The sequence below is a fragment of the Anomaloglossus baeobatrachus genome, chromosome 11 (assembly GCF_048569485.1).
Source record: "Anomaloglossus baeobatrachus isolate aAnoBae1 chromosome 11, aAnoBae1.hap1, whole genome shotgun sequence".
Classification (NCBI taxonomy): Eukaryota; Metazoa; Chordata; class Amphibia; order Anura; family Aromobatidae; genus Anomaloglossus; species Anomaloglossus baeobatrachus.
Window position 1 is genome coordinate 176,508,845 of NC_134363.1, and position 71,211 is coordinate 176,580,055.

Here is a 71,211-nt window from a genome sequence, read left to right on the forward strand (position 1 = left end):
ACCTTTGACAAATAAAACGCTGACAAATAAACTGCAACGTGCGCATGACAAATCTGACTTCTCATAGACTTTGCTGGGAAGTCAAATGTCAGAAAATTCTGACAACAAAACTGCAGCCAAAAAAGCAGGAAAAAAAGCAGCGTGCGCATGTAGCCTAACAGTGTTACTTTGACTTTCCTTCACTACTCTGCTGCCACCTAATGGGGAATATGCTGTACTACATCTTAACAGTCCTTTGTACAGCGTGACATTGCTGTTTTTTATGTTATATACAGCATTATAGAACGCTGTATATAAGTGCTCTATGGTGGGGGCCGCAGCTTATAGGGGTCAAATCTGGAGACAGGTTCCCTTTACGTCTCTCCTTCCTTCGGTAGAGCTTTCACAATCTCTGCTGCATCAGTTCAAGCCTAATGTGGAGTGGTGGCCGGAAAACTCTAGAGGGATCAGATAAACTTTCTACATCTATGTTCTTCAGTTCGTGATGGAATTGTTTGGATATTTTTACTGAGTTTACCAATTAGGCTGGGGCCTATGATGGCATCTGATGCGAGTGCATTGGATGCAATATGCTAATAAACCTTGTCTCCTGCTCTGCTGTGAGTGTGAGCTGAGTGTCATGTAACTGTGATCGGATCACAGCTGTGGAGGAGAGGGAGGGATTAATCTCCCTCCTCCATTGCTAGCTGATGCGATTATTGAACTGCACTCCGGTGTCATCCGAGTGCAGTGTGATGTTTCACTCGCACCCATAGACTTGTATAAGTGCGAGTGAATTCATATTCCAACTGCAGCATGCTGCGATTGTGTTCTCGGTCTGATTAGGGCTGAGATAATATGGTAACATGGGTACGGGTGGAATGTGATTCCACTCGGGCCGTTTTACTCTCAGTGTGTCCTAGCCCTTAAAGTATACAGTATAACAAATCACTTCTTACTTTTTAATCACTTTTCCCCTTGCAGACCTGGGTTATGTAACAGTAATGCTTTATGCAGACTGGGATGGCGGAGAGGTCACAATTCATATTTCTCCATCCCACTCTGTAGGACGTAGACCCAGAGGAGGGCAATGGGCCAGGGCTGGATTATCCAGGGCTACGGCAGGAGGAATACGCTGCTGTGTGCGGCTGGGATCACATTATCAGCTGTCAGATCTCGGAATGAACTCATCCCCTGTCACGTCGCGGTACGGTAGCTGAAGTGATCCTGCTGTCCGCTAATCCAGTGTGCACACAGACATAATCAGCGCCTCTTACTTGCTGATCCCATGAGTTGCCCGGAGAACAGAAGATTTGTCATTTCTCATATCCTTCCGTCTGTCCTCTGAATGGGGGCAGACAGGCGTGCCGGGATAATGAAACCATCTGACAGCACTTTTCCAGAAAGTTCAATGTTGGGGTGCCGGGGAGGAGCACCGGAGCCACCTCTCTGTATATAAGGCCGTTGGGTTTGGTGGGTGAATCAAACACTGAACAGTTCTGTCTGACAGCTACCACCGAACTCCTGACTAAGATGGATGTGACTATCCAACATCCCTGGTTTCGCCGCCAATTTTTCTCCTTCTTTGGACCAAACAGGATCTTTGAACAGAGTTTTGGGGATCACCTTCAAGAGTCCGATCTGTTTCCCACCGTGCTGTCCCCTTTCTACTACAAATATCCCTTCCTTAGACTTCCATCCTGGATAGAAAGCGGCTTCTCGGAGGTAATTCTCTGTTTGTTCGTCACCTGTGTGGGGACTACAACTCCCAGCATGTTCTGGAAGCAATGGGTTAAAAATAACTGATATAATGGGATATGGTGCCAAATCCGGTAAGGCAAATTCCATTGGAAAGCAATCAATCAATAGATGAAGCTATTAAGTATTTAGGTCCCAGAGGGTATAGCGGTATAATAAGTGGCGCTATTAGGGAGTACAATGCAAAATATCCTATAATAATGAGATACGGAAAGAAATTACCTGGATTTCTGCTTTTGTGATGATCAGGGAAAGAGGATTGGAGGAAATATTTGCTCATCATTAAATGGGGTATGATCACATCTGTGACTATTCACGGCCCAACCCCAGTAAATAACACTATGGTAGATGTAACAATACCTTATGTTGCGGTATTACAGCTTTATATTTTATATATGTGAATGGATTTCCTTACAAACCATAGGTGCACAATAAAACCACCCAGGATCAGTGTATAGTAATAATAAGGATCAATGTATAGCAGTATTATTAAACTTTCGCATTATGTGGGATTTATATGGCGGTATTACGTGGGCTTTCCAAACAAGTAATATGATGGAAACTGTGATTCTGAGGTTTTCTACCAAGCGTCTTGTGCATTTTAGGAACGAGTTGCTAGTAACCTGCAGATGAGTTGTGGTCGTAGGTGATTTACCTTAAAATTTATGCTGCAAAGTTGCAACCAATAATCCTGCAGGTTTGCGGCTGAATTACACGATATGTCACATTCACAATTGGTGCTGCATTCTTCATGTCGTGCAATCAAAGTTGCTTTTTATTACTTGCACACTATACGGTGTTAGTCTTTCGACAGTATGCGGTAGTATTATGAAGACACAGTACGGTATTATATATACTGAGCTCATCTTTCACGCTAAAAAGTGTTAAAATCCATCATGGTCACAACAAAGTGGACTGACAGCTCACTGAGGGTTCTGATTACAGCTGCCTATTGAAGTCTATGGAGAGGAAAAGGGAGACAGATGGAGCAGAGGGAAGGAAAGACACAAACAGGCTGTGCTGCTTCTTTTTAGTGTCTTATCTCACCCCGGAGCTGGATTTATAGCTACACTGCTCAGTACTGCGGTATAATGTCTTCTGTGCTGCTTCTGAACATGTGCTAGTGTCATGACTTGGACTTGGGGAGAGTCCGGCGTGAGCCAAAAACACAGAACAGGGGTATCTCCATGATAAACAAAGGGGTACTCCGGGGACACTTTAACAGTGGGGGGGTCCTAGCGCTAGTGAGAGGGAAGATGGACACCTCCTCCACTTACCTGCCGCTGTACCCTGCACTCTTAGCCAGTCCCTATACAGGTTCCTCACCGGTTGCCGAGCTGGAACCTGAAGCCCTGAAAAGCCCCTTCAGTAGTCCCTGGCTAGTGAGTGGACAGGTGAAGGCCACTAGTCCTACTGCTGCACTAAAACAACACACTGGGAAAGGAAGACATACAGGGGGAAATACAACAACAGACAGCTGCAGACACCACCAAAACTGCAGCAACTTCAACAGAGGGTTTCAAACAGCTCCTTCCAGCTCCAAGGTCAGCATCCCAATGGTAATGAGAATAACTGGCTCCCTCTGCTGGAAGCAAAGGGTATATAAAGGGACTGGGTGTGGTTCCAAACTGGAAACACCTGGGTAAGGTAATGGACTGTCTCAGAAAAAGTGAGACTCAGACCCAGAACCTGTCACTCATCTCATGTAGCAGAGTGACGACCATGACAGCTACATAGAGAAAGGGGAACAGAAGTCCCTCATGTCTATGTGTGCCGTGTATGGGAGACATCATAGAAGCTAGCCTCCACCCACCAGCTCAGAGGCAACTGAAAGTCATAGAGACATCTTGCATTTTCACCACTTTCTCTATTTCAGTTATTCACACTTTGTAAAATAAAACCAAGCATGTTTCCCCTAATGATAACTGATGATATATCGAGTCTTGTTTTGGTCCCTGTGTGGGCACAGAAGTACAGTACATTCCCGTCCTACAGTAAAAAAAATCAGCTGGCGCTATGATATCCATTTATTAATATGCACATATCCCATTACAGCACATTGGCAGACACGTATAACCCCGGACTGGAAGTCAACAGCTCGCCCTAAAATGTAATTAGTTTTCCGTATGAGGTGCAGAACCATGAGCCATTGTATAGTGATGTTACGAGAGATTGGATAATGCACTCATGTTTGTGTTAAGGGATCTGAATTTCCTCTACAGGACAAGAGTTATTCACTCAGGATCCCTACTGGGGTTTCATTAAGCTAACAAAATAACTACCGTAGTGATGAGCGGGCACTACCATGCTCGGGTGCTTGGTACTCGTAACTAGTGATGAGCGGGCACTACCATGCTCGAGTGCTTGAAACTCGTAACTAGTGATGAGCGGGCACTATCATGCTCCGGTGCTAATGTACTGGTAACTAGTGATGAGCGGGCACTACCATGCTCGGGGGCTCAGTACTGGTAACTAGTGATGAGCGGGCACTACCATGCTCAGGTGCTCAGTACTGGTAACTAGTGATGAGCGGGCACTACCATGCTCAGGTGCTCAGTACTGGTAACTAGTGATGAGCGAGCACTACCATGCTCTGGTGCTCAGTACTGGTAATAGTGATGAACGGGCACTACCATGCTCGGGTGCTCAGTACTGGTAATAGTGATGAACGGGCACTACCATGCTCGGGTGCTCAGTACTGGTAACTAGTGATGAGCGGGCACTACCATGCTCGGGTGCTCGATACTCGTAGCTAGTGATGAGCGGGCACTACCATGCTCGGGTGCTCAGTACTGGTACTAGTGATGAGCAGGCACTACCATGCTCGGGTGCTCAGTACTGGTACTAGTGATGAGCGGGCACTACCATGCTCGGGTGCTCAATACTGGTAACTAGTGATGAGCGGGCACTACCATGCTCGGGTGCTCGATACTCGTAGCTAGTGATGAGCGGGAACTACCATGCTCGGGTGCTCGATACTCGTAACTAGTGATGAGCGGGCACTACCATGCTCGGGTGCTCAGTACTCGTAACTAGTGATGAGTGGCCACTACCATGCTCGGGTGCTCAGTACTGGTAACTAGTGATGAGCGGGCACTACCATGCTTGGGGGCTCGATACTTGTAACTAGTGATGAGCGGGCACTACCATGCTCGGGTGCTCAGTACTGGTAACTAGTGATGAGCGGGCACTACCATGCTCGGGTGCTCGATACTCGTAGCTAGTGATGAGCGACCACTAAGCAGTTCAATATGGATATACTTTGTTCTGCAATTAAGGAGTTTAATGGAGGATAACAAAGAAAGATTCTATGGTTCAGACTCTTTTATCCCCCACCGCTCCCAGTCCAATGCTTACCCATTCTCAATCAGTCTTGTCTTGACACACAAAGAATATTAGGAAATGCCTCGTCCGCCAATCGGTGGCTCAGACGGGTCACCGCTGCTGCCGATGAATGGCCAAAATGGGCATTTCTTGTTATTTACACAGTGTCAAGATGGGTCCTCGAAGACCGGCAAGGGACACAAGGAAGCATTGGAACGGAAGCAACGGGAATCAGTGAGACAGAGTGAATTTTGGGGGTTTTTAACCCCTCTGAGCTATAAAAGGGCACAAAGGCCCAATGATTCTGTAAATGTTTGCAACAGGGCCGTAAAAGGGACAGGGTCTGGCACAACCACATCTGAAATGGCTCATTTTGGGGGCATTCCTTGGGGGTACGGCTTGGATGAATACATTTTGGTAAGTTCTCAGTGCTTACATTATGTTTTTGCTCCATGTTGTTCTCAAAAGTCAAGTCCAGGTTTGTTACGGGTGGTCTTCTTGGATCGCTCTATTGACATCCATTCGACCTTGGTTGTAATATCACGTTCCATCGTCTTCCACAGATGAGAATGGAAAAGGACAAGTTTTCTGTTAACCTCGATGTGAAACATTTCTCTCCAGAAGAGCTGAAGGTCAAGGTGATGGGAGATTACATTGAAATCCATGGAAAGCACGAGGAGCGTCCGGTAATAATCGGGTTCCCCCTATCGGACCCTTCTGATTCTTTACACTCTGTTTGGGTTTCCATCAAGCTTTCTTGTATATTTGGGTGGACAGTATGTGTAATAGGGTCATCAAACATGGTGTAAAGTGAAACTGACTCAGTTGCCCTTAGCAACCAATCAGATTCCACCTTTCATTCTTCACAGGCTCTTTGGAAAATGAAAGGTGGAATCTGATTGGTTGCTAAGGGCAACTGAGTCAGTTTCACTTTACACCATGGTTGATAACCCTATTACACATACTGTCCACCTACTTTTGGACCACCCTGTATAATATATAATTAGTATAAAATGTGTCCACCATGTTGTCCCTCTATAGGGGATTCCTTCTTTCCATTAGGTGACCCCATTCGTCGTGTGAGGTGCAAGAAGTAACCAAAGCGCCTAGTAAATCTGGAGCGAAGCTTTCACCTCAGTTTTTTGGTGTAATTTAATCCAGAATTCTGGAGCATTAAGCTGTGTAAATGCCTCCATGGCGTTACTAGAAATCCACGGTTGGTAGTCACAGCCACTCCCTTCCGTGGTCCCATCGGGGCTTCCACCCAAATTCCCTTGCGCAAAATGGGTTTCGAACATATGCGTCTAAGGGGTCATTGACTATAATGGAGTAGACAGAGTCACCATGTGCTCCCTCGTGCACCATTTTCAGGAGTATACGCCTATTGGAGGTGGACACACAGACGTAGTAGACTGCATCTGGGTGTCCACCTCCAGTAAGCGTCTACTCCCGAAATTGGTGCACAAAAGAGCATACGGTGACTCCGTCTGCACCACCATAGTCAACGGTCCCGTTGGCGCATATGTCCGAAACCCATTTTGAGGGTGTTTCGGATGGAAGCCCCGACGGGACCTCTGAACGAGGAGGAGAGGAAGACAATGTAAAAGTGGCCTTGCTATTGACTATATTTGACAACTTTGGAGATCAATGTCTGGAAGTTCCCTTGACCACAGGACCTTTTTTGGCCTAGACCCATCATGCCCCTTTGCCCATTCCCAATGATGGAGTATCTCAGCTTCACGAAGGCGAAACCCTCTGTAAGCACTGGTTTCTGAAGGCTTGAGAAGATCTAGGGTTTCCAGTAAGCGTATACTTCCGAAATTGGCATACGACAGAGCACGCGGTGACTCCGTCTGCATCATTATAGTCAATGGCCCCATTGGCGCATATGTCCGAAACCCGTTTTGTGGGCGGTTCAGACAGAAACCCCGATGAGACCACTGAACAGGGATAGGAACGCAGTGAGAAAGCAACCTTACTATTTACTATATTTGACAACTTTGGAGACCAATGTCTGGAAGGTTCCTTGATCACAGCCCCTTTTCATGGCCTAGACCCATCATGAACCTTGAAGTATCTCAGCTCCACGCTGGTGAAACCCACTGTAAGCGCTGGTTTCTGAAGGTTTCAGAAGATCTCAGGAGATTTTCCAACTCTTCCAGGAATCATGGAGGTCTTTTATTTTTCCATGAGTCTTTCAAATGTTCCAGGAGTATTTACAAGTAGACAAAAAACTTAAAAAGTTGCCTTATATATCCCCTGGCCTAGACATATGCATGCTCAGTTCAGCCTGGCGTGCATGTTAATCTCCATTGAAAACAAGTGATTGGGTATGTTGACTTGAATGATCCTTTTCTTCTCTTGAAAGTCAGATGAACTTTGAAGCTCATGGACCCCAATACAAAATGTCCAACAGTGCCCCCAAATATTACATGTCTTCTTATAAGGGCCACAAGGAATGTTTTGGTCCCCCCTTAGGTTCCAGGAGTGGGCACGACTGTAAGTGATTGGGCATGTTGACTTGATATATACATGATCCTTTTCTCCTCTTGAAAGTCTGCTGAACTTTGAAGCTCATAGACCCCAATACAAAATGTCCAACAGTGCCCCAAACTATTACATGTCTTCTTATAAGGGACACAAGTAACCTTTTGGTCCCCCCTTAGGTTCCAGGACTGGGCAGGACTGCAAGCGATTGGGCATGTTGACTTGAAACATGCATGATCCTTTTCTCCTCTTGAATGTCTGCTGAACTTTGAAGCTCAAGGACCCCAAAACAAAATGTTCCCAACTATTACATGTCTTAATATAGGGGCCACAAGGAACCTTTTGGTCCCCCCTTAGGCTCCCAGGACTGGGCACGACTGCAACTCCTACACCCCTAATTGTTGGCAGTCGAATATGTATGGCCACCTTGCATCAACTGTTATCCATTAATGTAGCAACTGGTTCTGCTCTTATTTTCCAGGATGAACACGGCTATGTTTCCAGAGACTTCCAGCGTAGATATAAAATCCCCGTGGATGTTGATCCTCTCTCCATCACCTCATCTTTGTCCTCAGATGGAGTCCTGACCGTGACTGGACCAAGAAAACTGGCCGACGTTCCCGAACGCTCCATCCCCATCACCCGTGAAGAGAAGGTGGCCATCGGTGCTGCCCCCAAGAAGTAGAATCTCTCAGCATCTCCAGCTAGAGAAGACACCTGTCCACCCTGCCAGAGAGAGTGCGCGCGTACTACACTGCTACATGTATTTATTTGTGCTGTCCTGTGACCAAACTACTAATGAGAATAAAAGTAAAGAGAAGCATCTGCCCGAGGATCATTACCCGGGGATTCACTGCACCCATCAGGAGGGAGGCAGGGGGGATAACTTAATAACCTAATATCACTATAGGTAATGTCACAGCTCACCTCCTCCGCCCCCTGTACAACGACTGGTTGCACCTCTATATACTATATATAACACAGGATCCACCATTCACAATATGTGATGTCACAGCCCACCTCCTCCTGTACAATGACTGATCACACCTCTATATACAGTAGATAATACAGGATCCACCATTCACAATAGGTGATGTCACAGCTCACCTCCTCCTGTACAATGACTGATCACACCTCTATATACAGTAGATAACAAAGGATCCACCATTCACAATAGGTGATGTCACAGCTCACCTCCTCCTCCTGTACAAAGACTGATAACACCCCTATATACAGTAGATAACACAGGATCCACCATTCACAATAGATAATATCACAGCTCACCTCCTCCTGTACAGTGACTGATAACACCTCTATATACAGTAGATAATACAGGATCCACCATTCACAATAGGTGATATCACAGCTCACCTCCTCCTGTACAATGCCTGATAACAACTACAGTAGATAATACAGGACCCACCATTCACAATAGGTGATGTCACAGCTCACCTCCTCCTCCTCCTGTACAATTAATGATAACACCTCTATATACAGTAGATAACACAGGATACACCATACACAATAGGTGATGTCACAGCTCACCTCCTCCTCCTGTACAATGACTGATAAATTCTCTATATACAATAGATAATACAATAGGTGATGTCACAGCTCCCCTCCTCCTCCTGTACAATGACTGACAACACCTCTATATAGAGTAGATAATACAATAGGTGATGTCACAGCTCACCTCCTCCTCTTGTATAATGACTGATGACACCTCTAAAATTTTAACATTAAAAAGAAGGGAATTTTGTTTACTTACCGTAAATTCCTTTTCTTCTAGCTCTAATTGGGAGACCCAGACAATTGACAATTGGGTGTATAGCTACTGCCTCCGGAGGCCACACAAAGTATTACACTTAAAAGTGTAAGGCCCCTCCCCTACTGCCTATACACCCCCCGTGGGATCACGGGCTCATCAGTTTTAGTGCAAAAGCAAGAAGGAGGAAAGCCAATAACTGGTTTAAGCAAATTCAATCCGAAGGAATATCGGAGAAATGAAACCATTCAACATGAACAACATGTGTATACAAAAAAACAGGGGCGGGTGCTGGGTCTCCCAATTAGAGCTAGAAGAAAAGGAATTTACGGTAAGTAAACAAAATTCCCTTCTTCTTTGTCGCTCTATTGGGAGACCCAGACAATTGGGATGTCCAAAAGCAGTCCCTGGGTGGGTAAAATAATACCTCGTAATAGAGCCGTAAAAACGGCCCCTTTCTACAGGTGGGCAACTGCCGCCTGAAGGACTTGCCTACATAGGCTGGCATCCGCCGAAGCATAGGTATGCACCTGACAGTGTTTCGTGAAAGTGTGCAGACTAGACCAGGTAGCCACCTGACACACAAGCTGAGCCGTAGCCTGGTGCCTCAAGCCCAGGACGCACCCACGGCTCTGGTAGAATGGACCTTCAGCCCTGAGGGAACCGTAAGCCCAGCAGAACGATAAGCACGAGAATTGGTTCCTTGAACCACCGAGCCAGTCTTGATTTGAAAGCCTGCGACCCTTTACGCTGGCCAGCGACAAGGACAAAGAGTGCTTCCGAGCAGCGCAGGGACGCCGTACGAGAAATGTAGAGTCTGAGTGCTCTCACCAGATCTAATCAAGTGCAAATCCTTTTCACACTGGTGAACTGGATGAAGAGAAACAGAGGGTACGGGGATACCCTGATTGAGATGAAAGGGGGGATACCACCTTAGGGAGAGATTCCGGAACCGGACGCAGAACCCCTTGACCTGGTGAGACACCGGGAAGGGGACTTTGCACGACAATGCTGCCCCGACAGACACTCTCCGAAGTGAAGTGACTGGTCCTAGGAAAACCACTTTCTGCGAAAGGCGTGAGAGAGAAAAATCCCTCATAGGCTCAAATGGTGGTTTCTGAAGAACCATCAGCACCCTGTTCAAATCACAGGGTTCTAACAGCCGCTTGTAAGGAAGGACTAAGCGGCAAACCCCCTGCAGGAACGTGTGTACCTGAGGAAGTCTTGCTAGGCGCTTCTGAAAAAAATACAGAGAGCGCTGAGATTTGTCTCTTAAGGGAGCCGAGCGACAACCTTTTTCCAAACCGGATTGCAGGAAGGAAAGAAAGTAGGCAAGGCAATTGGCCAGGGAGAAACTCCCTGAACAGAGCACCAAGATAAGAATATCTTCCACGTTCTGTGGTAGATCTTGGCAGATGTGTGTTTTCTGGCCTGTCTCATAGTGATGATGACTTCTTGAGATAACCCTGCAGATGCTAGGATCCAGGACTCAATGGCCACACCATCAGGTTGAGGGTCGCAGAAATCAGATGGAAAAAACGAACCTTGAGACAGCAAGTCTGGTCGGTCTGATAGTGCCCACGGTTGGCCTACCGTGAGATGCCACAGATCCGGGTCCCACGACCTCGTTGGCCATTCTGGAGCGACGAGGATGGCGCGGCGGCAGTCGGACCTGATCTTGCGTAACACTCTGGGCAACAGTGCCAGAGGTGGGAACGCATAAGGGAGATGAAAACTGCGACCAATCCTGAACGAAGGCGTCTGCCGCCAGAGCTCTGTGATCGTGAGACCGTACCATGAATGCCGGGACCTTGTTGATGTGCTGAGACGCCATTAGGTCGACGTCCGGCATCCCCCAGCGGCAACAGAGCTCCTGAAACACATCCGGGTGAAGGGACCATTCCCCTGCGTCCATGCCCTGGCGACTGAGAAGTCTGCTTCCCAGTTTTCTACGCCCGGGGTGTGGACTGCGGATATGGTGGAGGCCGTGGCTTCCACCTACATTAAAATCCGCCGGACTTCCAGGAAGGCTTGCCGACTGCGTGTTCCTCCTTGGTGATTGATGTAAGCCACCGCTGTAGAGTTGTCCGACTGAATTCGGATCTGCTTGCCTTCCAGCCACTGCTGGAAAGCTTTTAGGGCCAGACACACTGCCCTGACCTCCAGAACATTGATCTGAAGGGAGGACTCTTGCTGAGTCCACGTACCCTGAGCACTGTGGTGGAGAAAAACTGCTCCCCACCCTGACAGACTCGCGTCCGTCGTGACCACCACCCAGGATGGGGGTAGGAAGGATTTCCCCTTCGACAATGAAGTGGGAAGAAGCCATCACGGAAGAGAATCTTTGGCTGCCTGAGGGAGGGAGACGTTTCTGTCGAGAAACGCCGACTTCCTGTCCCATTTGCTAAGGATGTCACATTGTGCAACCCTGCTGCAGTGACCGCTGTTTGTCCAGCGGAAGTATCACCATCGCCGATAGGGTATGAAATTCCATGCCCAGATATGTCAGCGATTGTGCCGGTGTCAGATTTGACTTTGGAAAATTGATGATCCACCCGAAGCTCTGGAGAATCTGTAGAGTAGCGTTGAGGCTGTGTTGGCATGCCCCTTGAGAGGGTGCCTTGACAAGCAGAACGTCCAGGTAAGGAATCACCGAGTGTCCCTGAGAGTGGAGGACCGCTACTACTGTTGCCATGACCTTGGAGAAAACCCGCGGGACTGTCGCCAGGCCTAAAGGCAGTGCCACGAACTGAAGGTGTTCGTCTCCATGTTAAACTGCAGGAAGCGCTGATGCTCTGGAGCGATCGGCACGTGGAGATAAGCCTCCTTGATATCGATCGATGCAAGGAATCTCCTTGGGACATTGAGACGATGACGGAGCGGAGGGATTCCTCCGGAACCGCCTGGTTTTGACGTGTCTGTTGCCCTGACGGAAAGACCCGCCATTTTTTGGGACCACAAACAAGTTGGAGTAAAAACCGTGACCCTGTTGCTGACAAGGAACCGGGACCACCACTCCTTCTGTCTTCAGAGTGCACACCGCCTGCCTGAGAGCCTCGGCTCTCTTGGGAGGCGGAGATGTTCTGAAGAATCGAGTCGGAGGACGAGAGGAGAACTCTCTCCTGTAACCGTGATTTAGGCCGTGAATCGGCATTCCTCTGATCCTTCTGAGGCCTTTGGACGAGGAGAATTGGACCTGCCCGCGCCCCGCAAGGACCGAAACCTCGACTGTCCCCTCCTCTGTTGGGGTATGATCGGTTTAGCCTGAGGAAAGGATGTATCCTTTTCCTTTTGATTGTTTGATGATTTCATCCAGTCGCTCACCAAACAAGCGGTAACCAGAGATTGGCAAACTGGTTAGGCACTTTTTGGAAGCAGAATCTGCCTTCCCTTCTCGCAACCACAAGGCTCTGCGTATTACCACTGAATTGTCGGACGCAACCGCCTTCCGGCTCGCCGAGTCCAGGACAGCATTGATTGCGTATGACGCAAACACTGACGTTTGAGATGTCAAAGACGCAGCCTGGGACGGAGACATACGTGTGACTGCCTCAATTTGCGCTTGAGCCGCTGAGACCGCTTGGAGCGCCAAGACGGCTGCGAAGGCCGGAGCAAAAGACGCGGCAACAGCTTCATAGATGGATCTGAACCAGAGCTCCATCTGTCTGTCAGTGGCATCTTTGAGTGAAGCCATATCTTCCACTGCAACTAAGGATTTAGCCGCTGGAGATAGGCGGTCCACATTGGAACACTGAACCCAGCCCTTGACCAAAAGGGAAGAGATAACGTGTATCCTTAAGGCGTTTGGAAAAAAACGATATCTGGACAAGCCTGGTTGTTCTGGACTGCCTCCCTGAAGTCAGAGGGATCCAGAAACGTACTCAATGTACGCTTGGGGAACCTGAAATGGAACTTCTCCTGCTGAGAAGCTGACTCCTCAGGCGTAGGAGCTGAGGGAGAAATAACCAACATTTGATTGATGGACGCCGTAAGATCGTTCATTACGGTATCACAATCAGGTGTATCCAGGTAGAGAACGTTCTCAGGATCAGAATCTTGATCAGATACCTCCGCCTCATCATAGAGAGAGTCCCCATGCTGAGACCCTGAATGATGCGGTGATGTCGAGGGATGCTCCCAGCGAGGTCGCTTAGGGGGTCTGGGACTGCGGTCCGAGTCAGACCCCTCACCCTGGGATCCCTGAGACACTCCAGGAGCACCTTGTTGTACCAACTGGGGGGGGGGGGGACCAGGGGCAATGAAACAACAGTGCCCATGGTCTGAGAGACCGGTCTGGACTGCAAGGCTTCTAGTATCATAGCCAGACTGCAAGGCTTCTAGTATCATAGCCATAGTCTCAGAAGTCTGAAGTAAATACTGCAAACTCCGTCCCCACCACCTGGACCATTAGCAGAGACTCCGGCTGAGTAAGTTCCACAAGGGCCGTGCATTGCATACAATTGGGGTCCGTGGAACCTGCCGGCAGTATAGCCGTACATGCTGTACAGGCTGCATAGAAAACCTGTGCTTCTGCACCCTTGTTTTTCACAGACGATATGCTGTTAACTCCCCTGAACAATCAAGGAGGGTATATAGCCAAAATACAAAAGTGCGACCGAACAGTGCAATGTATAGCGTACAAGCATATATCTATATGTGCATTTCGGCACTAGTGGGGTCAGCACCACAGGTGCTGCTTACCGCCCGCTCACAGCGGTTGTGTGACCACCAGAATCCCTGCCAGGGTCTTCCCAAACTTGTCTCTTTTCTCAGCCACAGAAAAAACTGACATGAATGGCTGCCGGCGTCCTGTGTAGAGGAGGAGGCCGTGGGCGTGCCCCAGAAAGTGCGGGAATCCGGTTTCACACTGTGTACAGTGAGAGGGGTGGAGTATGCAAAGCATGCTCCAGCTCTCAGCGCTGCGGTGCTGTGCAGCGTCACGCCCTTACCCTGACTGGCAGGCCTGTGGGCGGTAACTAAGTGAGACTAGGCCGCACAAGCCGGGGACTAGAGTGATAAGCGCGGCCGGCATATAAGCCCTGGTCGGCGCGGAAGTCCCCGGCGCACCACAAGTCCCAGCCGCGCCTGATAAAAATGGCAGCGGCGGTTAGCGCGGCAGTCCCCCAATACTCTAACACACCCAGCTACGCTGTAGTGTGCGATGGCACCAGTGCGGGCAGCGCCGCCGTTCCTGGCGCACTAACACACCCAGCAGTGCTGCCGTGTGTCTGTGCGCGGTCCCCTTTATGGGGACACAGAGTACCTCAATCGTAGCAGGGCCATGTCCCTGAAGATACTCAGCTCCATGTCCAGCAGCGTCCCAGGGGCTGTGGATGGAGCACGGTCTCCGTGCCTGGAGACCGATAAGATCCCACTTCACCCAGAGCCCTAAGGGGATGGGGAAGGATGCAGCATGTGGGCTCCAGCCTCCGTACCCGCAATGGGTACCTCAACCTTAACAAACACCGCCGACAAGAGTGGGGTGAGAAGGGAGCATGCTGGGGACCCCATATGGGCCCACTTTTCTTCCATCCGACATAGTCAGCAGCTGCTGCTGACTAAACAGTGGAGCTATGCGTGGATGTCTGACCTCCTTCGCACAAAGCATAAAAACTGAGGAGCCCGTGATCCCACGGGGGGTGTATAGCCAGTAGGGGAGGGGCCTTACACTTTTAAGTGTAATACTTTGTGTGGCCTCCGGAGGCAGTAGCTATACACCCAATTGTCAATTGTCTGGGTCTCCCAATAGAGCGACAAAGAAAAGTTTCATATAAAAAAATCTAAACTGAAGGGTGAGCTGAATAGATTAATATAAAGCTTTGTGGGGAAAGATTCAGTATAAATTGTATTTAATCCACTGAAATCTGAGCTGATTCCGAGCTTAGGAGTCCAGTGGGCGAAGCTAATCAGTGACCGCTTTCCTTGTATATTTGTGCACACAGGGATATTCTTTCAGTAGCACCGTCCACTGGACTTTGTAGCTTGAAATGATCAGGAATTTAAAGAAGTAAATGACAAACTGCAAAAAACAATCTAGAAACACGATTCAAGGAAAATTCAAGACAGAAAAACTGCAATCCAGATATTAAAATTAACCTTATTTTTGGGTCCAGCTATCCAGTGAGAAAGTTTGAGCTCCAATGTATTCAGTCTCTACCTACGCAGCCTGACTGACAGCTGCAGCTTGTACTGAGCAGTGAGAGATTTCAGCAGCAAAAAGGACTCTGAGGAGCTGTCAATCATGACAGGTGGGCGGAGATAAAGCAGAAAGAGGAGGGACACTGAGGAGCTATCAATACAACTAGGTGGACGGAGATGCAGCAGGGAGGAGGGGACACTGAGGAGCTATCAATACAACTAGGTGGATGGAGATGCAGCAGGGAGGAGGGACACTGAGGAGCTGTCAATACAACTAGGTGGACGGAGATGCAGCAGGGAGGAGGGACACTGAGGAGCTATCAATAAAACTAGGTGGATGGAGATGCAGCAGGGAGGAGGGACACTGAGGAGCTATCAATAAAACTAGGTGGATGGAGATGCAGCAGGGAGGAGGGACACTGAGGAGCTATCAATACAACTAGGTGGATGGAGATGCAGCAGGGAGGAGGGACACTGAGGAGCTATCAATACAACTAGGTGGATGGAGATGCAGCAGGGAGGAGGGACACTGAGGAGCTATCAATAAAACTAGGTGGACGGAGATGCAGCAGGGAGGAGGGACACTGAGGAGCTATCAATAAAACTAGGTGGATGGAGATGCAGCAGGGAGGAGGGACACTGAGGAGCTATCAATACAACTAGGTGGATGGAGATGCAGCAGGGAGGAGGGACACTGAGGAGCTATCAATAAAACTAGGTGGATGGAGATGCAGCAGGGAGGAGGGACACTGAGGAGCTATCAATACAACTAGGTGGATGGAGATGCAGCAGGGAGGAGGGATACTGAGGAGCTATCAATACAACTAGGTGGACGGAGATGCAGCAGGGAGGAGGGACACTGAGGAGCTATCAATAAAACTAGGTGGACGGAGATGCAGCAGGGAGGAGAGACACTGAGGAGCTATCAATACAACTAGGTGGATGGAGATGCAGCAGGGAGGAGGGACACTGAGGAGCTATCAATACAACTAGGTGGATGGAGATGCAGCAGGGAGGAGGGACACTGAGGAGCTATCAATACAACTAGGTGGATGGAGATGCAGCAGGGAGGAGGGACACTGAGGAGCTATCAATACAACTAGGTGGACGGAGATGCAGCAGGGAGGAGGGACACTGAGGAGCTATCAATACAACTAGGTGGACGGAGATGCAGCAGGGAGGAGGGACACTGAGGAGCTATCAATACAACTAGGTGGACGGAGATGCAGCAGGGAGGAGGGACACTGAGGAGCTATCAATACAACTAGGTGGATGGAGATGCAACAGGGAGGAGGGACACTGAGGAGCCATCAATCAGGCTGGATGGGTGAAGATTCAGCAGCGGAGAGGAGGGACACTGAAGAGCTATCAATATAGTGGGCTTAGTTACAGCAGCAGGGAGGAGAGATACAGGAACTAAATGAGGCAAGGCAGGCGGAGATTCAGCAGCAGGGAGGAGGGACATTGAGAAGCTCTCAAACAGGTTAATGAGTAAATATTCAGCAACAGCAGAGAACAGGCATGCTGAGGGCATGTTAATTAGGTTAGGTGGGCGGAAATTTGGAAATAGGGACAAGGAACGGGAGTCAGTCAAATTAAGTGGGCAGCGGTGCAGCAGCAACAGAGTGGAGGTACACAGAGGAGCTGTCAATTAGGCTAAGTGGGAGGAGATTTAGCATCAGCTGAGTGAATAATCCTGCTAGAGGGGCGGAGATTCAGCAGCAGCAGGGAGGAGGGGCACTGAGGAGCTGTCACTCAAGATAGGTGGATGGATATTTAGCAGCAGGGAGGAGGGGCACTGAGGAACTGTCACTCAGGAGAGGTGGTTGGAGATTCAGCAGCAGGGAGGAGGGGCACTGAGGAGCTGTGAATCAGGTTAAGTGGATGGAGATTCAGCAGAGGGAGGAGGGGCGCTGAGGAGCTGTCACTCAGGATAGGTGGATGGAGATTCAGCAGCAGGGAGGAGGTACACTGAGGAGCTGTCAATCAGAATAGGTGGATGAAGATTCAGCAGCAGGGAGGAGGGGCACTGAGGAGCTGTCAATCAGAATAGGTGGATGGAGATTCAGCAGCAGGGAGGAGGGACACTGAGGAGATGATAATTATATACTTATTCTAACATGCTTCATCAAAGTAGGTACACCAGTGTCATCAGGTCTATTTGATAAGGTTCACAGTTTTTACTGTGAAATCTAGTGACTGATCCATGTTAATAATTAGATTTACAAATAGCAAGAATTAGCTCCAGAATTACAAGTGGTTTATAGTTAAGAGCTGCCATAGTCGATCATATAGCAGGATTTCTGCTGAGGTCGGTGTCGTGGTGGGTTTAGTTCAGGTTGATGTCCTGGGAACACATGAGGCTCTCTCCTGAAAACTGAAAAAAAGGAAAACTGGAGTTTACATCCATATAGACGCCAATCAGTGTGTGTAGCATATGTGCTGTATATATCGCAATAGTGCATATATACTTATATTGCAGCTAAATAGTTGTCAGGACCTCTGATCCCGCCGTGCCCATGTCCCCTGCATATTGGGCACTAGAATTGGGTAGTGATGTATTTGTTTCTCTTCAAGAAGATGGACGTAGTGATTACTGCAGATGGAGAATGGATTTTATACTGCGCGAGAGTCCTTATTCCCCAATCTAAAGATTGGACGGTCGTCTCAAGCACGAATGTCAGAATTATGTGCCCATGATGGAATCAAATGGCCGAGGATCTGGGCAAATTGATGCATACCTATTACCCCCTCCCGTGGAGTAAGTCACCCCCATATCTGAGTGCTGCATTATGTATTTTATTGTCTCCGGTTTGGATGTCAGATATCCCTTGAGCTGAGATAGATGGTGTTGGATTCCTTTTAAGCCACACTAACCCTTAAGTGCAAGGGTTAATGTTCAGTGACCAAGGACCCGGTGAGTCTATGATCACATCTCTTAGGGTTATAATTACTGATACTTTGGGATCGTTGTCTCAGTTTTTTAATTGGCAATTGTTTTAGGAACCTGAGAATAGCTACGTATCTCTGTGAAATAGACCTATAATAAATAATGGCCTCCGGAGGCAGTAGCTATACACCCAATCGTCTGGGTCTCCCAATGGAGCGCCGAAGAAAACCCTTCATATCAGTAAGCAAAGATATGAACTGGTGGAAGTCGAGGACCCCATTCTCCATTTGACAAGCTCCTTCTGATGTATTATGTCTAGTGATGAGCGGGCACTACCATTCTCGGGTGCTCAGTACTCGTAACTAGTGATGAGTGGGCACTACCATGCTCGGGTGCTCAGTACTGGTAACTAGTGATGAGTGGGCACTACCATGCTCAGGTGCTCAGTACTCGTTACTAGTGATGAGTGGGCACTACCATGCTCGGGTGCTCAGTACTGGTAACTAGTGATGAGCGGGCACTACCATGCTCGGGTGCTCAGTACTGGTAACTAGTGATGAGTGGGCACTACCATGCTCGAGTGCTCAGTACTGGTAACTAGTGATGAGCGGGCACTACCATGCTCGGGTGCTCAGTACTTGTAACTAGTGATGAGCGGGCACTACCATGCTCGGGTGCTCAGTACTGGTAACTAGTGATGAGCGGGCACTACCATTCTCGGGTGCTCAGTACTTGTAACTAGTGATGAGTGGGCACTACCATGCTCGGGTGCTCAGTACTGGTAACTAGTGATGAGCGGGCACTACCATGCTCGGGTGCTCAGTACTGGTAACTAGTGATGAGTGGGCACTACCATGCTCGAGTGCTCAGTACTGGTAACTAGTGATGAGCGGGCACTACCATGCTCGGGTGCTCAGTACTTGTAACTAGTGATGAGCGGGCACTACCATGCTCGGGTGCTCAGTACTGGTAACTAGTGATGAGCGGTCACTACCATGCTCAGGTGCTCAGTACTGGTAACTAGTGATGAGCGGGCACTACCATGCTCGGGTGCTCAGTACTGGTAACTAGTGATGAGCGGGCACTACCATGCTCGGGTGCTCAGTACTGGTAACTAGTGATGAGCGGGCACTACCATGCTCGGGTGCTCTGTACTGGTAACTATTGATGAGTGGGCACTACCATGCTCGGGTGCTCAGTACTGGTAACTAGTGATGAGCGGGCACAACCATGCTCGGGTGCTCTGTACTGGTAACTATTGATGAGCGGGCACTACCATGCTCAGGTGCTCAGTACTGGTAACTAGTGATGAGCGGGCACTACCATGCTCGGGTGCTCAGTACTGGTAACTAGTGATGAGCGGGCACTACCATGCTCGGGTGCTCAGTACTGGTAACTAGTGATGAGCGGGCACTACCATGCTCGGGTGCTCAGTACTGGTAACTAGTGATGAGCGGGCACTACCATGCTCGGGTGCTCTGTACTGGTAACTATTGATGAGCGGGCACTACCATGCTCAGGTGCTCAGTACTGGTAACTAGTGATGAGTGGGCACTACCATGCTCGGGTGCTCAGTACTGGTAACTAGTGATGAGCGGTCACTACCATGCTCGGGTGCTCTGTACTGGTAACTATTGATGAGCGGGCACTACCATGCTCGGGTGCTCAGTACTTGTAACTAGTGATTAGCGGGCACTACCATGCTCGGGTGCTCAGTACTGGTAACTAGTGATGAGCGGGCACTACCATGCTCGGGTGCTCAGTACTGGTAACTAGTGATGAGCGGGCACTACCATGCTCGGGTGCTCAGTACTGGTAACTAGTGATGAGCGGGCACTACCATGCTCGGGTGCTCAGTACTGGTAACTAGTGATGAGCGGGCACTACCATGCTCGGGTGCTCAGTACTGGTAACTAGTGATGAGCGGGCACTACCATGCTCGGGTGCTCTGTACTGGTAACTATTGATGAGCGGGCACTACCATGCTCAGGTGCTCAGTACTGGTAACTAGTGATGAGCGGGCACTACCATGCTCGGGTGCTCAGTACTGGTAACTAGTGATGAGCGGGCACTACCATGCTCGGGTGCTCAGTACTGGTAACTAGTGATGAGCGGGCACTAGCATGCTCGGGTGCTCTGTACTGGTAACTATTGATGAGCGGGCACTACCATGCTCAGGTGCTCAGTACTGGTAACTAGTGATGAGCGGGCACTACCATGCTCGGGTGCTCAGTACTGGTAACTAGTGATGAGCGGGCACTACCATGCTCGGGTGCTCTGTACTGGTAACTATTGATGAGCGGGCACTACCATGCTCAGGTGCTCAGTACTGGTAACTAGTGATGAGCGGGCACTACCATGCTCGGGTGCTCAGTACTGGTAACTAGTGATGAGCGGTCACTACCATGCTCGGGTGCTCTGTAATGGTAACTATTGATGAGCGGGCACTACCATGCTCGGGTGCTCAGTACTTGTAACTAGTGATTAGCGGGCACTACCATGCTCGGGTGCTCAGTACTGGTAACTAGTGATGAGCGGGCACTACCATGCTCGGGTGCTCAGTACTGGTAACTAGTGATGAGCGGGCACTACCATGCTCGGGTGCTCTGTACTGGTAACTATTGATGAGCGGGCACTACCATGCTCGGGTGCTCAGTACTTGTAACTAGTGATTAGCGGGCACTACCATGCTCAGGTGCTCAGTACTGGTAACTAGTGATGAGCGGGCACTACCATGCTCGGGTGCTCAGTACTGGTAACTAGTGATGAGCGGGCACTACCATGCTCAGGTGCTCAGTACTGGTAACTAGTGATGAGCGGGCACTACCATGCACGGGTGCTCTGTACTGGTAACTAGTGATGAGCGGGCACTACCATGCTCGGGTGCTCAGTACTGGTAACTAGTGATGAGCGGGCACTACCATGCTCGGGTGCTCTGTACTGGTATCTATTGATGAGCGGGCACTACCATGCTCAGGTGCTCAGTACTGGTAACTAGTGATGAGCGGGCACTACCATGCTCGGGTGCTCAGTACTGGTAACTAGTGATGAGCGGGCACTACCATGCTCGGGTGCTCAGTACTGGTAACTAGTGATGAGCGGTCACTACCATGCTCGGGTGCTCTGTAATGGTAACTATTGATGAGCGGGCACTACCATGCTCGGGTGCTCAGTACTTGTAACTAGTGATTAGCGGGCACTACCATGCTCGGGTGCTCAGTACTGGTAACTAGTGATGAGCGGGCACTACCATGCTCGGGTGCTCAGTACTGGTAACTAGTGATGAGCGGGCACTACCATGCTCGGGTGCTCAGTACTGGTAACTAGTGATGAGCGGGCACTACCATGCTCGGGTGCTCTGTACTGGTAACTATTGATGAGTGGGCACTACCATGCTCGGGTGCTCAGTACTGGTAACTAGTGATGAGCGGTCACTACCATGCTCGGGTGCTCTGTACTGGTAACTATTGATGAGCGGGCACTACCATGCTCGGGTGCTCAGTACTTGTAACTAGTGATTAGCGGGCACTACCATGCTCGGGTGCTCAGTACTGGTAACTAGTGATGAGCGGTCACTACCATGCTCGGGTGCTCTGTACTGGTAACTATTGATGAGCGGGCACTACCATGCTCGGGTGCTCAGTACTTGTAACTAGTGATTAGCGGGCACTACCATGCTCGGGTGCTCAGTACTGGTAACTAGTGATGAGCGGGCACTACCATGCTCAGGTGCTCAGTACTGGTAACTAGTGATGAGCGGGCACTACCATGCTCGGGTGCTCAGTACTGGTAACTAGTGATGAGCGGGCACTACCATGCTCGGGTGCTCAGTACTGGTAACTAGTGATGAGCGGGCACTACCATGCTCGGGTGCTCTGTACTGGTAACTATTGATGAGCGGGCACTACCATGCTCAGGTGCTCAGTACTGGTAACTAGTGATGAGCGGGCACTACCATGCTCGGGTGCTCAGTACTGGTAACTAGTGATGAGCGGGCACTACCATGCTCGGGTGCTCAGTACTGGTAACTAGTGATGAGCGGGCACTACCATGCTCGGGTGCTCAGTACTGGTAACTAGTGATGACCGGGCACTACCATGCTCAGGTGCTCAGTACTGGTAACTAGTGATGAGCGGGCACTACCATGCTCGGGTGCTCAGTACTGGTAACTAGTGATGAGCGGGCACTACCATGCTCGGGTGCTCAGTACTGGTAACTAGTGATGAGCGGGCACTACCATGCTCGGGTGCTCAGTACTGGTAACTAGTGATGAGCGGGCACTACCATGCTCGGGTGCTCTGTACTGGTAACTATTGATGAGCGGGCACTACCATGCTCGGGTGCTCAGTACTGGTAACTAGTGATGAGCGGGCACTACCATGCTCGGGTGCTCAGTACTGGTAACTAGTGATGAGCGGGCACTACCATGCTCGGGTGCTCTGTACTGGTAACTATTGATGAGTGGGCACTACCATGCTCGGGTGCTCAGTACTGGTAACTAGTGATGAGCGGGCACTACCATGCTCGGGTGCTCAGTACTGGTAACTAGTGATGAGCGGGCACTACCATGCTCGGGTGCTCTGTACTGGTAACTATTGATGAGCGGGCACTACCATGCTCAGGTGCTCAGTACTGGTAACTAGTGATGAGCGGGCACTACCATGCTCGGGTGCTCAGTACTGGTAACTAGTGATGAGCGGGCACTACCATGCTCCGGTGCTCAGTACTGGTAACTAGTGATGAGCGGGCACTACCATGCTCGGGTGCTCTGTACTGGTAACTATTGATGAGCGGGCACTACCATGCTCAGGTGCTCAGTACTGGTAACTAGTGATGAGCGGGCACTACCATGCTCGGGTGCTCAGTACTGGTAACTAGTGATGAGCGGGCACTACCATGCTCGGGTGCTCTGTACTGGTAACTATTGATGAGCGGGCACTACCATGCTCAGGTGCTCAGTACTGGTAACTAGTGATGAGCGGGCACTACCATGCTCGGGTGCTCAGTACTGGTAACTAGTGATGAGCGGGCACTACCATGCTCGGGTGCTCAGTACTGGTAACTAGTGATGAGCGGGCACTACCATGCTCGGGTGCTCTGTACTGGTAACTATTGATGAGCGGGCACTACCATGCTCAGGTGCTCAGTACTGGTAACTAGTGATGAGCGGGCACTACCATGCTCGGGTGCTCAGTACTGGTAACTAGTGATGAGCGGGCACTACCATGCTCGGGTGCTCAGTACTGGTAACTAGTGATGAGCGGGCACTACCATGCTCGGGTGCTCTGTACTGGTAACTATTGATGAGCGGGCACTACCATGCTCAGGTGCTCAGTACTGGTAACTAGTGATGAGCGGGCACTACCATGCTCGGGTGCTCAGTACTGGTAACTAGTGATGAGCGGTCACTACCATGCTCGGGTGCTCTGTACTGGTAACTATTGATGAGCGGGCACTACCATGCTCGGGTGCTCAGTACTTGTAACTAGTGATTAGCGGGCACTACCATGCTCGGGTGCTCAGTACTGGTAACTAGTGATGAGCGGGCACTACCATGCTCGGGTGCTCAGTACTGGTAACTAGTGATGAGCGGGCACTACCATGCTCGGGTGCTCAGTACTTGTAACTAGTGATTAGCGGGCACTACCATGCTCGGGTGCTCAGTACTGGTAACTAGTGATGAGCGGGCACTACCATGCTCAGGTGCTCAGTACTGGTAACTAGTGATGAGCGGGCACTACCATGCTCGGGTGCTCAGTACTGGTAACTAGTGATGAGCGGGCACTACCATGCTCGGGTGCTCAGTACTGGTAACTAGTGATGAGCGGGCACTACCATGCTCGGGTGCTCTGTACTGGTAACTATTGATGAGCGGGCACTACCATGCTCAGGTGCTCAGTACTGGTAACTAGTGATGAGCGGGCACTACCATGCTCGGGTGCTCTGTACTGGTAACTATTGATGAGCGGGCACTACCATGCTCGGGTGCTCTGTACTGGTAACTATTGATGAGCGGGCACTACCATGCTCAGGTGCTCAGTACTGGTAACTAGTGATGAGCGGGCACTACCATGCTCGGGTGCTCAGTACTGGTAACTAGTGATGAGCGGGCACTACCATGCTCGGGTGCTCAGTACTGGTAACTAGTGATGAGCGGGCACTACCATGCTCGGGTGCTCTGTACTGGTAACTATTGATGACCGGGCACTACCATGCTCAGGTGCTCAGTACTGGTAACTAGTGATGAGCGGGCACTACCATGCTCGGGTGCTCAGTACTGGTAACTAGTGATGAGCGGGCACTACCATGCTCGGGTGCTCAGTACTGGTAACTAGTGATGAGCGGGCACTACCATGCTCGGGTGCTCTGTACTGGTAACTATTGATGAGCGGGCACTACCATGCTCGGGTGCTCAGTACTGGTAACTAGTGATGAGCGGGCACTACCATGCTCGGGTGCTCAGTACTGGTAACTAGTGATGAGCGGGCACTACCATGCTCGGGTGCTCTGTACTGGTAACTATTGATGAGTGGGCACTACCATGCTCGGGTGCTCAGTACTGGTAACTAGTGATGAGCGGGCACTACCATGCTCGGGTGCTCAGTACTGGTAACTAGTGATGAGCGGGCACTACCATGCTCGGGTGCTCTGTACTGGTAACTATTGATGAGCGGGCACTACCATGCTCAGGTGCTCAGTACTGGTAACTAGTGATGAGCGGGCACTACCATGCTCGGGTGCTCAGTACTGGTAACTAGTGATGAGCGGGCACTACCATGCTCGGGTGCTCAGTACTGGTAACTAGTGATGAGCGGGCACTACCATGCTCAGGTGCTCAGTACTGGTAACTAGTGATGAGCGGGCACTACCATGCTCGGGTGCTCAGTACTGGTAACTATTGATGAGCGGGCACTACCATGCTCGGGTGCTCAGTACTGGTAACTAGTGATGAGCGGGCACTACCATGCTCGGGTGCTCTGTACTGGTAACTATTGATGAGCGGGCACTACCATGCTCGGGTGCTCTGTACTGGTAACTATTGATGAGCGGGCACTACCATGCTCAGGTGCTCAGTACTGGTAACTAGTGATGAGTGGGCACTACCATGCTCGGGTGCTCAGTACTGGTAACTAGTGATGAGCGGGCACTACCATGCTCGGGTGCTCAGTACTGGTAACTAGTGATGAGCGGGCACTACCATGCTCGGGTGCTCTGTACTGGTAACTATTGATGAGCGGGCACTACCATGCTCAGGTGCTCAGTACTGGTAACTAGTGATGAGCGGGCACTACCATGCTCGGGTGCTCAGTACTGGTAACTAGTGATGAGCGGGCACTACCATGCTCGGGTGCTCAGTACTGGTAACTAGTGATGAGCGGGCACTACCATGCTCGGGTGCTCAGTACTGGTAACTAGTGATGAGCGGGCACTACCATGCTCGGGTGCTCTGTACTGGTAACTATTGATGAGCGGGCACTACCATGCTCAGGTGCTCAGTACTGGTAACTAGTGATGAGCGGGCACTACCATGCTCGGGTGCTCAGTACTGGTAACTAGTGATGAGCGGGCACTACCATGCTCGGGTGCTCAGTACTGGTAACTAGTGATGAGCGGGCACTACCATGCTCGGGTGCTCAGTACTGGTAACTAGTGATGAGCGGGCACTACCATGCTCGGGTGCTCTGTACTGGTAACTATTGATGAGCGGGCACTACCATGCTCAGGTGCTCAGTACTGGTAACTAGTGATGAGCGGGCACTACCATGCTCGGGTGCTCAGTACTGGTAACTAGTGATGAGCGGGCACTACCATGCTCGGGTGCTCAGTACTGGTAACTAGTGAGGCTTAGTATTTATAATGTCAGTCAATGGGGAACTCGTGTATAGTTCCAGGAAATTTTCAGAAAAAATGCTTGTGTTCCCCATTCACTTCTATTATATATGTACACGGGTCGTGCCCATCTAAGCGTCTGAGTGCTCATAATAAGTACCCAGCACCCGAGCATGGTAGTGCCCGCTCATCACTAGTTACGAGTACTGAACGCCTGAGCATGGTAGTGCCCGCTCATCACTAGATACGAGTACTGAGCACCCGAGCATGGTAGTGCCCGCTCATCACTAGATACGAGTACTGAGCACCCGAGCATGGTAGTGCCCACTCATCACTAGTTACCAGTACTGAGCACCCGAGCATGGTAGTGCCTGCTCATCACTAGTTACCAGTACTGAGCACCCGAGCATGGTAGTGCCCGCTCATCACTAGTTACCAGTACAGAGCACCCGAGCATGGTAGTGCCCGCTCATCACTAGTTACGAGTACAGAGCACCCGAGCATGGTAGTGCCCGCTCATCACTAGTTACCAGTACTGAGCACCCGAGCATGGTAGTGCCCGCTCATCACTAGTTACCAGTACTGAGCACCCGAGCATGGTAGTGCCTGCTCATCAATAGTTACCAATACTGAGCACCCGAGCATGGTAGTGCCCACTCATCACTAGTTACCAGTACAGAGCACCCGAGCATGGTAGTGCCCGCTCATCACTAGTTACGAGTACAGAGCACCCGAGCATGGTAGTGCCCGCTCATCACTAGTTACGAGTACTGAGCACCCGAGCATGTTAGTGCCCGCTCATCACTAATTACCAGTACTGCGCACCTGAGCATGGTAGTGCCCGCTCATCACTAGATACGAGTACTGAGCACCCGAGCATGGTAGTGCCCGCTCATCACTAGATACGAGTACTGAGCACCCGAGCATGGTAGTGCCCGCTCATCACTAGATACGAGTACTGAGCACCCGAGCATGGTAGTGCCCGCTCATCACTAATTACCAGTACTGAGCACCCGAGCATGGTAGTGCCCGCTCATCACTAGATACGAGTACTGAGCACCCGAGCATGGTAGTGCCCACTCATCACTAGTTACCAGTACTGAGCACCCGAGCATGGTAGTGCCTGCTCATCAATAGTTACCAGTACTGCGCACCCGAGCATGGTAGTGCCCGCTCATCACTAGTTACGAGTACAGAGCACCCGAGCATGGTAGTGCCCGCTCATCACTGGTTACGAGTACTGAGCACCCGAGCATGGTAGTGCCCGCTCATCACTAGTTACCAGTACAGAGCACCCGAGCATGGTAGAGCCCGCTCATCACTAGTTACCAGTACTGAGCACCTGAGCATGGTAGTGCCCGCTCCTCACTAGTTACGAGTACTGAGCACCCGAGCATGGTAGTGCCCGCTCATCACTAGTTACCAGTACTGCGCACCTGAGCATGGTAGTGCCCGCTCATCACTAGTTACGAGTACTGAGCACCCGAGCATGGTAGTGCCCGCTCATCACTAGTTACCAGTACTGAGCACCCGAGCATGGTAGTGCCCGCTCATCACTAGTTACGAGTACTGAGTACCTGAGCATGGTAGTGCCCGCTCATCACTAGTTACCAGTACTGCGCACCTGAGCATGGTAGTGCCCGCTCATCACTAGTTACCAGTACTGAGCACCCGAGCATGGTAGTGCTCGCTCATCACTAGTTACCAGTACTGAGCACCCGAGCATGGTAGTGCCCGCTCATCACTAGTTACAAGTACTGAGCACCCGAGCATGGTAGTGCCCGCTAATCACTAGTTACGAGTACTGAGCACCCGAGCATGGTAGTGCCCACTCATCACTAATCATGTCATGTATAGTCCTGTACCTTGTCTCTCTTCATGGCCGTGACTCCTGACATAGTTTGCATCATACGAGGTCTCATAGTAATGAGCGTACTGAAAAAAAAAAGAAAACAATTCCATTAGTGACCTACCTTGTGATTAGTCCTGGACTCTCAGGAAACCTGTCATATCTTATTATCACCAATGCTATGTCCAATGCTTCCTATTGAAAATCACCTGGTCGTAAACCTGGCACCATATTTATTCTGGTACATTTAACCCTTGGTGACCCCATACATGCCCTATACCATCCAGGAGGAGGACAATGTGCTGTATTAGGGAATTCATCTTCTACTTTCACCTTTCCTTTCCAGGTGTAACTGTCACTTCAGATAAGTTTTCAGAATATGCCATCCTGTGTGTACTTGAGGAATTACACTATTTCTGGCCATTATATTACTTGTATGTTGTATCCTGCATTTTTCCCCTTTGCAGGTGGTGTCTAGTTTTCAGTTGTCTCTGAGCTAGTGAGTGGAGACGAGCTGCTCTGATGTCTCCCATACACAGCACACACAGATGATGGATTCTGCGCTCCTGTCTGGATGTAACACATTTTCAGAAGTAAGCAGCAGCAACATAAAGGTTATAGCAGCACTGAGCAGTGTAGATGTGAAGTCTGCTCGGGGGGGACACATAAAACACTTTCTCCACCCCTTCTCCATAGACTTCAATAGGCAGCTGCAGTCTGATACCTCACTGAGCAGGTATCAATCTTGTTTGAACCAATACTGATTTTAGCGTTTTTTTTTGTTTTTTTTAGTGAATGAAGAGTTCAGGAGGCAGGGGGAGAAAAAGAAGTGGCTCATACGTGGAGAAAGTAACAGATTTCTTAGAGAAGCTATATTACAAAGTTTCTTATATTTGCTTGTACTACACAAAGTTTGTTGAATCGACAGCGACTGTTTAAGAGAAGCAGTGTAGCAGTATTTTCTGAAATACACATTAGTCTCGGCCTCCGTCTGTTGTCATCGGTACCTGAGACGGCAGCGGTCTCCTTTGCTCCAGTTTACACAGGTCGTAACGTTCCTGATTCCAGTTCCCGATCAGCGTCTTGTTGCTGTACCCGTCCTCGTTGGTTTTGCACCTCCATCCGTACTGCTTGAATTTCGTCTCGGGTCTGAAATCCACCCACGCCTCACCATGTCCGTCTGCTTTAAGATCGGAAGTGAAATGCGACATTCTGCAGAAGACAAGTCGTGTCACATAAAGACGACCATTATTTTAACATTAGAGTATCTCCTTGTAACCGGCTCCTTCACAACCACGCAAGAGCAATTTGGGGGGTTTATAGGATGCATCATGTCAATATCCCGTACTGTAGTGCTTGCACCATTAACAGGTCCCATAAATATGGTAGCAGTGGATCCCATTGTGCTCATGGGGATCTCCCACCATGGACATTTATGGCATCAATAATACGATATATACATCACCAGGACGGTATAAAGACATCCCAGAGATGGTATATACATCACCAGGACGGTATAAAGACATCCCAGGGACGGTAAAACCAAAGAGATGAGTCGGAGTACACGTTAGTATACATGCCCTGCATAGGAGCGTGTTCACACTGTGGCCGTTTAACAGACAAAACCTAAGATAGAAACAAAATGAGCAAATACCCTGCTGAAAGTAAATAGTAATAGTACATATACATAGCATACGGTACTTAGTACACACTGTTTTTGATAAAAAAAAGGGGTAAAAGCCATCCCTTAGTGACAAGGTGTACCCCAATCAGGTCAGTCGCTAATCTATTATGTCTATTATGAAAACCTCACCTGTTAAATGACCTCATTGTAGATGGGGGGCAGAGAGGGGCACCCCGCCATAAAAGAAATATCCTGCTCATCCTGCATAGAGCAAGAAAAATCGCAAGGATTGTATATACTTCTCTTGGACAGTATATACATCACAGGTACAGGATATACAGTCATATGTAAAAGTTTGAGCACCCCTATTAATGTTAACCTTTTTTCTTTATAACAATTTGGGTTTTGCTATTTCAGTTTCATATATCTAATAACTGATGGACTGAGTAATATTTCTGGATTGAAATGAGGTTTATTGTACTAACAGAAAATGTGCAATCCGCATTGAAACAAAATTTGACCAGTGCAAAAGTATGAGCACCTCAACATAAAAGTGACATTAATATTTTGTAGATCCTCCTTTTGCAAAAATCACAGCCTCTAGTCGCTTCCTGTAGCTTTTAATGAGTTCCTGGATGAAGGTAGATTTGACCATTCCTGTTTACAAAACAATTCCAGTTCAGTTAAGTTTGATGGTCGCCGAGCATGGACAGCCGCTTCACATCATCCCACAGATGTTCAATGATATTCAGGTCTGGGGACTGGGATGGCCATTCCAGAACATTGCAATTGTTCCTCTGCATGAATGCCTGAGTAGATTTGGAGCGGTGTTTTGGATCATTGTCTTGCTGAAATATCCATCCCCTGCGTAACTTCAACTTCGTCACTGATTCTTGCACATTATTGTCAAGAATCTGCTGATACTGAGTTGAATCCATGCGACCCTCAACTGTAACAAGATTCCCGGTGCCGGCATTGGCCACACAGCCCCAAAGCATGATGGAACCTCCACCAAATGTTACTGTGGGTAGCAAGTGCTTTTCTTGGAATGCCGTGTTTTTTTGCCTCCATGCATAACGCCTTTTTGTATGACCAAACAACTCAATCTTTGTTTCATCAGTCCACAGGACCTTCTTCCAAAATGTAACTGGCTTGTCCAAACGTGCTTTTGCATACCTCAGGCGACTCTGTTTGTGGCGTGCTTGCAGAAACGGCTTCTTTCGCATCACTCTCCCATACAGCTTCTCCTTGTGCAACGTGCGCTGTATTGTTGACCGATGCACATTGACACCATCTGCAGCAAGATGATGCTGCAGGTCTTTGGAGGTGGTCTGTGGATTGTCCTTGACTGTTCTCACCATTCTTCTTCTCTTCTGATATTTTTCTTGGCCTGCCACTTCTGCGCTTAACAAGAACTGTACCTGTGTTCTTCCATTTCCTTACTATGTTCCTCACAGTGGAAACTGACAGTTTAAATCTCTGAGACAACTTTTTGTACCTTCCCCGGAACAACTATGTGGAATAATCTTTGTTTTCAGATCATTTGAGAGTTGTTTTGAGGAGCCCATGATGCCACTCTTCATAGGAGATTCAAATAGGAGAACAACTTGCAAGTGGCCACCTTAAATACCTTTTCTCATGATTGTATACACCTGCCTATGAAGTTCAAAGCTCAATGAGGTGACAAAACCAATTTAGTGCTTTAGTAAGTCAGTAAAAAGTAGTTAGGAGTGTTCAAATCAAGAAATTGATAAGGGTGCCCATACTTTTGCACCGGTCAAATTTTGTTTCAATGCGGATTGCACATTTTCTGTTAGTACAATAAACCTCATTTCAATCCAGAAATATTACTCAGTCCATCAGTTATTAGATATATGAAACTGAAATAGCAAAAACCCAAATTGTTATAAAGAAAAAAGGTTAGCTCCTCCCTATGTATTCAGGACAGGCGCAATGTCCGTGTGACCCGTGTTATCTCAGTGTACGGGCCGTGTGATACCCAGGCTGCTGGCAGAAAACAGACGTGTGGAGCATTAGGACACGCATGTGCTCCACACGGATACACGGCCCGTATGAAAACACTGACCCATTGACGTTAATGGGTCTACGTGTGTCCGTGTCTCCGGTGGCCATCACAAAGCCCTGATCTCAATCCTATTGAACATTTATGGGCAAAGCTGAAAAGGCCGGTGCGAGCGTCGACCTCCAAACATGGCTCAGTTACACCACGTGCCCAAATCCCTACCAAATATTGTGAGAAGCCTCCCCTGGTCACACGTCTGGCAGCAGCCTCCAGTGCACGTGTATTGCGCCTGTCCTGAATACATTGGTAGGATCCCCCTCCCCCGGTCACACGTCTGGCAGCAGCCTCCAGTGCACGTGTATTGCGCCTGTCCTGAATACATTGGTAGGATCCCCCTCCCCCGGTCACACGTCTGGCAGCAGCCTCCAGTGCACGTGTATTGCGCCTGTCCTGAATACATTGGTAGGATCCCCCTCCCCCGGTCACACGTCTGGCAGCAGCCTCCAGTGCACGTGTATTGCGCCTGTCCTGAATACATTGGTAGGCTCCCCCTCCCCCGGTCACACGTCTGGCAGCAGCCTCCAGTGCACGTGTATTGCGCCTGTCCTGAATACATTGGTAGGATCCCCCTCCCCCGGTCACACGTCTGGCAGCAGCCTCCAGTGCACGTGTATTGCGCCTGTCCTGAATACATTGGTAGGATCCCCCTCCCCCGGTCACACGTCTGGCAGCAGCCTCCAGTGCACGTGTATTGCGCCTGTCCTGAATACATTGGTAGGATCCCCCTCCCCCGGTCACACGTCTGGCAGCAGCCTCCAGTGCACGTGTATTGCGCCTGTCCTGAATACATTGGTAGGATCCCCCTCCCCCGGTCACACGTCTGGCGGCAGCCTCCAGTGCACGTGTATTGCGCCTGTCCTGAATACATTGGTAGGATCCCCCTCCCCCGGTCACACGTCTGGCGGCAGCCTCCAGTGCACGTGTATTGCGCCTGTCCTGAATACATTGGTAGGATCCCCCTCCCCCGGTCACACGTCTGGCAGCAGCCTCCAGTGCACGTGTATTGCGCCTGTCCTGAATACATTGGTAGGATCCCCCTCCCCCGGTCACACGTCTGGCAGCAGCCTCCAGTGCACGTGTATTGCGTAGTCACAGACGCCGGGGCCAGAGCTCCACGTACCCGGGAATCCGGTGAAGCGCCAGACTCCGGTTTTGTTGATGCGTTGCTTAGTAACACACCGTGACGTCATCAGTGTGCGACGCAGAAGCAGGAGGACGTCACGTGGTGGCAGCAGAGCGCCGGTGCCCGCTGCAGGGGGAGATGACCGGCGGCGGGTGAGTGACGTTCCCGGGAGTGGTGACCCCTCCTGACTGCACGGACATTACACACAACCGTGGGATCCGCACAATGGTCAGTTCTGTACTCATGCCCTATGTTCACATATTGCGGCCAAAACACAAATCCGCATATAGAACATCTGTGATTCTGCCCAAAGTGTCCAGTGGAGCCAGCTGCTGAGTGACCCTTGTGGATTTCATTCCGCAGCGACAAAGCGTTCTTTATCCACAGTGGACTGTCCCGTGCTGCATTCCCCCGGTGTACAGACGTCACTCCACAGTGGACTGTCCCGTGCTGCATTCCCCCGGTGTACAGACGTCACTCCACAGTGGACTGTCCCGTGCTGCATTCCCCCGGTGTACAGACATCACTCCACAGTGCACTGTCCCGTGCTGCATTCCCCCGGTGTACAGACGTCACTCCACAGTGGACTGTCCCGTGCTGCATTCCCCCGGTGTACAGACGTCACTCCACAGTGGACTGTCCCGTGCTGCATTCCCCCGGTGTACAGACGTCACTCCACAGTGGACTGTCCCGTGCTGCATTCCCCCGGTGTACAGACATCACTCCACAGTGGACTGTCCCGTGCTGCATTCCCCCGGTGTACAGACATCACTCCACAGTGGACTGTCCCGTGCTGCATTCCCCCGGTGTACAGACGTCACTCCACAGTGGACTGTCCCGTGCTGCATTCCCCCGGTGTACAGACGTCACTCCACAGTGGACTGTCCCGTGGTGCGTCCCCCCGGTGTACAGACATTACTCCACAGTGGACTGTCCCGTGCTGCATTCCCCCGGTGTACAGACATCACTCCACAGTGGACTGTCCCGTGGTGCGTCCCCCCGGTGTACAGACATCACTCCACAGTGGACTGTCCCGTGCTGCATTCCCCCGGTGTACAGACGTCACTCCACAGTGGACTGTCCCGTGCTGCATTCCCCCGGTGTACAGACATCACTCCACAGTGGACTGTCCCGTGCTGCATTCCCCCGGTGTACAGACATCACTCCACAGTGCACTGTCCCGTGCTGCATTCCCCCGGTGTACAGACGTCACTCCACAGTGGACTGTCCCGTGCTGCATTCCCCCGGTGTACAGACGTCACTCCACAGTGGACTGTCCCGTGCTGCATTCCCCCGGTGTACAGACGTCACTCCACAGTGGACTGTCCCGTGGTGCGTCCCCCCGGTGTACAGACATTACTCCACAGTGGACTGTCCCGTGCTGCATTCCCCCGGTGTACAGACATCACTCCACAGTGGACTGTCCCGTGGTGCGTCCCCCCGGTGTACAGACATTACTCCACAGTGGACTGTCCCGTGCTGCATTCCCCCGGTGTACAGACATCACTCCACAGTGGACTGTCCCGTGCTGCATTCCCCCGGTGTACAGACATCACTCCACAGTGGACTGTCCCGTGCTGCATTCCCCCGGTGTACAGACATCACTCCACAGTGCACTGTCCCGTGCTGCATTCCCCCGGTGTACAGACATCACTCCACAGTGGACTGTCCTGTGGGCTCTTCCCCCGGTGTACAGACATCACTCCACAGTGGACTGTCCTGTGGGCTCTTCCCCCGGTGTACGAATGTCACTCCGCAGTGGGCTGTCCCGTGGTGCGTCCCCCCGGTGTACAGACGTCACTCCGCAGTGCACTGTCCCGTGGTGCGTTCCCCCGGTGTACAGACGTCACTCCGCAGTGCACTGTTCCGTGGTGCGTTCCCCTGGTGTACAGACATCACTCCACAGTGGACTGTCCTGTGGGCTCTTCCCCCGGTGTACAGACGTCACTCCACAGTGGACTGTCCCATGGTGCGTCCCCCCGGTGTACAGACGTCACTCCGCAGTGGACTGTCCCGTGGTGTGTTTCCCCGATATACAGACATCACTCCACAGTGGACTGTCCCGTGGTGCGTTCCCCTGGTGTACAGACGTCACTCCGCAGTGGACTGTTCCGTGGTACGTTCCCCCGGTGTACAGACGTCACTCCGCAGCGCACTGTCTCGTGGTGCGTTCCCCCGGTGTACAGACGTCACTCCGCAGTGCACTGTCCCGTGGTGCGTTCCCCTGTTGTACAGACGTCACTCCGCAGTGCACTGTCCCGTGGTGCGTGTCCCCGGTGTACAGACGTCACTCCGCAGTGCGCTGTCCCGTGGTGCGTTCCCCCGGTGTACAGACATCATTCCGCAGTGGACCGTCCCGTGGTGCGTTCCCGTTGTACAGACGTCACTCCGCAGCGCACTGTCCTGTGGTGCGTCCCCCATGTGTACGAATGTCACTCCGCAGCGCACTGTCCTGTGGTGCGTCCCCCATGTGTACGAATGTCACTCCGCAGCGCACTGTCCTGTGGTGCGTCCCCCCGGTGTACAGACGTCACTCCGCAGTGGACTGTCCTGTGGTGCGTCCCCCCGGTGTACAGACGTCACTCCGCAGTGGACTGTCCTGTGGTGCGTCCCCCCGGTGTACAGACGTCACTCCGCAGCGCACTGTCCTGTGGTGCGTCCCCCCGGTGTACAGACGTCACTCCGCAGTGGACTGTCCTGTGGTGCGTTCCCCCGGTGTACAGACGTCACTCCACAGTGGACTGTCCCGTGGTGCGTCCCCCCGGTGTACGGCTGTGATATCTATAATTTGCCGCCATTACATTTGCTATTTAGACCTCTCGTCGTTCTATATCACCCGGTGACAGTTCGGGGGCAGCAGAAGAGCGCACAGGGTCTTTTTAATAATTTTTGCTTTTTCTGTTCAGGTCCACAAAGATGGCGACTGTTCTGTTGGTCGGAGAGGGAAACTTTTCATTTTCTGCTTCTCTCTGTGACACCGGACAAGACCCTCATCACATCACCGCCACCTGCTATGAGGCCGAAGATGCGGTCCGTGCGCAGCACCTGGCGTGGAGGAACGTGCAGCACCTTAGAAGTAAAGGTAAGTAGCGGGGCATTGTCTGCTGATGGTGGAAGAGCGGTGACCCATTTCATATTGTCACGGTCAGATTCATTGGTTATCACGTCGTTAGCACATTTAGGATATGACAGGTGACAGTTTTGCTCTTCGATGATATCACATACTGCTCCTTGTCAATGTTGAGGTTTAAAGGGGTTTTCCCATCTCAGACATTCGTGGCATATCCATTGGAAATGTCTCCCCTATGGGACCCACGCGTCTCTTGTGAACAGAGTTCAATATTGTGCTGCTGTGAGTGCAGAGGTGTCCGCGGATGTGCAGCTCTTTACAGTCACTTCTAAGGGAGTACTGAAATAGAAAGGAATTGAGAAGGTTGCACTTGTACAGTCACCTTTGGACATATCATACGAAGAGAGCAACTGGAGAAGGATGTCATGGTTAGAAGAATAGAGGGGACAAGTCGAAGAGGAAGACCAGCAACGCGATGGCTTGATACTATCGAGAAAATGAGTGAGAAGACCCTGGTGGACCTATGTAGGCGGAGAAGACCCTGGTGGACCTATGTAGGCGGAGAAGACCCTGGTGGACCTATGTAGGCGGAGAAGACCCTGGTGGACCTATGTAGGCGGAGAAGGCCCTGGTGGACATATGTAGGCGGAGAAGACCCTGGTGGACCTATGTAGGCAGAAAAGACCCTGGTGGACCTATGTAGGCGGAGAAGACCCTGGTGGACCTATGTAGGCGGAGAAAACCCTGGTGGACCTATCTAGGCAGAGAAGACCCTGGTGGACCTATCTAGGCAGAGAAGACCCTGGTGGACCTATCTAGGCAGAGAAGACCCTGGTGGACCTATCTAGGCGGAGAAGACCCTGGTGGACCTATCTAGGCGGAGAAGACTCTGGTGGACCTATGTAGACGGAGAAGACTCTGGTGGACCTATGTAGGCGGAGAAGACCCTGGTGGACCTATCTACTCAGAGAAGACCCTGGTGGACCTATCTAGGCAGAGAAGACCCTGGTGGACCATTCTAGGCGGAGAAGACCCTGGTGGATCTATCTAGGTGGAGAAGACCCTGGTGGACCATTCTAGGCAGAGAAGACCCTGGTGGACCATTCTAGGCGGAGAAGACCCTAATGTACCTATCTAGGCAGCACAAGATCTATCTTTCTTTAGAGCGTTGATCCATCAAGTCACCATGGCTCGAGATCGAGCTGAAGGCTGTTAAATAATAAAAAAAATACACTTAGAAGATCATTAAGCTGAGAGTTAACTCTCCCAACTCCTCCATATGCTTCATGCTCTCCAGACACCTCTGTCCCCCCCCCCCTGCTTTTTTCCCTCTCAGGACCCCTCTGCCGGTAACATCTCTGTTGAATACCAATCCGACCTCACTGATCTGTCTTTCCCCTGCTATCTGGGGAGAGTCCGCGCACTCGGCACATTTGACCTCCATCCCTCTAATCTCCAATACTTACTCATTTATGACAATTGCGTGATAATTTGATGAAGAAAATGAGACTGATCAATGCTGTGATATTATCTGCCCGTATCTAATGTATCTGTGCCTTGTTTCTCCTGCCGTATACTACAGGGGCTGCGGTTCACTTTGGTGTGGACGCCACAAAGCTACATGAATATGGTTTTCTCACTAATCGGCTTTACGACAGAATCATCTTCAACTTTCCTCACTGCGGCAGGAAGGCGGGAGTCAAGAAGAACAGGGATTTGCTGTCCAATTTTTTTCACAGGTGAGTTAGGCCGCGCTCACATCAGCGGTATTTTGCCGGAAAGCCGGATCCAGCACAAAAGCGTTTCAGCTCCATTCATTTCCTATAGAATCGCGGCAAGATGCAGTCACATGCGGTCGCATGCGTCGCATGTGACCGCATCTTGCCACGATTCCATAGTAAATGAATGGAACCGAAACGCATTTTTGCTGGATCCAGCTATCCGGCAAAATACCGCTGATGTGAGCGTGGCCTTAGAAGGGTGGTCTCGGCGCCCACTGCAGGGCAGATGTAGTATCACATGACAGCTATTCTTATATGGCCAGAGCAGGAGCCGCTGGTAAGTACGTGGCTTATAGAGGGGGTCCACAGAGGATTGTCCACAATCCAGCCCATATGTGCCCCCGTTTACCCCCTGAACATTAGGATTTTTTACAGATCACCTAATGTATTCTAACAAGGAGGGACAAGATCATAGCCCTGTAAACCATTTCCCTCCATTCTACATGGGCCAAAGCAAATGAATAGATATATCTGTGCATGTGCAATATCCTCTGTTCTTGAGGGCTCCATTTCTCAAGACAGATGTGGGTCCGGCATCATTGAACATTCATTTCATACCCTATGAATGGGCTATAAATTTCCTAGTGGGTAAAATCCCTTTAAGCTTTGTTGTGTGGAATGGTGGGGGAGGGGACACTTTTTGCTTTCACCTTCATAACCCCAAATCTTGTGCTAGATTGCAAGTTTAGGATTTTGTTGGTTATTGCATCTGTGGCCATTTTTATATTATTACTATATATATATATATATATATATATATATATATATATATATATATATATATATATATATATATATATATATATATATTATAGTATTTACAGAATACAATTATTTAATTATATATATGTATTTAAATAATTTTATTCTGTAAATACTTGATATGTAAAAAGATAAAGCTAGAAGCCGTGTCCATCACCGTCCTTCTGTAGCACTTACTAAATCAGCGCTTTTTATTTTGCAGCTGTAAAGGTGTACTTGCATCGAAAGGTGAAATCCATATAGGCTTATGCCAGGGGCAAGGTGGCACACCAGCGGATCAGCCGAGGAGGGAATGGCAGAACAGCTGGCAAGTGGTGTCCATGGCTGCCACGGCCGGGTTCATCCTGACTTCAGTGGTCCCGTTTGACCCCGATAAGCACTATGGCTACCAGAGCACAGGGTACAGGTAATGGCACTGTCTGCAATGGCATCACCTTACAGGGGTACTATCGTTTCAAAAAGTAAAAGGTCCACTTTAGTCCTCCATGGAAGCCGGACCAGGGCAGGGCGATGACATGAGGCTGCAGCGCATCACTTATAAAGCATGTGAGCTATTGAGGATGTGTTACGTCACCGCCGGAGTCCACTCCAGCGACTTCTGTACCGATCACCAGGCGACGCCGTGTTCCTGCCGTAGATGGTGCTGGTGATAGGAGAGGAGTCGATGGCAGCGGTGGGCACAGGCTCTGATCATCCACTGGGCTGGGTTATCTTGGGATCTGCAGTACCACTGGCTGACTGTGGGTGGCGTGTGTCTTCCAGCTGAAGTTGCCAGCGTTCAGCTACAGCCAATGGGAAGACACCACACCCTTCTTATTCCCCCTCCTGTCTGCTGACCTCTGCCAGAGATAGTTATGATTTCCTGGCTCCTGATCCGCCCTATTCTGTTTAGTGATTCCTGTGTGCTGACTTCTGCGTGTTTTCTGACTACCCTTCTGCCCGCTGTTTTTGTACCTCACTGCCCGATCCGGATTTGACCTCTGCTTCGTTTTCTGATTACGTCCTTGTCTGCCGATTCTGTCCCTGTTCTGCTATTCCTGGTTTGACCCTGCCTGACGACTACTCTCTCAGACTGCAGCTTTCCACAGGTAGTGATCTCCAAGGCCCTGTGTAATCCCAAATCCCTGTATAGGGGTTAAAGGGTTTCAGGGTTCTGGGGGTCCTGCTTGATGAGTGGCTTCTGTGAGGCAAACCCTGGGATATGAAGATGAATTATGACTTCCAGTCATAATCGCTCTCATCACTCCATGGCAGTGCCCCCTCCCTTCTTGTTCTCAGATGTCCAGCATCTGTGAAGGTGTCACATCCCATGGCCATCTCCTGTGATATGGAGATTAGGTGATGTGGGAACAATGGACACAGGATGACTCCCTGCCGTGACCCTGTAGTAGGGGCTGCTATCTAGTTAGCAAGCTTGGAAGTATCCAGACAGGACGACTCCAGTAAAAAATGGTTCATATCTCGCAAGCCATATTTCCGATAAATATGGCAACCATAAAAATGGTGTCTCCGCATGCGGACGATGCTGGCACACCCTTTTTATGGGAGCAGGACCTGGGGAAATACCCCAGGCGTGATATCAGCCAATGGGGAACTAGTAGACAAGTCATGAGTCCTCTCGTTCTGTAGCTAAATTCATAGCTGTCACAATGAGAGCATTGGCGTCCGCCTACGACGCTCCCAGGCCAAGTTATGGCCATATTCCATGTTGTGGATTTTGTCCATAACTCCAGCCAGGGGTGGAGCAGTGCTCCCTCTGAGGTCACTAAGGTAGGAGGGGACCTGGATTTGCCCAGGTTGATAACCCTACTTCGGCCATTTTCCAGTGTTCTTTTGCTCGGGGGCCTGGTTGGGAAAGACCTGTGAGGGAGTTCCTGGAAACCTGGTCTACAGCGCCCCCCTGTGGCCAGACGCACAAGGTAACTGCTGGAACTGTGTATGCCTGTTTGTAACCCATGCTTTGATTGTAACTGTACTCTGACATATGTATATTCTGTAGATCCCCTATTGTATATATTGTAGTTTCTAGTGTGGCTTTAGGCTGATTAAATTATATAATTAATCTTGGGCTGTTCTGTTATCTCGATCTTGAATCCCACGTCTGTGTGTTCGGCTAATAGTTACCGTGAAGCGGTTGGTGGCAGCGAGTTGTGCCAAGGATTATTGTGGGGAGGCCAGTGAGATTCGGGGAGGTTTTATATATTCCGCCCGCGGAGGTCGGGGGAATATATACCCTACTCTCACCGGGGACCCTTCAATAATCGGCATAAGTAGTATAGCGGCCTCCTTGCTTATTGTCGGGCAATTCCATAATTGGCCTGACTATAAGAGGGGCGCTAGAGAGCGCGTCACGTGCTCTGTCTGTCGGTCGGGAGGTATAAAGGAGGGGTGACCCCCACTTGTTACCCCCCGATTGTGACGTACTGGTAGCCAGCGCGGGGGATTTCTGAGTGACCCCCCCGGTGGTTCGTGACATATTGGTGGCATAGCGGTGGGATCGAGATAATAGTGTGTGTGAGTGTGAGACCCATACTCCCAGACACTAAAGACTGCCTGCAGCAGCTGTGGCTGCTGGGGTCTTCAGACTAGCTCAACACTAGAGTGTCAGAGTGCAGATACTGTAAGGTGTGTGGAGGCATCAGGTGTCAGTTCTGTGTCAGTGACCAAAAGTCTGCAAGAATGGCTGATGGCACCAGGAGCAGAGCTAGGCAACTGGCCAATGCTAAAGCAGGAGCCGAAGAGAGGGAGGACGGTGCTGTGGACAGTAATGAGGAGGTTGCCCACGAGTCCTCCAGGAGCTCGACGCCAGAAAACCGTTCTGCAGAGGACAGCGCACAACCTGGCAATTATGGACAAGATGAGGAGCAGCTCACCCAAGGGTCCTCAACGAGCCAGATGCCAGCCCTCCGCTCTGCAATGGACAGTGAATCACCTGGCTCTGCAGCGTGCCGCAGATCACCACTTGCCAATCCCTCCGGCCTGAGAGGTGCAGAGGCCCTCCTTCAAGCTGCCTTGGCCAGGCTTATGGCTGGAGACCGGGATACCTACGAGATACTCATGGCCGAGCGTGGGCGACAGGCAGCGCGTGACGCTGAGGCTGCGGAGCGGCAAGCAGCGCGTGACGCTGAGGCTGCGGAACGGCAAGCAGCGCGTGAGGCTGCGGAGCGGCAGGCAGCGCGTGAAGAGCGAGAGCGAGAGCGACAGGCAGACCGTGACTACCAGCTGCAGCTAGCTCAGCTCCGGCCCTCATCAGCCACATGTGACCTTCAAAACACCAAACTTCCAAAGGTCCGTGTTGAGGACTTCCCAGTGCTGGAGAAGGATGGAGACTTGGACTCTTTCCTGACTGCTTTTGAACGGACTTGCTTGCAGCACCATCTGGACAAGGATCAGTGGGCCAAATACCTGACCCCCCGTCTAAGGGGTAAGGCCCTGGATATCCTTGGGGACTTGCCTGCTGAGGCAGATCAGGGCTACGACACCATCAAGCGGGCCCTGATCCAACAGTACAACCTCACTCCAGAGTCCTACCGCAAGAAGTTCCGGACCCTGCAAAAGGGACCAAAGGACTCCTGGGCTGACCACCGGCGGGCACTTGCCCGAGCTGCCGACCACTGGACCCAAGGCCTGCAGCTTTCCACCGGACCGGAGATCCTGGACTTGTTCATCACGGAGCAACTCTTGTGGAACTGCCCTGAGGATCTCCGCCAGTTCATCCGAGACCAGAAGCCAAAGGGGTCCACGGCTACAGCTGCCCTGGCCGATGACTACACCAACAATCGGGCTCCTGAGGCCAGGAGAGCAGCCACCAGCAGCACCTGGAGAGGGGGTAAGATGAATTCTACGACTGCCCCACCTGCCCCTAGACTGCAGGGGGTGTCCCCCTCAACTCCCCTCTCCAGGCCCGTGGCAGAACCAAGACGGTGCCACCAGTGCAACCTACCTGGACACTTCAAGGCCATGTGCCCTCAGCGTCCCAAGGCCCCGGCTCCGTCCCAAGGGCCGCCCAAGGTGTATTGTGTGGGTGGGGGTGGTGGTAGGTCCCTGGACAGCTTCCAACCTGTCACCGTCGGCCGGTCTGTGACCATAGGACTGCGAGACAGCGCCTCGGAGGTGACTCTGGTGCGGCCTGACATGGTGTCCCCCCAAGACTTGATCCCGGGAAAAACCCTCGCTGTCTCCGGGATTGGAGGCATTGACCCGGCGCTGCCTGTTGCTGACATTTATGTGGACTGGGGCGCAGGGCGAGGGGTGAGGGAGGTGGGGGTAACTGATCGGATCCCTGCAAACGTGCTACTTGGGACAGATTTGGGGCAGATAACCTCCCAGTTTGGGCCCCCCCCAAGGGCTGAACCTTCAGCCCGTACTGACATGACTCCTAACAATGTTAATGTGTTATCTATGAATGATGTAAGGGAGGAGGGAGTGAACTCTGATATTTCTGCTTGCACAGACACCATAGACACACACGCAGCTGCAGCTGTGACAGGAGGGGAGGGGGTCAGAGAAAGGTGTGACAATGCCTCTACAAGTAATCAGCCTGTGAGCTGGGATCTGTTGCCCTCTGCAGGGATAAGCAGAGAGCAGGGTGCTGCAGGGGGAGGACCAGTGTGTGGGGTGGGGGCTACCACAGCAAATGTGGGGTCCCCAGAGATTTCACAGCGGGGTTCTGTTGCTGCAGGAGGGGAACAGGCAGGTGAGATTGGGGCCGGTCCAGGAGCGGAAGTGCTCCCAGGTAAGATCTCGGTGCATGGTTCCCCCACAACCGGGGTGTCAGGAAGCCAGGTAGGTCTGCCTGAACCGGCGACTTGGTCAGGAACGGAGGAGGAGCAGGCACGACCCACGGTCGCAGCGGCTGTGGCCGCTGTCACCCGCAGTGGGAGTGCTGGAAGCCAAGGGGCCTCCCGGAGGTCCGATAGCTCTTCCCCTTCTGACCAAGTGGCAGCCGAGTCAGGTGGAGGCCAGGACACAGGTCCCGGGGTACTGACTGAAGATGTGACAGTCTCGTCGATTCTGGCCACATCTAGTCAGGGGTTTCAGGCAGCGTTAGAAGCTGACGACAGCCTGAAAGCTCTTAAGGAGCAGGCGGCACAGCCTCCCTCGGACTCGGACCTGGAGCGAGTGGTCTGGGACCAAGGACGGCTGTACCGGGCCACGGTCCAGCAGGGTTCACCGGAGGCGTGGCCCAGGGACCGACAGTTGGTGGTACCCTATCCGTTCCGGACGGAGTTGTTGCGGATCGCACATGAGATTCCGATGGCCGGACACCTAGGGATCGCTAAGACCAAGGCCAGGTTAAACCAGCATTTCTACTGGCCAAAAATGGGGGCCGATGTGGCTGCCTACTGCCGTTCGTGTGAAACCTGTCAGAGAGTGGGGAAGGCGGGGCCACACCCCAAAGCCCCACTAGTATCTCTGCCAATCATCGATGAGCCTTTCAGGAGGGTGGCTGTGGATCTGGTCGGCCCGCTGGCCATCCCCAGCAGCTCCGGGAAACGCTTCATACTGACGGTAGTGGACTATGCCACCCGGTACCCAGAAGCAGTGGCCTTGTCGTCCATTCGGGCTGACAAGGTGGCCACCGCATTGCTGGAGATTTTCTCCCGAGTGGGTTTTCCCCAGGAAATGCTCACTGACCGGGGGACCCAATTCATGTCCCAGCTGATGGAGGCCCTCTGTAAGCAAGTCCAGGTGCGACATCTGGTGGCCAGCCCGTACCATCCACAGACTAATGGCCTGTGCGAGCGGTTTAATGGCACCTTAAAGCAGATGCTTAAGATGTTGGTCGACTCCCATGGGCGTGACTGGGAGCGGTATCTTCCACACCTGTTATTTGCTTACCGGGAGGTTCCACGGGCCTCAACAGGATTCTCACCGTTTGAGCTCCTGTACGGGCGACGTGTGCGGGGCCCCCTGGCTCTGGTGAAAGAGGCTTGGGAAGGGGATTTGGCCACCCCTGGAGTGTCGGTTATCGAGTATGTCATGCGCTTCCGGGACAAAATGCAGGCCTTGACGCAACTGGTACACGACAATATGGCTCAAGCCCAGGCCGATCAGAAGCGTTGGTACGACCAGAACGCTTGTGAGAGGACCTACCAAGTGGGTCAAAAGGTGTGGGTACTGGTCCCCGTACCACAGGACAAGCTTCAGGCAGCCTGGGAAGGCCCATACCTCGTGTACCAGCAGCTCAACCCTGTGACGTACCTGGTCACCCTGGACCCTGCCCGTGGAAGGCGGAAGCCCTTCCATGTGAACATGATGAAGGCACATCATGAGCGGGAGGCATGTGCGCTCCCCGTGTGCAACCTGCCCGAGGAGGGAGAAGCGGAAACCCTCTTGGATATGCTAGCCCAGGTTAGGGCAGGCGGATCCATTGAGGATGTGGAGGTTGGCCACCAGCTCTTGGAGGACCAACGGTCCCAGCTGTGGGCCACCCTACACCCCTTCCGGGGGTTGTTTACCAACCAGCCCGGAAGGACTAACTTGGCTGTCCATCACGTGGACACTGGGGATCATCCCCCGATCCGGCGTTCAGCATATCGGGTCTCCCTGGAGGTGCAGCAACACATGCGCCAGGAGATTGACGAGATGCTGAAGCTGGGGGTGATCCAGGCATCCAACAGCGCTTGGGCCTCGCCTGTAGTCCTCGTCCCTAAGAAGGACCGAACCACTCGGTTCTGCGTGGACTACAGGGGGCTCAATGCTGTCACGGTCGCCGATGCGTACCCAATGCCACGCATCGATGACCTGCTCGATCAGTTGGCCGGGGCTCAGTACCTGACCATCATGGATCTGAGCCGGGGATATTGGCAGATCCCCCTGACTCGCAAGGCCAGGGAACGCTCTGCCTTTATTACCCCATTTGGACTGTACGAGTCCACGGTGATGCCATTCGGGATGAGGAATGCCCCTGCCACTTTCCAGCGGATGGTCAACACGCTGCTCAAGGGACTTGAAGGGTACGCGGCCGCGTACCTGGATGACATTGCCGTCTTCAGTCCCACCTGGGAGGACCACCTAGAGCATCTAGCACAGGTGCTCAGGCGGATCCACCAGGCAGGTTTGACCATCAAGCCGGGAAAGTGTCAGCTGGCCATGAGCGAGGTCCAGTACCTCGGTCACCGGGTAGGTGGGAGAACACTGAAGCCCGAGCCTGAGAAAGTGGAGGCCATCGCATCCTGGCCCACCCCCAGGACCAAGAAGCAGGTGATGTCCTTCTTGGGGACCGCTGGGTACTATAGGAGGTTTGTTCCATGCTATAGTAGCCTGGCAAAGCCCTTGACGGACCTCACCAAGAAGAAGCTGCCCTCTGCAGTCGATTGGACAATGGACTGCGAGACAGCCTTCCAGGCCCTAAAGGACGCCCTGTCCAGCCCGCCCGTGCTACAGGCAGCCGACTTCACGCGGCCGTTTGTAGTACAGACCGACGCCAGTGACTTCGGCCTCGGTGCGGTGCTCAGCCAGATGGACTCTGCGAGCCAAGAGCACCCAGTCTTGTACCTGAGCAGGAAGCTGTTACCACGGGAAGTGGCCTATTCCACGATGGAAAAGGAGTGCCTGGCCATAGTGTGGGCCCTGCAGCGTCTGCAACCCTATCTATACGGGCGCCACTTCATCGTGGAGACGGACCACAATCCCCTCAGCTGGTTACACACTGTCTCTGGGACGAATGGGCGATTGTTGCGATGGAGCCTTGCGCTCCAGCAATACAACTTCACCATTCGCCACAAAAGGGGCCGGGACCACGGTAACGCAGACGGGCTGTCCCGACAAGGAGAGGTCGCGGACGGGCGCACGGGGGAACACCGGAGTGTGCTGCCCCCTAGCGCCCTCAAAAGGGGGGAGGTGTGAGGCAAACCCTGGGATATGAAGATGAATTATGACTTCCAGTCATAATCGCTCTCATCACTCCATGGCAGTGCCCCCTCCCTTCTTGTTCTCAGATGTCCAGCATCTGTGAAGGTGTCACATCCCATGGCCATCTCCTGTGATATGGAGATTAGGTGATGTGGGAACAATGGACACAGGATGACTCCCTGCCGTGACCCTGTAGTAGGGGCTGCTATCTAGTTAGCAAGCTTGGAAGTATCCAGACAGGACGACTCCAGTAAAAAATGGTTCATATCTCGCAAGCCATATTTCCGATAAATATGGCAACCATAAAAATGGTGTCTCCGCATGCGGACGATGCTGGCACACCCTTTTTATGGGAGCAGGACCTGGGGAAATACCCCAGGCGTGATATCAGCCAATGGGGAACTAGTAGACAAGTCATGAGTCCTCTCGTTCTGTAGCTAAATTCATAGCTGTCACAATGAGAGCGTCGGCGTCCGCCTACGACGCTCCCAGGCCAAGTTATGGCCATATTCCATGTTGTGGATTTTGTCCATAACTCCAGCCAGGGGTGGAGCAGTGCTCCCTCTGAGGTCACTAAGGTAGGAGGGGACCTGGATCTGCCCAGGTTGATAACCCTACTTCGGCCATTTTCCAGTGTTCTTTTGCTCGGGGGCCTGGTTGGGAAAGACCTGTGAGGGAGTTCCTGGAAACCTGGCCTACAGCGCCCCCCTGTGGCCAGACGCACAAGGTAACTGCTGGAACTGTGTATGCCTGTTTGTAACCCATGCTTTGATTGTAACTGTACTCTGACATATGTATATTCTGTAGATCCCCTATTGTATATATTGTAGTTTCTAGTGTGGCTTTAGGCTGATTAAATTATATAATTAATCTTGGGCTGTTCTGTTATCTCGATCTTGAATCCCACGTCTGTGTGTTCGGCTAATAGTTACCGTGAAGCGGTTGGTGGCAGCGAGTTGTGCCAAGGATTATTGTGGGGAGGCCAGTGAGATTCGGGGAGGTTTTATATATTCCGCCCGCGGAGGTCGGGGGAATATATACCCTACTCTCACCGGGGACCCTTCAATAATCGGCATAAGTAGTATAGCGGCCTCCTTGCTTATTGTCGGGCAATTCCATAATTGGCCTGACTATAAGAGGGGCGCTAGAGAGCGCGTCACGTGCTCTGTCTGTCGGTCGGGAGGTATAAAGGAGGGGTGACCCCCACTTGTTACCCCCCGATTGTGACGTACTGGTAGCCAGCCAGGGCTGTGGAGTCGGTAAGCCAAACCTTCGACTCCGACTCCGACTCCTCAAATTCTCTTGCACCGACTCCGACTCCGGCTCCGACTCCGACTCCGGCTCCGACTCCGACTCCTACATATATTGCTTATAGTTAGGTGAAAAATTTATTGTAGTACATGAATATGTGTATGTGAACATCAGACATTTAATAATTTTTATGATACAATAATCAAGATATTTGGATAGAACATAAAATATATTTATTGGAATACAACTTTAGAACACAAAAAACTGTAATAAATTGTAAATATGTAATACACTATGTAATATACAGTAGATTACATATATATCTTGTGTGTGTGTATATACACTGTATATATATATATATTATATATATTACATATTTACAATTTATTAGTTTTTTGTGTTCTAAAGTTGTATTCCAATAAATATTTTATGTTCTATCCAAATATCTTGATTATTGTATCATAAAAACAATTAAATGTCTGATGTTCACATTGTACTACAATAAATTTTTCACTTAAATATAAGCATTATACTAAATGTTGTTATTTAGTAAAATATTCAGCACATTCTGCATTGCACTCCTGTCCCCAATTTATTATATATTTTAGGAGTCGGAGTCGGTGCATTTTATACCGACTCCGACTCCACCAAAATGAGCTCCGACTCCGACTCCGACTCCACGACTCCGACTCCGACTCCACAGCCCTGTAGCCAGCGCGGGGGATTTCTGAGTGACCCCCCCGGTGGTTCGTGACAGCTTCCCTCTAGCCTCCCCATTACAGCCCATCTGAGTCTGTTGATCCAGGCAGGCGTTACAGGATGATGGTGGGTGACAAAAGTGAGCAGCTGCCATGGAGGACCGGAGTGCAGGGTAGTGTGAATATTTTCACTTTTTTTTCAACCATCTTTTTCTGTACTTTTGTTATCCGTTCCACAACATTTTTTAAAGGGACCTGTTACCAGATTTTGGCCTTCTATACTAAAACTAACACCTTAAGTGGCGCTTGTGCTGCATTCTATAAGGGTGCACGTTACCCCCTGACCCTCCCCGTAGACCCCACAGATACCTTTTATAAAATCTTCCGCCATTTATGTAAATTGCCCAATCCGGTCCAATGTGCGTCCTAATCTGTGCCATCTGTCCTTCCTTTTGCCCTTCTCCTGAGCTGATTGACATGGGCGCCATCCACGTAGGCTGGCAAAATCTCACACCTGCGTCGACATGTTCCCGGTTGCGCAGGCGCACTTCACTCTGCCTTATTGCGGGAAGAGCCGAAAACACTAGTGTGCCTGCACGAACCAGTGAGTTCCCTCTGTAGGTGCAAGATTTTGCCCGTCAATGTGCAAGAGGCGGGTGACGTCATCCGCATCCCAGGGCAAAATGTCGTGCCTGCGCAGAGAACTCGCTGGTTCTCGCAGGCGCATCTATGTTTTCAACTCTGTCTGCAAAAGGGTAGAGTGAAGTGCACGTGCGTAAGCCGAGAATGTGTCTACACAGGTGCGAGAATTAGCCCGCCTACATGGAGGGCGCTGGAAGCATCATCCACGTCAATCAGCACGGGAGGACAGCGAAAGGAGAGACAGGAGGCTCAGATTAGGACACCCATTGAACCGGACAATTTACATACATGGTGGGAGAATTTATAAAGGTATTTGTGGGGTCTACAGGGGGCTCAGGGGGGAACGTGCACCTTTACAGAATGCAGCACAGGTGCTGCTTAAGGTCCTAGTTTTAGTTTACAAGGCCAAAATCTGGTGACAGGTTCCCTTTAAGATTTCTGCATGCAGTCATTGAGCACGGGGAAGTAAATCTTTCCACGTCATACAAGTTCTGGACTCGCCTTGTAATGACCAGAGAATCTGCATGACCGGGACGGAATAATGAGGGTCCCCATTCAATGACAGCAAGCAGTGATCTTGAAATCTGCCACGATTGATACCGAAACGAAAATGGAAAACTAACTCTTTAAGGCATAATATATAACCCTTATTTGATGAAACTACAATCCCTCTGTGTCTTATTACATTATCCTGACATTACATCGGAACAGTTTCCATTAATATTTCCCGTTCTCTTTCCCAGGAGCCAGGAGAAGTCATTCCGTGTTGTCGGAGCGTTGAATCACGCGTTCACCAGGAGTTTATCAATGGAGAATATATCAGCCTTACAAATAATCCAGACGCTCACTTCTGAACGGGATCCACAGGGCATTGATAGGTGATTACATGTGATAAATCTTTTTTACTTGCCTTACAATATTGTCAGAATTTTTCATTATTCCTTAATGCAACTGCAAAAATAAAGAAACTGAGAAGCTTATATACATATAACGGTCTCTTGTAAGCCAGTGAAATTAATTAATATGCAATAAAAGGCCTACTGTTACACAGTGTGTCCACCCATATCCTGTCCACCGCCATTAACTTGAGAACGGCGGCAGCTATAGGCATAGAAGTGGTGTCTAGGTATAGTAAAGTAGCCATGCGCTACGCAGTGAAACCACCTATAGCGCCACCTGGTGGAAAACAACAGAGTTAGCATTTTTATCTCGAAAACGTAACGAGATAGAGAAAAAAAGTGAATTACAAAGTTGTAGGGCATCATCAATTCAATACGAATCGACACCTTGCATACAGAAATGCTATGATATGAAACCCATGACCCCCCCCCCCCCCCCCAAAACACTGAATGCTCTGGTCACGCATATGGCGCTCATGTAACTTTGATGCTCACAGTGTCCCCCGTCAGCTGCAATGCACATCTGGCCTCTGCACAGCATACTGTATCTGGCTGCATGCTGTGCAATATGGTAGGGGACACGTTTGCACAAGCATCTGTGATACGTGGTCGTAGGTCCTGCAATGTTGGTGGAGGGGTCGCATACACCTGCTGTTTGATGTGACCTCACAGAAAGAAGTCCAATGGGGTCAGTTCAGGTGAGCGTGGAGGCCTCGCTTCACCTCCGCAGCCTTGTGAGTTTTACACGCTCTAATCATAGCATTTCTGTATGCAAGGTGTCGATTCGTATTGAATTGATGATGCCCTGCAACTTTGTAATTCACTTTTTTCTCTATCTCGTTCTGTTTTCGAGATAAAAATGCTAACTCCATTGTTTTCCACCAGGTGGCGCTATAGGTGGTTTCATTGCGTAGCGCATGGCTACTTTACTATACCTAGACACCACTTCTATGCCTATAGTTGCTGCCGTTCCCAAGTTAATGGCGGTGGACAGGAGATGGGTGGACACACTGTGTAGAGGGAGGCCCAAAAAACCTTTTATAGGAGTTTGCAGATATGGCTTTCTTACTATGCTGCTGGGGTTAGCAACCTGTAGCACTTCAGTAATTGTGAAACTGCAACTTCCAACATCCCCTGACAAACTGTGGCCATTTGTCACGCTAGAATCGTGTGTCCGTGTGCTATCCGGATGTCATATGGAATAGCACAGGGAACACAGACCAACGCACCTTCACTGTGGGCCAATCACCCAGCACGGATGTGTGAAGGAGGCCTTAAACCGTTTCCGAAGTCCTAGACATACACAAAATGACTGTTCAGACCAAGCATTGCTGCTCGGTGCACCTTTGGAGTGCTTTTTTCCATTTTTCTTCTCCCTCTTTTGTCTTGTGTAAACCTTTGGCTAGCAATTAAGGAAGAAGGGGCAAAGATTGATGGACTAAAGTAAGTGGGAAGGATCTGATTGTCTGCGCCCCGGATGCCGGTGCTTTGCTTGAACAGTCATTTTGTGCTGCAGACTCCTCTCCACTATTCTAGGCTGCTGGGGAAGTCCGAATATACATTTTATATTATCTATTGCTACATTTATTGTAAAATTTGTTTTAAATAACAATATGGTGTGACCATTTATTTCCTATAGCTCAGAGACCCCTGAAATAATGTAATTCATATCAGTTCTGTATTTTTTATTCTTTTAGGGGTTTCCTGGGGAACACCTCGTGTCACCCCATCGCGGTGATCTATAAAGAGCTGGTGGAGTTTTGTCGGCAGGAGCTTCAGGCGACCGTCCTGCAAGACTCGTTTCCTCTCATTTGTGGCAATGGCTCCTGTTCTCTTCGTCCCCCGTATTCAGCTGCTCAATCAAAGCTTTACTTTGTGACCCCTGATAAAGAAGAGAAAGTATCGGAGGGTTCTGAAGACCTCCATGAGACGCACTTCTGTCGTCTTGAGCAGGCGGCTCACCCGGGCAATAATCTGACCTCGGGGCTGCATCATCTGAGACCATCGCTTACGTGTTTTATCGATGACATTTTTCCTAAATCCGCCGGCAGTCCACACGCTCTGACCATTGTGGGCGGCCTTGTCTTTAGGAAGTGCCTAATATCTCCGCAGTCCATGCCGGTTTATCATGAGATGCTCTTGTTATCGGATCACCGACATTGGCGCCAACTGGTGCTGGACACCATTAACCATGCCATAAACACAATGGCGGCATCCGTCATATCTGCGGAAACTGTCAACTGCGTAACCCTTCATCAGGAAAATGGAGATATCATCATCAACTTGTCACCGGATGATTGTGACTGGATGATCGGGACAATCAGAGAGGTCCCGGCTGGGGATCGGCCCGAAACCTCCGGGTTTTTCACAGTATCCCTCAATTTAGATTTACTGGCCATGTGTCTGCTTGGAATTGAAGACTGGCGAGTTCTCTGGACGGAAGATGATCGATTCCAAGCCCAGTTCCATCATCAACACATAAAACCTTACCAGCCCTTCTCCCTGTACCCCCCCTATTATATGCACGATGTTAGTTTTTGGGTGCAGGAGGGGGCCGTATTTGACGATGTGGAGTTTCACACTGTAGCGGTGCAAGTGTCAAAGGGAAACATTGTGGATATTCAGCTTCTGGACCAGTATGAAAATGCTGAAACTGGGAGGACTGGTCTGTGCTACCGGCTGAAATATCAGTCCTGCGACCGAGCGCTGAGCTACGGATCGGCGCTGGAGATGCAGCTGCGGCTCCGGGAAGAGCTGCGGAGGCGTTTACACGTCGCTCTCAGGTAGTATGGTTTATCGGGAAACCATTGCCATACACGTGGCCGCATTCACACTGCGTATGTGCAATCTAGTATCTGCTTGTATGGCAGGTGTGCTAAGAAAGCATAAGATGTGCACTCCACACATGTCCATAGGGGTCCAACCAGGGGCCAGAAAAGTGATTTTTGCCTGTCTGGCAATTAAATCCATTGTAAACTAAAGAAAATGGTTATTACCGGTATTTTACGGTAGCTCAGTGGTGGGTGGCACGGTAGCTCAGTGGTTAGCACTGCAGTCCTGTGGTGCCTCAGTGGTTAGCACGGTAGTCTTGTGGTGGCTCGGTAGTTATCCCTGCAGTCTTGTGGTGGCACTGTGGTTAGCACTGCAGTCTTGTGGTGGCTTGGTGGTTAGCATTGCAGTCTTGTGGTGGCCCGGTAGTTAGCACTGCAGTCTTGTGGTGGCTCGGTGGTTAGCACTGCAGTCTTGTGGTGTCTCAGTGGTTAGCACTGCAGTCTTGTGGTGGCTTGGTGGTTAGCACTGCAGTCTTGTGGTGGCTTGGTGGTTAGCACTGCAGTCTTGTGGTGTCTCAGTGGTTAGCACTGCAGTCTTGTGGTGGCTTGGTGGTTAGCACTGCAGTCTTGTGGTGGCTTGGTTAGCACTGCAGTCTTGTGGTGGCTCGGTGGTTAGCACTGCAGTCTTGTGGTGTCTCAGTGGTTAGCACTGCAGTCTTGTGGTGGCTTGGTGGTTAGCACTGCAGTCTTGTGGTGGCTTGGTGGTTAGCACTGCAGTCTTGTGGTGTCTCAGTGGTTAGCACTGCAGTCTTGTGGTGGCTTGGTGGTTAGCACTGCAGTCTTGTGGTGGCTTGGTTAGCACTGCAGTCTTGTGGTGGCTCAGTGGTTAGCACTGCAGTCTTGTGGTGGCTCAGTGGTTAGCACTGCAGTCTTGTGGTGGCTTGGTGGTTAGCACTGCAGTCTTGTGGTGGCTTGGTGGTTAGCACTGCAGTCTTGTGGTGTCTCAGTGGTTAGCACTGCAGTCTTGTGGTGGCTTGGTGGTTAGCACTGCAGTCTTGTGGTGGCTTGGTTAGCACTGCAGTCTTGTGGTGGCTCAGTGGTTAGCACTGCAGTCTTGTGGTGGCTCAGTGGTTAGCACAGCAGTCTTGTGGTGGCTCGGTGGTTAACAGTGCAGTCTTGTGGTGGCTCAGTGGTTAGCACTGCAGCCTTGCAGCGCTGGGGTCTTGGGTTCAAACCCCACCAAAGACAACATCTGCAAGCAGCTTGTATGTTCTCCCTGTGTTTGCATGGGTTTCCTCCGGGTTCTCCGGTTTCCTCCCAAACTCCAAAGACAGATAGGGAATTTAGATTGTGAGCCCCAATGGGGACAGCGTTCCTGATGTATGTAAAGCGCTGCGGAATATGTTAGCGCTATATAAAAAAAAAAAATATTATTATTACTTTACGGTCCCAATAATATGGGAACCATAACTTTTTTTTATCGTTCCATCGATAGTTGTACAAGGGTTTATTTTTTGCAGCAGGAGTTAAAATGCTTATTGGGACCATTTTGGAGTTCGTGTTTTGTTTTTTTTTAGCACTTTTTATTTCCATTTTTAGAAAGGAGGCACAGGAGGAGCAGCAATTCTTCCTGTTTTTCATACGGCATTCACCATCAGGGTTGTCTAATGTATTTATAGATGGAGTTGTAACCAATGTTAAACCTCTTATTTAATTTTTATTTTTTTTTTTAATATTTTTAACTTTTTTGTTTTTTGTTTTAGTTTGAGACTTGATGTGACGCTAGGTACAGGGAAGTACCCAGCATATGGCAAAAGGGATGGGAGACCCTGTGTCTAGGGAAGGGGGAGATGGTGACTGATGAACAAGACGACCGATGGGCACTGGGTTCGTCAGCACCATAGATAGGTTCCGCTCCTATGCGTCGAGCAGGATACCTGGCCCTGGCTGACCCTGATCTGGGCCCAAGGTAGGGAAAGGAAATGAGCTCTTTGGCAATCACAATAACCTCTAAGGAACACACAGGGATAATAAACAAGGGAAGGAAACAACAACTTATATCCATATGCCTCAGGAAGAAGAACCGCAAGCAACCAGGTAACACCAAAGAATGTGAGCCGACTGCCGGCACTGAAGACTTGATGAGGGTAGAGGACTCAACACCAGCACTGAGAAAGGGGAAATGAGGAGATATAGATATATATATATATATACACACACACAGTACAAACCAAAAGTTTGGACACACCTTCCCATTCAAAGAGGTTTTTTTTATTGTCATGACTCTGTTAATTGTAGATTCACATTGAAGGCATCAAAACTATGAATTAACACATGTGGAATGAAATACTTAACAAAAAAGTGTGAAACAACTGAAAATATGTCTTATATTCTAGGTTCTTCACAGTCGCCACCTTTTGCTTTGATTACTGCTTTGCACACTCTTGGCATTCTCTTGATGAGATTCAAGAGGTAGTCACTGGAAATGGTTTTCCAACAATCTTGAAGGAGTTCGCAGAGATGCTTAGCACTTGTTGGCCCTTTTGCCTTCACTCTGCGGTCCAGCTCACCCCAAACCATCTCGATTGGGTTCAGGTCTGGTGACTGTGGAGGCCAGATCATCTGGCGTAGCACCCAATCACTCTCCTCCTTAGTCAAATAGACCTTACACAGCCTGGAGGTGTGTTTGCTGTCATTGTCCTGTTTAAAAATAAATAATTGTCCAACTAAACGCAAACCGGATGGAATAGCACGCCGCTGCAAGATGCTGTGGTAGCCATGCTGGTTCTTTATGCCTTCAATTATGAATAAATCCCCAACAGTGTCACTAGCAAAGCACCCCCACACCATCACACCTCCTCCTCCATGCTTCACGGTGGGAACCAGCCATGTAGAGTCCATCTGTTCACCTTTTCTGCGTCGCACAAAGACACGGTAGTTGGATCCACAGATCTCAAATTTGGATTTATCAGACCAAAGCACAGATTTCCACTGGTCTAATGTCCATTCCTTGTGTTCTTTAGCCCAAACAAGTCTCTTCTGCTTGTTGCCTGTCCTTAGCAGTGGTTTCCTAGCAGCTATTTTACCATGAAGGCTGCTGCACAAAGTCTCCTCTTAACAGTTGTTCTAGAGATGTGTCTGCTGCTAGAACTCTGTGTGGCATTGACCTGGTCTCTAATCTGAGCTGCTATTAACCTGCGATTTCTGAGGCTGGTGACTCGGATAAACTTATCCTCCGCAGCAAAGGTGACTCTTGGTCTTACTTTCCTGGGGCGGTCCTCATGTGAGTCAGTTTCTTTGTAGCATTTGATGGTTTTTGCCACTGCATTTGGGGACACTTTCAAAGTTTTCCCAATTTTTCGGACTGACTGAGCTTCATTTCTTAAAGTAATGATGGCCACTCATTTTTCTTTACTTAGCTGCTTTTTTCTTGCCATAATACAAATTCTAACAGTCTATTCAGTAGGACTATCAGCTGTGTATCCACCAGACGTCTGCACAACACAACTGATGGTCCCATCCCGATATATAAGGCAAGAAATCCCACTTATTAAACCTGACAGGGCACACCTGTGAAGTGAAGACCATTTCCGGTGACTACCTCTTGAAGCTCATCAAGAGAATGCCAAGAGTGTGCAAAGCAGTAATCAAAGCAAAAGGTGGCTACTTTGAAGAGCCTAGAATATAAGGCTAGGGCCCCACTTTGCGTTTCCACCTGCGTTTTTGGTGCTTTTTAGGTCCGTTTTGAGAAGCACCTTTTTAATGCCAAAAGGCATGCTTTTTGATTTCCCAGCAAAGTCTATGGAAAATGGGGATTTCTTCGGCGCTCCATTGGGAGACCCAGACGATTGGGTGTATAGCACTGCCTCCGGAGGCCACACAAAGCAATTACACCAAAAAGTGTAAGGCCCCTCCCCTTCTGGCTATACACCCCCAGTGGGATCACTGGCTCACCAGTTTTCTGCTTTGTGCGAAGGAGGTCAGACATCCACGCATAGCTCCACTGTTTAGTCAGCAGTAGCTGCTGACTATGTCGGATGGAAGAAAAGAGGGCCCATATACGGCCCCCAGCATGCTCCCTTCTTACCCCACTTGTGGTTCGTAAGGTTGAGGTACCCATTGCGGGTACGGAGGCTGGAGCCCACATGCTGTTTTCCTTCCCCATCCCCCTGAGGGGCTCTGTGGAAGTGGGATCTTACCGGCCCCCAAGCCCTGAGGCCGGGCTCCATCCACAGACCCATTGAACCTGCTGGATAAGGAGCCGGGGTACCATTCAGGGACAAGGCCCTGCAACTTTCAGGTACTCTGTGTCCCCGTTCAGGCGGGCACGCACACACCAGACTTGCTGGGTGTGTTAGTGCGCCGGGGACAGTAACGCTGGGGTTTGAGTCACAGCAGCTTTGCTGTGTGACTTCATTTGCTGGGAACTACCGCGCCGGCCACTCTCGGAGCGGCGGCGCGGCTGGGACTTGTAGTGCGCCGGGGACTTAGCGCCGACCGCGCTTTTACGGCGGCGGCGCTTATAAATTTAGTCCCCGGCTTTTGCGGCCTAGCTCCGCTTCGTTCCCGCCCCCTCCCTGTCAATCAGGGAAGGGGAGAGACGCTGTACGTTTACTCAGCGCCGAGGGCTGGAGCCTTATTTACATGCTCCAGCCCTCTCACTTGGCACAGTGGGACACAGGTTTCCCGCTTTTGGTCTGGCACGCCCAGGGCCCGCCCCCCCCCTCCACAGGACGCCGGCAGCCATTCCTGCATGCAGTTCTGGCTGGAGGACGGACACAGGCTCTGGGAGACCCAAGACTAGGGATTTCTGGACCACACACCCGCGTTTAGCGGGCGGTAAGCAGCACTTTAGTGCTGGCCCCTCTTGTGCCACAGTGTGTATTGGTGTACTTTTTCCTGTACCAGATATCTATAGATATATACTGCACTGTACGGTCGCTTCTTGGCTGTATACCCTATATGGCTCTGGGAAGACAACAACATGTCATCCACAAAACGCAAGGGTGCCAAGGCACGGGCTGTATACACTGTTTGTACAGCATGTGGGGCTAATCTACCAGCAGGCTCCAACGACTCTCATTGTGTGCAATGTTCAGTCCCAGTGGCACTTCGTCAGCCAGAGCATATGGTGGTGGTAGCCCAGGCAGAGTCGCCTGTGAACCCTGCCCCGGTGACAGGGACAGAATTTGCAGTCTTTGCTGCTAAAATGTCTGTGACTATGACAAAAATCCTGGAGACCTTGCAGTCCAGGCCAGTTGCTCAGACCATGGACACTACTGTCCCTATGTTCCCCGGTCCCCCTCAGTTGGAACTAATCCGTACTTCACGGGGGTCCCAGGCATCACTGGCTGAGGGCTCTGACTCCGATGACAGTCCCAGGCCGCCTAAGCGAGCTCGCTGGGAGAGACCCTCCACGTCATCACGCGGGTCAGGGTCTCAGCGAGAAGGGTCTCTATATGATGAGACAGAGGTGGGTGATCAGGAGTCTAGCCCTGACACCGCACTCAATTTGGATACGCCAGATGGTGACGCCATGGTAAATGACCTTATAGCGGCCATCAATAGGCTGTTGGATATTTCTCCCCCAGCTCCTTCAGCAGAGGAGGCAGCTGCACAGCAGGAGAAATTCCATTTCCTGTATCCCAAGCGTAAATTGAGCACCTTTCTGGACCACTCTGACTTCAGAGCATCAATCCAGAAACACCATGCTAATCCGGACAAGCGTTTTTCCAAACGTCTTAAGGATACACGTTATCCCTTTCCCCCTGACGTGGTCAAACGCTGGACCCAGTGTCCAAAAGTGGACCCTCCAATATCCAGGCTTGCAGCTAGATCCATAGTTGCAGTGGAGGATGGGGCTTCACTTAAAGATGCCAATGACAGACAGATGGACCTTTGGTTGAAATCTGTCTATGAAGCTATTGGCGCGTCGTTTGCTCCAGCATTCGCGGCCGTGTGGGCGCTCCAAGCTATTTCAGCTGGTTTGGCACAGGTGGACTCTTTCATACGTCCAGCAGTGCCGCAAGTGGCGTCCTTAACTACGCAAATGACTGCGTTTGCGACTTACGCTATCAATGCGGTCTTGGACTCTACGAGCCGTACCGCAATGGCTTCCGCCAACTCTGTAGTTTTGCGCAGAGCCTTGTGGTTAAAGGAATGGAAAGCAGATTCTGCTTCTAAAAAATGTTTAACCGGCTTGCCATTATCTGGAGACAGACTGTTTGGTGAGCAATTGGCGGAAATCATTAAACAGTCCAAAGGTAAGGACTCTTCCTTACCCCAGCCCAGATCAAGCAAACCTCAACAGAGGAAGTGGCAGTCAAAGTTTCGGTCCTTTCGAGGCTCGGGCAAGCCCCAGTTCGCCTCGTCCAAGGGGACTCAGAAAGAGCAAAGGAGCTCTGATTCCTGGCGGGCTCACTCACGCCCCAAGAAAGCAGCCGGAGGTACCGCTTCCAAGGCGGCTGCCTCATGACTGTCGGCCGCCTCCCTCCGCATCCTCGGTCGGTGGCAGACTCTCCCGCTTTTGCGACATTTGGCTGCCACAGGTCAAAGACCGGTGGGTAACAGACATTTTGTCTCACGGGTACAGGATAGAGTTCAGTTCTCGTCCTCCGCCTCGGTTCTTCAGAACTTCCCCACATCCCGACCGAGCAGATGCCCTTCTGCAGGCGGTGAATTCTCTAAGAGCAGAAGGAGTGGTGGTCCCTGTTCCTCTTCAGGAACAAGGACAAGGTTTTTACTCCAATCTCTTTGTGGTGCCAAAGAAGGACGGCTCATTCCGTCCTGTTCTGGACCTAAAACTGCTCAACAAGCATGTGAACGCCAGGCGGTTCCGGATGGAATCCCTCCGCTCAGTCATTGCCTCAATGTCTCAAGGAGATTTCCTAGCATCAATAGACATCAAAGATGCTTATCTCCACGTGCCGATTGCTACAGAGCACCAACGTTTTCTACGCTTCGTGATAGGAGACGACCATCTTCAGTTCGTAGCTCTGCCATTTGGTCTGGCGACAGCCCCACGGGTGTTCACCAAGGTCATGGCGGCAGTGGTAGCAGTCTTGCACTCTCAGGGACACTCTGTGATCCCTTACCTGGACGATCTACTTGTCAAGGCACCCTCTCAGGAGGCATGCCAACTCAGCCTGAATGTTGCACTGGAGACTCTCCAGACGTTCGGGTGGATCATCAACTTCTCAAAGTCAAATCTGTCACCGACCCAATCGCTAACGTATCTTGGCATGGAGTTTCATACTCTCTCAGCGATAGTGAAGCTTCCGCTGGACAAGCAGAGGTCACTACAGACTGGGGTGCAGGCTCTCCTTCAAAGTCAGTCGCACTCCTTAAGACGCCTCATGCACTTCCTCGGGAAGATGGTGGCGGCAATGGAGGCGGTTCCGTTTGCGCAGTTTCATCTGCGCCCACTTCAATGGGACATTCTCCGCCAATGGGACGGGAAGTCAACATCCCTGGACAGGAAAGTCTCCCTTTCCCAGACGGCCAAAGACTCTCTGCAGTGGTGGCTTCTTCCCACCTCATTATCACAGGGAAGATCCTTCCTACCTCCGTCCTGGGCGGTGGTCACGACGGACGCGAGTCTCTCAGGGTGGGGAGCAGTTTTTCTCCACCACAGGGCTCAGGGTACGTGGACTCAGCAGGAGTCCACCCTTCCGATCAATGTTCTGGAGATCAGAGCAGTGTATCTTGCCCTATTAGCCTTCCAGCAGTGGCTGGAAGGAAAGCAGATCCGAATTCAGTCGGACAACTCCACAGCGGTGGCATACATCAACCACCAAGGGGGGACTCGCAGTCGGCAAGCCTTCCAGGAAGTCCGGCGGATCCTGATGTGGGTGGAAGCCACGGCCTCCACCATATCCGCAGTTCACATCCCCGGCGTAGAAAACTGGGAAGCAGACTTCCTCAGTCGCCAGGGCATGGACGCAGGGGAATGGTCCCTTCACCCGGAAGTGTTTCAGGAAATCTGTCGCCGCTGGGGAAGGCCGGACGTCGATCTAATGGCGTCCCGGCACAACAACAAGGTCCCGACCTTCATGGCACGGTCTCGCGATCACAGAGCTCTAGCGGCAGACGCCTTAGTGCAAGATTGGTCGCAGTTCCGGCTCCCTTATGTGTTTCCACCTCTGGCACTCTTGCCCAGGGTGCTACGCAAGATCAGATCCGACTGCAGCCGCGTCATACTCGTCGCCCCAGACTGGCCAAGGAGGGCGTGGTATCCGGATCTGTGGCGTCTCACGGTCGGCCAACCGTGGGCACTACCAGACCGACCAGACTTACTGTCCCAAGGGCCGTTTTTCCATCGGAATTCCGCGGCCCTGAACCTGACTGTGTGGCCATTGAGTCCTGGATCCTAGCGTCTTCAGGATTATCCCAAGGGGTCGTTGCCACCATGAGACAGGCTAGGAAGCCCACGTCCGCTAAGATCTACCACAGAACGTGGAGGATATTCTTATCCTGGTGCTCTGCTCAGGGAGTGTCTCCCTGGCCATTTGCATTGCCTACCATTCTTTCTTTCCTACAATCTGGGTTAGAAAAAGGTTTGTCGCTCGGCTCCCTTAAGGGGCAAGTCTCGGCGCTATCCGTCTTTTTTCAGAAGCGTCTAGCACGACTCTCTAAGGTGCGCACGTTCCTGCAGGGGGTTTGTCATATCGTACCCCCGTACAAGCGACCATTAGATCCATGGGACCTGAACAGGGTGCTAGTTGCCCTCCAGAAGCCGCCCTTCGAGCCTCTGAGGGAGGTTTCACTTTCTAGACTGTCACAGAAAGTGGCCTTTCTGGTAGCGATCACATCTCTTCGGAGAGTGTCTGAGCTAGCAGCGCTGTCATCCAAGGCTCCCTTCCTGGTCTTCCACCAGGACAAGGTAGTGCTGCGCCCCATTCAGGAGTTTCTCCCGAAGGTGGTATCCTCTTTTCATCTTAATCAGGATATCTCTTTGCCTTTTTGTCCTCATGCAGTTCATCGGTATGAGAAGGATTTACATTTGTTAGATCTGGTGCGAGCACTCAGAATCTACATTTCCCGCACGGCGCCCCTGCGCCGTTCGGATGCACTCTTTGTCCTTGTCGCTGGTAAGCGCAAGGGGTCGCAGGCTTCTAAGGCCACCCTGGCTCGATGGATCAAAGAACCAATTCTTGAGGCCTACCGTTCTACTGGGCTTCCGGTTCCATCAGGGCTGAAGGCCCATTCTACCAGAGCCGTGGGTGCGTCCTGGGCATTGCGTCACCAGGCTACGGCTCAACAGGTGTGCCAGGCAGCTACCTGGTCGAGTCTGCACACTTTCACCAAACATTATCAGGTGCATACCTATGCTTCGGCGGACGCCAGCCTAGGTAGAAGAGTCCTGCAGGCGGCAGTTGCCTCCCCGTAGGGGAGGGCTGTCTTTGCAGCTCTAACATGAGGTATTTCTTTACCCACCCAGGGACAGCTTTTGGACGTCCCAATCGTCTGGGTCTCCCAATGGAGCGCCGAAGAAGAAGGGAATTTTGTTACTTACCGTAAATTCCTTTTCTTCTAGCTCCTATTGGGAGACCCAGCACCCGCCCTGTTGTCCTTCGGGATTTTTGGTTGTTTTTCGGGTACACATGTTGTTCATGTTGAATGGTTTTCAGTTCTCCGAGGTTATTTCGGAGGGAATTTGTTTAAACCAGTTATTGGCTTTCCTCCTTCTTGCTTTTGCACTAAAACTGGTGAGCCAGTGATCCCACTGGGGGTGTATAGCCAGAAGGGGAGGGGCCTTACACTTTTTGGTGTAATTGCTTTGTGTGGCCTCCGGAGGCAGTGCTATACACCCAATCGTCTGGGTCTCCCAATAGGAGCTAGAAGAAAAGGAATTTACGGTAAGTAACAAAATTCCCTTCTTCTAGACCCCACTTTACGTTTAATTTGCATAATTTTGTGGCAAAAAACATGCGTTCAAAGAAGCAGCATGTCAATTGTTTTTGCCATTTTGGGTGCGTTTTGCTAACATTGAAGTCAATGAGAAATGGCAAAAAACAAGATTCCAGCAAATTCCTGCGTTTTACCTGGTTTTCCAGTGCAGAAAACATGCGTTTTGGACTTCAAAATAATTATTTCATATGTCCCTTTACACACACACACACACACACACACACAGTCCAACAATTAAAAATAAGAATTTTAATAAATTATTGCTATTTTTCCATTAAATATCATATAGTTGCTATAATTTCATTAAATTAATCTATTTTCATTATTTTTCACAAAAATATAGATTTGTTTCTTTTTTTCCAATTTTTTCATTGAGTTTGACTATTTAAACTTTATTTAGCAGTGTCTTGATGTTCAAAACGCATCTATCAAAACACAGGTGGGAAAGCATGTAAAAAGCGCTGAAAACGCATCTAAAACGCGGTAAATACGCATGCGTTTTCAGTGCTAAATTTCTGAAAAAGGCAACTTTGGTCAAATCAATTAAGCCCAAAACGTGCGTTTAGAACTGCAAGTAGGTGAACGCAAAGTGGGGCCCTAGCCTAAGACATATTTTCAGTTGTTTCACACTTTTTTGTTAAGTATTTCATTCCACATGTGTTCATTCATAGTTTTGATGCCTTCAATGTGAATCTACAATTTTCAGAGTCATTAAAATAAAGAAAACTCTGAATGAGAAGGTGTGTCCAAACGTTTGATCTGTACTGTATTTATGAGACACCAAAGAAGTGGTGATGAAAAGCAGCTGAAAAGGTGAGGAACTCTGCAGGGTCCTTAAGGGGAAGAGGATGAAAGCAGAGGAGATACATGGGATACCATATACATCAAGCAGGAATAATAGAGGGTCACTGAGAAGTTTGGCACGGCCTAGTCTACAGAATCGGATAGGTCGATGGTAGCGCAAACATCCTGGCGGGAACTGGGCGTCATCAGCAGCGCTCACCTGCCGAGAACAGGCGCCAGAGTCACCCTTTATCAGCAACATATTGCGCAGAACTGTACATTGTTTTGGTTTTTTTTTTACATAAAATATTGAATGTTTTTTGCTGTAAATGTTTTTTTTAACTGTTTGTGTCTTTTTTTGTGTCCTTATAAAAAGCAAATATCCTGTAATATTCCAGTATTGGAGCACACAATAAAAAACAATATTCTGTTTTTCTGCCGATCTTTTTCAGGCTTTGCTGTGTAGCCTGGGACAGAATCCTGTATATTCCCAGGAATGGGCTGCAAACCAATAATTCAGTAACGTGTTTACATGGTTATTGTACGGTGGGGCCTCTGTGATACATTGTGGACTATTGCATAGTGTTTGCAGGTGGATGTATTGAGCTGTATGCTTATCATCCATAGTGTCAGTAGGAACAAATACACATTAAGGCCTAAAACACACTTCCGCAAAAAAAAAACGTATGTGTCTCAGGGTCCGTTTTTCGGGTCCGTGTTCCGTATTTTTGGGGGCGTTTCTCCAATACGTATGGGCATCCGTGTGATGGCGTATGCGAGCCGTGTGTGCATGTGGAATGTCCGTATTGACATAAAATACGTACGTGTGCAGTCCGTGTGCTGTCCGTTTTTAAAGGCCCGCATTGTTACCCAATTAACGATTTTAATCATTCATCATGAGATCCTGGTGTTGTTGTTTGCTTTCAATTGACCTGATAGATTGGAAAACAAGTGTTGCAGATTTTGCGATGAAAAACGGACACGGACGATACGTGCTGAACACGGACATACTCTGTGTGCGGTACGTGCAGGCACGGACCCATAGACTAAAGCGGGTCCGTGCCTGCGTGCTGCCGGCCAAAAATGGACATGTCGTCCGTGTAGAAAAAGCCGCACACACGTACTTACCACACGGACACACGTTCCGTGTGATTTTACGTGTGTGTGCCATCTACCTTTGAATAACATGGGTTCTCCGTGTGTACGTGTCTCCGGTACGTGCAAATACGTACCGCACACGTACAAAAAAAACGGATGTGTGTTGTGGGTCTAAAGCGGTTTTTCAGGGACATATAGAAGTGAATGTGATTTGAGTTGCAGTACCAGAGAAGGCCACAACCAGTGTATGGCGCTGTGCTGCCCCAGCTGACATCTGGGGACCTGTTTGGAGCTGCAAACTATTTCTCATTGGGGGATAGTGTCATGATGTATTTTACCTTCTCACTGTATTTGCTGTAATACTATGTCCTTGGAATGTAAGTGACCATACCTTCCCCCCAGCCTGGATCATACTGCAATCAGGCTTCAGCAGTAGCTATTGTGATTGATTTGGTGGGGGTTGCATATATATTATTGTTCTTCTCAGCATGGGACTTCTCCAATCTACAACTTGGTAAACAGAAACAGAGCCAGCAGTCTAAAGTCCATTCATGCATCCAATGGCCCAGGGGGAGGTGTGCCCACCTAAGGGGCTGATCCCAGGAGAGAAGAACATGTTAGAGCAGTTAGTTGGAGCTCGGCTGGAGAAGGACTAGGATCCATAGCTGAGGCTGGATCCTGGGGTCTGTGTGTGTGGACTGTTACAGACCGGAGATCCGCGGCCACGTGGGATTGTGTTTTGTTGTTCACCTGTTGGACTCAAGGAACTCATATAAGGACCATTGCCCTAATTCCCCTGGCAATCGGAATACCAGGCGGTGCCCCTGGATCTTTTGTTTTTTTTGTTGTGGACTCCTTGCAGATTTGAAGGATTTATATTTATGTTTGCTGCTTTATCTTTGTGGTTCCAATAAAGCCCTTTGGATTGTTCCTTGGCCTGGCGTCCCTCACTGCTCTGTTGCATACCCCGTCACAGATAGATCATCAATACCCAAGTCCTGGACACCCCATTAAAGTTGCCGATTTCAGCAGGTCATAATGTGGAAGGGAAGGATGAGGTCGCCTCTCCTGGATCCAGGGTTGGGTGCTGCACCCTCAGCCTCCTCCTGCCGGTTTTCTCTGCTCCTCTTATTTCTGTCACCGTATAGTCATGTGCAGGTGGCCAGACGGGGACTGAGTATTCAGGTGATTGGCATTCACACCACTGCTACAGACTTTCTCCATGTTCAGGTCCTGCCACTGTACTGAACTCTGTGCTATGTGGAACTGTGCTGCAAACTCAATTGTGCCGTGTTGCTGATCCAGCTCTGCTGCGTTGCTAGCTCAACTCTGCTGCGTTGCTGGTTCAGCTCTGCTGCATTGCCGAGCTCAGCTCTGCTGCGTTGCTGATCCAGCTCTGCCGCGTTGCCAGCTCAACTCTCCTGCGTTGCCAGGTCAGCTCTGCTGCGTTGCTAGCTCAACTCTGCTGCGTTGCTGGTTCAGCTCTGCTGCATTGCCGAGCTCAGCTCTGCTGCGTTGCTGATCCAGCTCTGCCGCGTTGCCAGCTCAACTCTCCTGCGTTGCCAGGTCAGCTCTGCAGCGTTGCTGGCTCAACTCTACTGCATTGCTGGGTCAGCTCTGCTGCTCCAGCTCTGCTATGTCACTGGGTTAGATCTGCTGTGTTCCCGGGTCAGCTCTGCTACAGCAAAGTTGACTCAGCAATGGATCACCTCTTTTCTACTGAGACCACCTGTGCAATTCTGTTTTGCTAATTTGATTCCTCATCGCTCAGTAAGCTCTGCTTCATTGAACCTCCCACGTAACTTGGCTCTGTTACTCCAAATCCTCACTTTAATGGTTCTGCTACATGGCACTGCCAGTCCAGCCTCAGAAACCCCCCCTTGCAAATACAACTCTGCTACGTCTGTTGCCATTACTTAACCTCTGATTCATCGGATCTCCCTGCTGCGCCACCGCAATAAGTCCGTGCCGTCTGCTCATCCACGCCGAGGATCCACATCACTGGGTAACGGATTGGGCACAATGAATGTCAGGTGTATGGAGAAGTCAGGAATGATAACCGGTCACAGCTATCGGGGGTAGGAGCACCTTTAAAGGGTGGAAGGTTTAAAGGAGACCCCAAGTGTGCAAACAGAATTCCCATCATGTTATAGTATTGGAATCAGAGAAAGTGCCGCTAATAAAATGATGCATCCCGGGACTCGCCTGGTATTAGGAAAACCAGCCTAGAAAGTAAGCTGAAAAGGGGAGGGCAGGGTTTACTACTTGCAAAAGTAAGCACACCCAGGGTGGAGTTGGGCACGATATTGCTCATTATGGACCCTGTGTGATCGCATCACAGGGGATGTGGTGACAGGAGCGCCCTCCATTGGTGTAACCACTTAGATGCTGCGGCTACTGACTGCATCATCTGAGGGGTTAATAGGTGCAATGTGAGGTCACCTGGACAAACATCAAGCTCCTGCCTGTGATGTCCATTTTATATTCTACCAAAGGGTTAACTGCAGTAGATACCAAAATTCAATAATGAATGCGGCCTGTGTGTAACAGCACAGAACCTGCTCCTGACGATCTCTGGCTCGTCCACGTCTCACCTGAGCGGCCACACCGCGCATGCGCACGAAGAAACCAAGGCGCCAGGAGTAAAGATGGCGTCTGCCAATCCCTCACTACTACTAACCCGAACGCGGAAGTGAGTTCTCCTGCCCTCAGTAGCAATGGCGTCCAAGGGAGCTCGGCACCGATGGAAAGGAACCGGCGGAGAAAGGGAGGAAAACAGCGGAAAACACAAAGAAGAGAACCGGGGGCCGGAGCAGAGAGCAGAGTGAGGGCAGAATCGGAAACAAGGGTGGTGGGCTGTGTGCAGTGACGTAACGGGGGGATGACGTGAGGTGACGAGATGTGTGCACATTAATGGGAAGGAAGTGCTGGCTGCATGTCACATAGAGACCCAGTGCCACACACACACCTGCCCCCAATATCAGTGCCCCACACACTGTCCCCCGATATCTGTGCCCCACACACCTGCCCCCCGATATCAGTGCCCCACACACCTGCCCCCCGATATCTGTGCCCCACACACCTGCCCCCAATATCAGTGCCACACACACTGTCCCCCCGATATCTGTGCCCCACACACCTGCCCCCTGATATCTGTGCCCCACACACCTGCCCCCTGATATCAGTGCCCCACACACCTGCCCCCTGATATCAGTGCCCCACACACCTGCCCCCTGATATCAGTGCCCCACACACCTGCCCCCTGATATCAGTGCCCCACACACCGGCCCCCAATATCAGTGCCCCACACACCGGCCCCCAATATCAGTGCCCCACACTCCTGCCCCCCAATATCAGTGCCCCACACTCCTGCCCCCCAATATCAGTGCCCCACACACCTGCCCCCCAATATCAGTGCCCCACACACCTGCCCCCTGATAGTGCCCCACACACCTGCCCCCTGATATCTGTGCCCCACACACCTGCCCCCTGATATCTGTGCCCCACACACCTGCCCCCCCAATATCAGTGCCCCACACTCCTGCCCCCAATATCAGTGCCCCACACACCTGCCCCCTGATAGTGCCCCACACACCTGCCCCCTGATATCTGTGCCCCACACACCTGCCCCCTGATATCTGTGCCCCACACACCGGCCCCCAATATCAGTGCCCCACACTCCGTGCCCCCCCAATATCAGTGCCCCACACTCCTGCCCCCCAATATCAGTGCCCCACACACCTGCCCCCTGATAGTGCCCCACACACCTGCCCCCTGATATCTGTGCCCCACACACCTGCCCCCTGATAGTGCCCCACACACCTGCCCCCTGATAGTGCCCCACACACCTGCCCCCCCGATATCAGTGCCCCACACACCTGCCCCCTGATATCAGTGCCCCACACACCTGCCCCCTGATATCAGTGCCACACACACCGGCCCCCGATATCAGTGCCCCACACACGTGCCCCCGATATCAGTGCCCCACACACGTGCCCCCTGATATCAGTGCCCCACACACCTGCCCCCTGATATCAGTGCCACACACACCGGCCCCCTGATATCAGTGCCCCACACACCTGCCCCCTGATATCAGTGCCCCACACTCCTCCCCCCCCAATATCAGTGCCCCACACACCTGCCCCCTGATATCAGTGCCCCACACTCCTCCCCCCCAATATCAGTGCCCCACACTCCTCCCCCCTGATATCAGTGCCCCACACTCCTGCCCCCTGATATCAGTGCCCCACACACCTGCCCCCTGATATCAGTGCCACACACACCTGCCCCCTGATATCAGTGCCCCACACACCTGCCCCCTGAGAGTGCCCCACACACCGGCCCCCAATATCAGTGCCCCACACTCCTGCCCCCTGATATCAGTGCCCCACACACCTGCCCCCAATATCAGTGCCCCACACACCTGCCCCCTGATATCAGTGCCCCACACACCTGCCCCCTGATAGTGCCCCACACACCGGCCCCCAATATCAGTGCCCCACACACCGGCCCCCAATATCAGTGCCCCACACACCTGCCCCCGATATCAGTGCCCCACACACCTGCCCCCGATATCAGTGCCCCACACACCTGCCCCCGATATCAGTGCCCCACACACCTGCCCCCGATATCAGTGCCCCACACACCTGCCCCCCGATATCAGTGCCCCACACTCCTGCCCCCCAATATCAGTGCCCCACACTCCTGCCCCCCGATATCAGTGCCCCACACACCGGCCCCCCGATATCAGTGCCCCACACACCTGCCCCCCGATATCAGTGCCCCACAAACTTGCCCCCCGATATCAGTGCCCCATACACCGGCCCCCGATATCAGTGCCCCACACACCTGTCCCCCGATATCAGTGCCCAAACAATACGATCCCCAATATTCATCTCTTTGCCTTCTGTATCCTGTTCCTATATCCTGGATGCTGTATACAAGCTGCAGACATGGCCCCGGATGCATTTTCCGCTTTGGATTTTACTTGTATGTTAGAAGGAGTAAAATCCGCAGCACAAATTCACATGCAGCAGATAGAGAATGTGCACACGGTGCGATTATTATTTTTTTTTCTGCAGTTTTTGTCACAAAACTGCAAAGCAAATCCTTATTCCCGCAAAGTCAATGACAGAAGTTTTTTGTACATGTTGAGTTTTTTTTCACTTACAGATTTGATGCAGAAATAATCTGCAGCAAGTCACTTTCAGCGTTTTTGTGCTTCGTTTTTTCTGCCAAGAGATGCAGATATGGTGAAGAAAATTCTGCAACCAAATACTCAACGTACGCAGACCGCCTTAGGCCCCGTGCAACCAAATCTGCATGTTCTGGCAGGAAAAATGCTTTGGTGACGCTGCGAGCACCGCGGCTGATTGACATATCACTCCTACACTAGATTCCTTATTACTGCACAAGGAAGGTCGGGTATGTGCTGTCCGTATTTCCTGACGTCACCCATTTGCCGCACAATGAATTTCTTGCAGGGGCGCCCTGTATGGGATCTCCGCCTGTTTGATTATTAATGCTGTCATGTCTGGTACTCATAGATCTGCGTGTACAAAGCCCGGACAAGTGTGGGCGCCTGAAGGAGCCACCGCGTTTAAATGCCTGATCTCTGCCCGCTTCTGTGCCGCATTGCTGAGCAACATCTCCGACTGCGATGAAACCTTCAACTACTGGGAACCTGTAAGTGACGGATGGAAGAGAAACCTCACATCCAACCTATATTACTGGGAGAGACACAAAGACCTCACATCCAACCTATATTACTGGGAGAGACACAAAGACCTCACATCCAACTTATATTACTGGGAGAGACACAAAGACCTCACATCCAGCCTATATTACTGGGAGAGACACACAGACCTCACATCCAACCTATATTACTGGGAGAGACACAGACCTCACATCCAGCCTATATTACTGGGAGAGACACAAAGACCTCACATCCAGCCTATATTACTGGGAGAGACACACAGACCTCACATCCAACCTATATTACTGGGAGAGACACAGACCTCACATCCAGCCTATATTACTGGGAGAGACGCACAGAGCTCACATCCAGCCTATATTACTGGGAGAGACGCACAGAGCTCACATCCAGCCTATATTACTGGGAGAGACGCACAGAGCTCACATCCAGCCTATATTACTGGGAGAGACGCACAGAGCTCACATCCAGCCTATATTACTGGGAGAGACGCACAGAGCTCACATCCAGCCTATATTACTGGGAGAGACGCACAGAGCTCACATCCAGCCTATATTACTGGGAGAGACGCACAGAGCTCACATCCAGCCTATATTACTGGGAGAGACGCACAGAGCTCACATCCAGCCTATATTACTGGGAGAGACGCACAGAGCTCACATCCAGCCTATATTACTGGGAGAGACGCACAGAGCTCACATCCAGCCTATATTACTGGGAGAGACGCACAGAGCTCACATCCAGCCTATATTACTGGGAGAGACGCACAGAGCTCACATCCAGCCTATATTACTGGGAGAGACGCACAGAGCTCACATCCAGCCTATATTACTGGGAGAGACGCACAGAGCTCACATCCAGCCTATATTACTGGGAGAGACGCACAGAGCTCACATCCAGCCTATATTACTGGGAGAGACGCACAGAGCTCACATCCAGCCTATATTACTGGGAGAGACGCACAGAGCTCACATCCAGCCTATATTACTGGGAGAGACGCACAGAGCTCACATCCAGCCTATATTACTGGGAGAGACGCACAGAGCTCACATCCAGCCTATATTACTGGGAGAGACGCACAGAGCTCACATCCAGCCTATATTACTGGGAGAGACGCACAGAGCTCA

General features: G+C 50.8%; 4 protein-coding genes across 6 annotated transcripts in view; 3 read left to right on the top strand and 1 right to left on the bottom strand.

Annotated features, from left to right (window-relative positions):
- The first annotated feature begins 1,106 nt into the window (after positions 1 to 1,106).
- On the top strand, positions 1,107 to 8,371 carry CRYAB (crystallin alpha B). Its single transcript, XM_075327662.1, has 3 exons — positions 1,107 to 1,704; positions 5,625 to 5,747; positions 8,030 to 8,371. Exons 1-3 carry the CDS (start codon positions 1,513 to 1,515, stop codon positions 8,231 to 8,233), a joined length of 519 nt encoding a protein of 172 aa, XP_075183777.1. The 5' UTR covers positions 1,107 to 1,512; the 3' UTR covers positions 8,234 to 8,371.
- Positions 8,372 to 17,233: 8,862 nt separating this feature from the next.
- Positions 17,234 to 32,925, bottom strand: CFAP68 (cilia and flagella associated protein 68). The gene is made up of 4 exons (XM_075327441.1): positions 32,848 to 32,925; positions 29,028 to 29,232; positions 28,037 to 28,106; positions 17,234 to 17,828 (listed from the first exon to the last, which is right to left on the bottom strand). Exons 2-4 carry the CDS (start codon positions 29,229 to 29,231, stop codon positions 17,719 to 17,721), a joined length of 384 nt encoding a protein of 127 aa, XP_075183556.1. The 5' UTR covers position 29,232; positions 32,848 to 32,925; the 3' UTR covers positions 17,234 to 17,718.
- A 17-nt stretch (positions 32,926 to 32,942) lies between these two features.
- Positions 32,943 to 54,844, top strand: FDXACB1 (ferredoxin-fold anticodon binding domain containing 1). 2 transcript variants are annotated; one of them, XM_075327443.1, is made up of 6 exons: positions 32,943 to 33,078; positions 35,757 to 35,932; positions 37,503 to 37,659; positions 38,666 to 38,869; positions 49,655 to 49,789; positions 51,508 to 54,844. In XM_075327443.1, the coding sequence occupies exons 2-6, from the start codon at positions 35,767 to 35,769 to the stop codon at positions 52,595 to 52,597; spliced, it is 1,752 nt and encodes a 583-aa protein (XP_075183558.1). In that variant the 5' UTR covers positions 32,943 to 33,078; positions 35,757 to 35,766; the 3' UTR covers positions 52,598 to 54,844. The 2 variants fall into 2 exon arrangements, with proteins under 2 accessions (XP_075183558.1, XP_075183557.1); XM_075327442.1 differs by having other exon boundaries at positions 32,945 to 33,002.
- Positions 54,845 to 67,084: 12,240 nt separating this feature from the next.
- Positions 67,085 to 71,211, top strand: part of ALG9 (ALG9 alpha-1,2-mannosyltransferase) — a 121,988-nt gene continuing 117,861 nt past the window's right edge. For both annotated transcript variants that reach the window (XM_075329179.1, XM_075329180.1), the window contains exons 1-2: positions 67,085 to 67,195; positions 69,918 to 70,056. In XM_075329179.1, coding sequence (XP_075185294.1) covers positions 67,089 to 67,195; positions 69,918 to 70,056 — 246 coding nt within the window. In that variant the 5' untranslated portion in view covers positions 67,085 to 67,088. The remainder of the gene's footprint in view (positions 67,196 to 69,917; positions 70,057 to 71,211) is intronic.

Excerpts from the sequence above, each read along its gene's own strand:
- CFAP68 (XM_075327441.1), bottom strand. The coding sequence starts at position 29,231 with ATGTCGCATTTCACTTCCGATCTTAAAGCAGACGGACATGGTGAGGCG. Across the intron at positions 28,107-29,027 it reads GGAGACCGCTGCCGTCTCAG|TACGCTCATTACTATGAGAC; the intron begins GTACCGATGACA and ends TTTTTTTTTCAG. Across the intron at positions 17,829-28,036 it reads CGGCCATGAAGAGAGACAAG|TTTTCAGGAGAGAGCCTCAT; the intron begins GTACAGGACTAT and ends CCTTTTTTTCAG.
- CRYAB (XM_075327662.1), top strand. The coding sequence starts at position 1,513 with ATGGATGTGACTATCCAACATCCCTGGTTTCGCCGCCAATTTTTCTCC. Across the intron at positions 1,705-5,624 it reads TAGAAAGCGGCTTCTCGGAG|ATGAGAATGGAAAAGGACAA; the intron begins GTAATTCTCTGT and ends CGTCTTCCACAG. Across the intron at positions 5,748-8,029 it reads GAAAGCACGAGGAGCGTCCG|GATGAACACGGCTATGTTTC; the intron begins GTAATAATCGGG and ends CTTATTTTCCAG.
- FDXACB1 (XM_075327442.1), top strand. Across the intron at positions 37,660-38,665 it reads CTGTCCAATTTTTTTCACAG|CTGTAAAGGTGTACTTGCAT; the intron begins GTGAGTTAGGCC and ends TTTATTTTGCAG. Across the intron at positions 49,790-51,507 it reads GATCCACAGGGCATTGATAG|GGGTTTCCTGGGGAACACCT; the intron begins GTGATTACATGT and ends TTATTCTTTTAG.